The sequence below is a fragment of the Mustelus asterias genome, chromosome 9 (genome assembly GCF_964213995.1).
Source record: "Mustelus asterias chromosome 9, sMusAst1.hap1.1, whole genome shotgun sequence".
NCBI classification, from domain to species: domain Eukaryota; kingdom Metazoa; phylum Chordata; class Chondrichthyes; order Carcharhiniformes; family Triakidae; genus Mustelus; species Mustelus asterias.
Genome location: NC_135809.1, coordinates 90,682,355 through 90,754,443, shown reverse-complemented (window position 1 = coordinate 90,754,443; position 72,089 = coordinate 90,682,355). Strand labels below are relative to the sequence as shown.

General features: G+C 43.5%; 1 protein-coding gene and 1 non-coding gene across 2 annotated transcripts; both read left to right on the top strand.

The window, feature by feature from the left end:
- Positions 1–1,910: 1,910 nt before the first annotated feature.
- Positions 1,911–2,110, top strand: LOC144499305 (U2 spliceosomal RNA). The gene has a single exon (XR_013498805.1). It is a non-coding gene; the product is annotated as a U2 spliceosomal RNA (small nuclear RNA).
- A 30,005-nt stretch (positions 2,111–32,115) lies between these two features.
- tph1a (tryptophan hydroxylase 1 (tryptophan 5-monooxygenase) a) lies at positions 32,116–64,751 on the top strand. The gene is made up of 11 exons (XM_078221244.1): positions 32,116–32,256; positions 35,225–35,408; positions 35,889–35,918; positions 43,874–43,974; positions 47,009–47,076; positions 50,715–50,911; positions 55,084–55,219; positions 56,761–56,887; positions 57,169–57,264; positions 60,143–60,276; positions 61,835–64,751. The coding sequence occupies exons 4-11, from the start codon at positions 43,876–43,878 to the stop codon at positions 62,007–62,009; spliced, it is 1,032 nt and encodes a 343-aa protein (XP_078077370.1). The 5' UTR covers positions 32,116–32,256; positions 35,225–35,408; positions 35,889–35,918; positions 43,874–43,875; the 3' UTR covers positions 62,010–64,751.
- Positions 64,752–72,089: the final 7,338 nt, after the last annotated feature.

Sequence of the window (72,089 nt, the reverse complement as noted above, 5' to 3'; positions counted from 1 at the left end):
GCCTTAGCAAAGGTTATTGTAGAAAATAAAAGTCATGATGTAGGGGTAACATATTGGCAAGGATAGAAAATTGGCTAGCTAACAAGAAGCAGAGAGTGGGCATAAATGTGTCTTATCAGGTTGGCGGGATATGATGAGTGGTGTGCCAAAGGGATCGATGTTGGGGCCTCAACTTTTTACAATTTATATAAATGATTTGGATGAAGGGACTGATAGTCTGGTTGTTCAACTTGCTAATGACACAAAGATAGGTAGGAAAGTAAGTTGTGAAGAGGACATAAGGAGGCTACAAATGGATATAGAAAGGCTGTGTGAGTAGACAAAGATTTGGCAAATGAAGTATAATGTAGGAAAATGTGAGGTTGTTCATTTTGGCAGGATGAATAAGGAAGAATATTATCTAAATGGTGAGAGATTGCAGAGCTCTGAGATGCAGAGGGATCTGGGTGTCCTAGAGCATGAATTGCAAAAGGCTAGTATACAGGTATAGCAAGTAATTAACAAAGCTAAGATAATGTTTCATTTATTGCACGAGGAGTTTAATACAAGAGTGTGACGGCTATGCCTCAGTTATACTCGGCACCTGTGAGACCATGTGGAGTACTGTGTACAGTATTGTTCTCCTTATTTAAGGAAAGATGTGAATGTGTTGAAAACAGTTCAGAGAAAGTTTATTAGATTAATACCAGAAATGAGCAGCTTGTCTTTTGAGGGAAGACTGGACAGGCTAGGCTTGTATCTGCTGGAGCTAATAAGACTTGACAGGGTGGATGTGGAAAGGATGTTTCCTCTTGTGGGAGGATCCAGAACTAGGGGCCACTGTTTCAAAATAAGGAGTGGCTCATTTAAGACAGAGATGAGGTAAAAGATTTTCTCTGAGGGTTGCGAGGCTATAGAATTCTCTTCCTCAAAAGATGGTTGAAACTGTGTCTTTGAACGTACATAGCATCTGATTAGCATATTAAACAGTTAGAATTAACTGTTAAAACTAACCCATTATACTACAACATGGAGGAGTAGAATTATTGCAGCCTTTAATAAAGCTGTAAATATTGTTAATATATTCTAATAGTGCCAGCTTCAAGTAGAGTACACACACTGTAAAACACTAGACTGATTGGATAGCAGATATAATGATTGAATAGTTACAGCTTAGATGGAGGCCATTTGGCCCTGTGCTGGCCCTTGAGGAGCACTTCCATTTATACACCTTTACCCCCATAGCCCTGAAACATCTTTTCCATTTCAGCTAATGATGCAATTTTCTTTTCAATGCCTTGTTTGAACTTGCATTCACCACACTTTCTCGCAGTGCATTCCAGATCCGAACCACTTGCTGCATAAGAAGGTTTTTCCTCATGTTGCCATTGCTTCTCTTGCCAATTACCTTAAACCTATGCGCTCTGGTTCTCAATCCTTCCACCAATGGGAACAGTTTCTCCCTATCTATTCTGTCAGGATCCCTCATGACTTTGGAATATCTGTATCAATTATCCTTTCATCATTCTATTCTCCAAAAGTCCCAGCTTCTTCAATCTATACATTTAACTGTAGCTCTTCATCTCTGTAAGTATTCCTGCGAATCTTTTCTTCAGTCTTTGTAATGCATTCATATCTTTCCTAAAGTGTGGTGTCTAGAACTAGACGCAGTACCCCGGTTGAGGCCAAACCACTGTTTTATACATAATTATCTTGCTTTTGTACTCTGCCTCCAGATAAAGCTAACAACCTAGGAAGAACCTTAAGATCAAAACCAATCTTTCTTTTCATGATTTAAATGTGGAGCAGAGCAAACAGTAAGTGGTGAATGGAATCGGTCACACCTTAATGGATGTTTGAAGGGAATTGCTGACTACAGGAATTGCATCCAGCAGGGCACTGAAACCGATTGGCTGTTGGTGTGAAGCAATATCGCTTCTCGGCCTTTTGGCTAAGATCAAGTGTAGTTGTGCGGATGCTGCACTTGGTTGAGGTCATTGGGTTGCATTTAAGCTTCATGTGTTTCATATGAAGCAATTTTTAAAAGCAGTATCTCGGCCTTTTGGCTAAGATGCAAATGAGATCAAGCCTTGGAGAAGCTGCAATGCCTGCTCCAATCAGCTTGGATCATGAAGATCAAGCCCAAGACAGGAAGTGGGAGGCCTGTCTTGTCAGCTTGGATCTGGAATGTCTCACTTGCTGAGACTTTGAATTGGACTTTGATTGGATTGAATTGGATATTTAAAAAATTGTGAAAATGTGTTGCCAGCTTATAAAAAGGACAAAAAATAACCTAGGAAGGTATAGGTCTGTGAGCTTGACATCGTTTGGTAGGTAAAGTAATAGAACATAGATAGAACATAGAACAGTACAGCACAGAACAGGCCCTTCGGCCCACGATGTTGTGCCGAGCTTTATCTGAAACCAAGATCAAGCTATCCCACTCCCTATCATCCTGGTGTGCTCCATGTGCCTATCCAATAACCGCTTAAATGTTTCTAAAGTGTCTGACTCCACTATCACTGCAGGCAGTCCATTCCACACCCCAACCACTCTCTGCGTAAAGAACCTACCTCTGATATCCGTCCTGTATCTCCCACCACGAACCCTATAGTTATGCCCCCTTGTAATAGCTCCATCCACCCGAGGAAATAGTCTTTGAACGTTCACTCTATCTATCCCCTTCATCATTTTATACACCTCTATTAAGTCTCCCCTCAGCCTCCTCCGCTCCAGAGAGAACAGCCCTAGCTCCCTCAACCTTTCCTCATATGACCTACCCTCCAAACCAGGCAGCATCCTGGTAAATCTCCTCTGCACTCTTTCCAGCGCTTCCACATCCTTCTTATAGTGAGGTGACCAGAACTGCACACAATATTCCAAATGTGATCTCACCAAGGTCCTGTACAGTTGCAGCATAACCCCACGGCTCTTAAACTCCAACCCCCTGTTAATAAAAGCTAACACACTATAGGCCTTCTTCACAGCTCTATCCACTTGACTGGCAACCTTTAGAAATCTGTGGATATGGACCCCAAGATCTCTCTGTTCCTCCACAGTCTTCAGAACCCTACCTTTGACCCTGTAATCCACATTTAAATTAGTACTACCAAAATGAATCACCTCACATTTATCAGGGTTAAACTCCATTTGCCATTTTTCAGCCCAGCTTTGCATCCTATCTATGTCTCTTTGCAGCCTACAACAGCCCTCCACCTCATCCACTACTCCACCAATCTTGGTGTCATCAGCAAATTTACTGATCCACCCTTCAGCCCCCTCCTCTAAGTCATTAATAAAAATCACAAAGAGCAGAGGACCAAGCACTGATCCCTGCGGCACACCGCTAGCAACCTGCCTCCAATCTGAAAATTTTCCATCGACCACCACCCTCTGTCTTCGGTCAGACAACCAGTTACCTATCCAATCGGCCAACTTTCCCTCTATCCCACACCTCCTCACTTTCATCATAAGCCGACCATGGGGGACCTTATCAAACGCCTTACTAAAATCCATGTATATGACATCAACTGCCCTACCTTCATCAACACACTTAGTTACCTCCTCAAAAAATTCTATCAAATTTGTGAGGCACGACTTGCCCTTCACGAATCCGTGCTGACTATCTCGGATTAATCCGCATCTTTCTAAATGGTCGTAAATCCCATCCCTAAGGACCCTTTCCATCAATTTACCAACCACCGAAGTAAGACTAACCGGTCTATAATTACCAGGGTCATTTCTATTCCCTTTCTTAAACAGAGGAACAACATTCGCCATTCTCCAGTCCTCTGGCACCATCCCCGTGGACAGCGAGGACCCAAAGATCAACGCCAAAGGCTCTGCAATCTCATCCCTTGCCTCCCACAGAATCCTAGGATACATTTCATCAGGCCCAGGGGACTTATCGACCTTCAGTTTATTCAAAACTGCCAAGACATCCTCCCTCCGAACATCTATTTCCTCCAGCCTATTAGCCTGTAACACCTTCTCTTCCTCAAAAACATGGCCCCTCTCCTTGGTGAACACTGAAGAAAAGTATTCATTCATCACCTCGCCTATCTCTACTGACTCCATACACAAGTTCCCACTACTGTCCTTGACCGGCCCTAACCTCACCCTGGTCATTCTTTTATTCCTCACATAAGAGTAAAAAGCCTTGGGGTTTTCCTTGATCCGACCCGCCAAGGACTTCTCATGTCCCCTCCTAGCTCTCCTAAGCCCCTTTTTCAGCTCATTCCTTGCTAACTTGTAACCCTCAATCGAGCCATCTGAACCTTGTTTCCTCATCCCTACATAAGCTTCCCTCTTCCTTTTCACAAGACATTCCACCTCTTTTGTGAACCATGGTTCCCTCACTCGGCCATTTCCTCCCTGCCTGACAGGAACATACCTATCAAGGACATCCAGTATTTGTTCCTTGAAAAAGTTCCACTTTTCATTAGTTCCTTTCTCTGACAGTTTCTGTTCCCAACTTATGCCCCCTAATTCTTGCCTAATCGCATCATAATTACCCCTCCCCCAATTGTAAACCTTGCCCTGCCGTACGGCCCTATCCCTCTCCATTGCAATAACAAAAGACACCGAATTGTGGTCACTATCTCCAAATTGCTCTCCCACAACCAAATCTAACACTTGGCCCGGTTCATTTCCCAGTACCAAATCCAATGTGGCCTCACCTCTAGTCGGCCCATCCACATATTGTGTCAGGAAACCCTCCCGCACACACTGCACAAAAACTGCCCCATCCAAACTATTTGACCTACAAAGGTTCCAATCAATATTTGGAAAGTTAAAGTCCCCCATGACAACTACCCTGTGACCCCCACACATATCCATAATCTGCTTAGCAATTTCTTCCTCCACATCTCTATTACTATTTGGGGGCCTATAGTAAACTCCTAGCAACGTGACCGCTCCTTTCCTATTTCTAACTTCAGCCCATATTACCTCAGTGTGCAGATCCCCCACGAAGTGCCTTTCCGCAGCCGTTAAACTATCCTTGATTAACAATGCCACTCCTCCACCTCTTTTACCAGCTTCCCTACACTTAGTGAAACATTTATACCCCGGAACGTCCAACAACCATTCCTGTCCTTGTTCTACCCACGTCTCCGTAATGGCCACAACATCGTAGTCCCAAGTACCAATCCACGCCCCAAGTTCATCTACCTTGTTCCGGATGCTCCTTGCATTGAAGTAGACACACTTCAACCCACCTTCCTGTCTACCAGTACCCACCCTTGACCCTGATACCTTCCCCAATACCTCACCACCCTCACTGACTTCTGGACTACAACTCCCTTTCCCACTCCCCTGACAAATTAGTTTAAACCCCCCTGAAGAGCCGTAACAAATTTCCCTCCGAGGATATTGGTGCCCCTCTGGTTCAGGTGCACCCCGTCCTGTTTGTACAGGTCCCACCTTCCCCAGAACGTGTTCCAATTATCCACGTAATAGAAAGCACTCTGAAAGAAGCAATGGCACTACAGAAGAAAAATTTAGCACAGTTAGCATTTAATATGGATTTGCAGCTGGTAGATTTTGCTTGACAAATCTCCAACAATGTTCGAGAATACAACAGTTTGTTAATGAGAAGAACTCAATAGGTTTACACCTAGAATTTAGCAAAACTTTTAAATAGAGAAAGATATGGAACAGGAGGGAAGCTTTTGAAATCGCTAGTTGTTGACTTATAATATGCAAAGACTATTTGTTAATGAAGCAGCATCTGAATGGAGAGAGCTAACTTCTTCAGTACCACAAGGCTGGACTCTGGAGCCAAACATTTTTGATGTGACTGAATAAACTGCATCAAAGGTCTCCAGCTTGACTGATGATCCCAGTTTTGAAGGGATTGTAAATCTGTATAGAATAAATAGGACCAGATACAAAGGCATTTGGGTAAGTAGGAAAATTGGCCCAAAGAGTGAGAAATTTCAGTTTAGATGCTCATAAAATCATGTTGTGGGGGAGCAAATGAATAGTGAAAATACATAAATGCAAACAGTCAATCAAATTGACATAAGGGAGGGCCTGCATTTCTTTGGGAAACACATCTTTTAATGCAAAAGCCTCAGGCATGGTGATAAAGGTAAGAGGGTCAGAATTTTCAGTTTAGGGTTTAGAAAATAAATGGCAGGTCATGATGATTAATTTGTACATGCAATGGTCTGCCCCTCCCTTGAGAATGAGCATTGAGCTACAGGAAAAAGGGTGGGTGGTTGATGGAGGGTGGTCACATCTCAGCCTTGAAAATTACTAGGGTTACGTCGATTAAAATAGATTTGAATCTGAGCCTTTGTGGTTTAAAGTGAAGTTAGAAACATAGAAACATAGAAAAACTACAGCACAAACAGGCCCTTCGGCCCACAAGTTGTGCTGAACACATCCCTACCTTCTAGACCTACCTATAACCCTCCATCCTATTACGCTCCATGTACTCATCCAGGAGTCTCTTAAAAGACCCTATTGAGTTCGCCTCCGCCACCACTGACGGCAGCCGATTCCACTCGCCCACCACCCTCTGTGTGAAAAACTTACCCCGAACATCTCCCCTGTACCTACCCCCAGCACCCTAAACCTGTGTCCTCTCGTAGCAGACATTTCCACCCTGGGAAAAAGCCTCTGAGAGTCCACCCGATCTATGCCTCTCAACATCTTATACACTTCTATTAGGTTTCCTCTCATCCTTCGTCTCTCCAAGGAGAAAAGACCAAGCTCCCTCAGCCTATCCTCATAAGGCATGCCACTCAATCCAGGCAACATCCTTGTAAATCTCCTCTGCACCCTTTCAATCTTTTCCACATCCTTCCTATAGTGAGGCGACCAGAACTGAGCACAGTACTCCAAGTGGGGTCTGACGAGGGTCTTATATAGCTGCATCATTATCCCCGGACTCCTAAACTCAATCCCTCGATTGATAAAGGCCAGCACACCATACGACTTCTTAACCACCTCCTCCACCTTTTGAGAGGCTTACGATCTGAAAAAGAATAGAAAAGCTCAGTGCCACAATGATCAATAATAACCCAGGCTCCAGGAATATGAGGACATGGACTCAACCATAAATGAGAAAATGTGAATTTCTTCAAAGTGTTGCATGCTACGCACAAGAATCTTCACACAAATGATATTGTGAGTTTGTCTGCTCGGGCATCAAAATGGTGTAAACTTCAAGATGATAGATATTGAATGACATGAAAGGTGAAGTGAGATATGAAGATTGTGATTGTGACGCTGGTCCTATGACAGAGCAAGTATTTCCTGCTTCTCTTGTGCCCTATGTTTCGAGGAGCATGATGATGGCAGTAGGGGATGGAGGTTCTGGTGGGGAAGGAGGTGGAACTTTAGTTAGGTTCTTCTAGTGATTTATCATGGTGAACATCATCTTCTGGAACGTTCTTCGGCGGTTGGGAGGGATTTCTCAAAATAATTTTCCCGCCTTGCCTATCCCCAGGAGTTAACATTGTTAACAACTCAGTAGGTGACGGACAAGATGCGTCATCTAATGAATAGAATAAGTATTGATGGGTCTTTCTCGCTTTACTCTACGTAAATTCATACAACACAACTCACTTGTCAGCACATGAGAAAGACTGTGGGAAATACAAGTAAGCTTTAAGCATGTATGCTATTATGCAATTTTTAAATACAAGGAGAGACGAAAGAGAGGAGGCTGTCACATAATTTGTCCCACCCTTCACGAACATTACTGGCCTATCACCCACTCCCCCTCAATGGACATTGCTGGCCTATCATCCCCCATGGACATTGTTGGCCTCCCGAACCCCACCACCCCCCTACTGACATCGCTGGCCTCACACCCCCGCCTCCTCCCATCCCCACCGTCCTCGCTGGCCTGTCACCCCGCCCCACGGACAGTGCTAACCTCTCACACCACCTGTAAAACCATCCTCAGACACTCCATGGACCTGCGAGATGCCACAGATGTCCCCACTGGGTGCCTGGAATGATTCTATAGCGTAGGGCTCCATAAACTTCACTTCCATTGGGAGCGGGCGCCCTCCCCTCCTTTGAGGTGCCAAATCTGCAAGGACCTGACACAGGTGCTGCACCGTCTCCTTGCACAGGTGGAGTCGACACCAGCACATGGCTTCAGACAGGCTCTCAAAGGACCTCTTTGTCGTCTCCTCATACTCCTTCCCCTGGCTCCCACTACAAGAGACTGCATTGCCACTTCCTGGGTCTGACCAGCAGCCCCCTGCCCTCCTGCAGGTTCTGGGACTGGCTGGCCTTGCAGTGGCTGTATGACTCCCTCCACCTCCTCAGCCTCTTCTTCCTCAGCAGCTGTCACAATGATGGCCATATCTATGTCTCTGAGTCTGAAATCCATCTGTACGGTGGAGTTACAGGGAGAGAGAGAGATAAATACATATCTTTCCTTTTTACTATCCCAGGATCCCCATTCTCTCACTGGGACCAGTGTCCATAAGACAATAAGACATAGGAGCAGAATTAGGCCACTCGGCCCATCGAATCAGCCATTCAATCATGGCTGATTTTTTTTCTCATCCCCATTCTCCTGCCTTTTCCCCATAATCCCTGATCCCCTTATTAATCAAGAACCTATCTATCTCTGTCTTAAAGACACTCAATGACCTGGCCTCCCCAGCCTTCTGCGGCAAAGAGTTCCACATATTCACCACTCTCTGGCTGAAGAAATTCCTCCTCATCTCTGTTTTAAAGGATCGTCCCTTTAGCCTGAGGTTGTGCCCTCTGGTTCTAGTTTTTCCTATTAGTGGAAACATCCTCTCCATGTCCACTCTATCGAGGCCTCGCAGTATCCTGTAAGTTTCAATAAGATCCCCCCTTATCCTTCTAAACTCCAACGAGTACAGACCCAGAGTCCTCAACCCAGAGTCCTCCCCACTTGTGGATGCTAGCAACACGGCACAATCCGTGGTGCCATGCGTCACCTGAATAGGTTGCCTGCCATTGGCAACGTGGCCACAGCAGGCATGGGGAGTATGCAGGTTGGTGTGCAGGCATGGCCATTGTGCACTATTGAGCCATTGCCACTGCATTCCCTTCCAGGCCTGTGTTGCAGGTCAGGCACACGGGGCAGGGACAGCCTCCTGATTATCACAATATGGGTTCTCATTCACTGCAGAGACCATGCAGTTTGAGTGTCTGTGTTAACATGAACTCCCCTGCTTGGAGCACCAGCTGTCTGACTTGAGCCCTCAAACAGCACATGGCATCCTTCCCAAGCCAGAACAATGGAACAATCCTGTGTCTGGGAACAGCAACCCCAGCACTCAGTAAACTCCCTCACCCCACCCCACTGCCAGAACAATGGAACAATCCTGTGCTTGGAGACAGCACTCAGTAAACTCCCTCACCTCACCCCACATCCAGAACAAGAAACAACCCTGCGGCTGGGGGCAGCATTTCCAGCACTCAGTAAATTTCCCCACCCCATCCAGCAACTTTGCAGTCCTTGCCTCCCCCCCCTCCTCTCCCCTTCATGCTGGAGAGGGGGGAGATGCTAGCAGGGAGTGGGGGGTGGGGGCTTGGGAGAGACTGACATCCCAAACTCGCTAATGATACGTAAAGGTATGGAAATACATTTAACTTGCTGCAACGCTGATTGCCATCATGAACCCATTGCGCTAAAAAGCCTGGGGAATGCACGAAGGCCCAGATGCCTGACACGAATCCCACTAAAAGTGGGATTCATGTTTCCTGGCCCGCTGCGCGACTCAAGCAGTGCAGCGGGCTGGGAGAATCCTCGCCAATATGTCCAATCCTAGGTTACATTAAAAAGACAAAACTGTGTGGAGATTTAAAAAAAATCAACTATCTGCTGAAAAGGTTATCTTTTCTGCAGAACCTAAAGGGGCAAAGGTGAATGGAGAAAATTGGCATGCAATTGTGTCACTTTCCATAATTTAAAAAAATTTCTTGTTCTGTTTTCATCAATTTTCCCAAATTTTATCTATTTTGTCTATCCTTTTGCTCCTTTAAACCAATTTCAATTTCCATTATTGACTACTTAATCAAAGTTGTAAGAAATATTTTGTCAAATGTGTTGTTAATCGAACCTTAACAATTATTTTTTAACTCTAAGATTTTGGAAAGTTGAAAATTGAATTGCTGCCAAACTGCAGCTTGTATTTTTTGGGAACAAACTGACCTTCACACTTTGAAACTTGTATAGCTTGTTTATTTAAATTCAAACCCAATCTTGAGAATCTTTAGAAATTCAAAGCTGTTCAAATTAAATGAATTTTCATACCCTTCCAAACTAATTATTTGAATCTATGATGCTTACGGGGCACAATACCCTGCTTTGACAATAACCTGATTTGAATAGAACATAGAACATAGAACATTACAGCACAGAACAGGCCCTTCGGCCCACGATGTTGTGCCGAGCTTTATCTGAAACCAAGATCAAGCTATCCCACTCCCTATCATCCTGGTGTGCTCCATGTGCCTATCCAATAACCGCTTAAATGTTTCTAAAGTGTCTGACTCCACTATCACTGCAGGCAGTCCATTCCACACCCCAACCACTCTCTGCGTAAAGAACCTACCTCTGATATCCTTCCTATATCTCCCACCACGAACCCTATAGTTATGCCCCCTTGTAATAGCTCCATCCACCCGAGGAAATAGTCTTTGAACGTTCACTCTATCTATCCCCTTCATCATTTTATAAACCTCTATTAAGTCTCCCCTCAGCCTCCTCCGCTCCAGAGAGAACAGCCCTAGCTCCCTCAACCTTTCCTCATAAGACCTACCCTCCAAACCAGGCAGCATCCTGGTAAATCTCCTCTGCACTCTTTCCAGCGCTTCCACATCCTTCTTATAGTGAGGTGACCAGAACTGCACACAATATTCCAAATGTGGTCTCACCAAGGTCCTGTACAGTTGCAGCACAACCCCACGGCTCTTAAACTCCAACCCCCTGTTAATAAAAGCTAACACACTATAGGCCTTCTTCACAGCTCTATCCACTTGAGTGGCAACCTTTAGAGATCTGTGGATATGGACCCCAAGATCTCTCTGTTCCTCCACAGTCTTCAGAACCCTACCTTTGAGCCTGTAATCCACATTTAAATTAGTCCTACCAAAATGAATCACCTCACATTTATCAGGGTTAAACACCATTTGCCATTTTTCAGCCCAGCTTTGCATCCTATCTATGTCTCTTTGCAGCCTACAACAACCCTCCACCTCATCCACTACTCCACCAATCTTGGTGTCATCAGCAAATTTACTGATCCACCCTTCAGCCCCCTCCTCTACGTCATTAATAAAAATCACAAAGAGCAGAGGACCAAGCACTGATCCCTGTGGCACTCCGCTAGCAACCTGCCTCCAGTCCGAAAATTTTCCATCCACCGCCACCCTCTGTCTTCGATCAGACAGCCAGTTACCTATCCAATCGGCCAACTTTCCCTCTATCCCACACCTCCTCACTTTCATCATAAGCCGACCATGGGGGACCTTATCAAACGCCTTACTAAAATCCATGTATATGACATCAACTGCCCTACCTTCATCAACACACTTAGTTACCTCCTCAAAAAATTCTATCAAATTTGTGAGGCACGACTTGCCCTTCACGAATCCGTGCTGACTATCCCGGATTAATCCGCATCTTTCTAAATGGTCGTAAATCCCATCCCTAAGGACCTTTTCCATCAATTTACCAACCACCGAAGTAAGACTAACCGGTCTATAATTACCAGGGTCATTTCTATTCCCTTTCTTAAACAGAGGAACAACATTCGCCATTCTCCAGTCCTCTGGCACCATCCCCGTGGACAGCGAGGACCCAAAGATCAAAGCCAAAGGCTCTGCAATCTCATCCCTTGCCTCCCAAAGAATCCTAGGATACATTTCATCAGGCCCAGGGGACTTATCGACCTTCAGTTTATTCAAAACTGCCAGGACATCCTCCCTCCGAACATCTATTTCCTCCAGCCTATTAGCCTGTAACACCTTCTCTTCCTCAAAAACATGGCCCCTCTCCTTGGTGAACACTGAAGAAAAGTATTCATTCATCACCTCGCCTATCTCTACTGACACCATACACAAGTTCCCACTACTGTCCTTGACCGGCCCTAACCTCACCCTGGTCATTCTTTTATTCCTCACATAAGAGTAAAAAGCCGTGGGGTTTTCCTTGATCCGACCCGCCAAGGACTTCTCATGTCCCCTCCTAGCTCTCCTAAGCCTCTTTTTCAGCTCGTTCCTTGCTAACTAGTAACCCTCAATCGAGCCATCTGAACCTTGTTTCCTCATCCCTACATAAGCATCCCTCTTCCTTTTCACAAGACATTCCACCTCTTTCGTGAACCATGGTTCCCTCACTCGGCCATTTCCTCCCTGCCTGACAGGGACATACCTATCAAGGACATCCAGTATTTGTTCCTTGAAAAAGTTCCACTTTTCATTAGTGCCTTTTCCTGACAGTTTCTGTTCCCAACTTATGCCCCCTAATTCTTGCCTAATCGCATCATAATTACCTCTCCCCCAATTGTAAACCTTGCCCTGCTGTACGGCCCTATCCCTCTCCATTGCAATAACAAAAGACACCAAATTGTGGTCACTATCTCCAAAGTGCTCTCCCACAACCAAATCTAACACTTGGCCCGGTTCATTTCCCAGTACCAAATCCAATGTGGCCTCATCTCTTGTCGGCCTATCCACATATTGTGTCAGGAAACCCTCCTGCACACACTGCACAAAAACTGCCCCATCCAAACTATTTGACCTACAAAGGTTCCAATCAATATTTGGAAAGTTAAAGTCCCCCATGACAACTACCCTGTGACCCCCACACATATCCATAATCTGCTTAGCAATTTCTTCCTCCACATCTCTATTACTATTTGGGGGCCTATAGTAAACTCCTAGCAACGTGACCGCTCCTTTCCTATTTCTAACTTCAGCCCATATTACCTCAGTGTGCAGATCCCCTTCGAAGTGCCTTTCCGCAGCCATTAAACTATCCTTGATTAACAATGCCACTCCTCCACCTCTTTTACCAGCTTCCCTACACTTAGTAAAACATCTATGCCCCGGAACGTCCAACAACCATTCCTGTCCTTGTTCTACCCACGTCTCCGTAATGGCCACAACATCGTAGTCCCAAGTACCAATCCACACCCCAAGTTCATCTACCTTGTTCCGGATGCTCCTTGCATTGAAGTAGACACACTTCAACCCACCTACCTGTCTACCGGTACCCACCCTTGACCCTGATACCTTCCCCAATACCTCACCACCCTCAACACTGACTTCTGGACTACAACTCCTTTTCCCACTCCCCTGACAAATTAGTTTAAACCCCCCTGAAGAGCCGTATCAAATTTCCCTCCCAGGATATTGGTGCCCCTCTGGTTCAGGTGCACCCCGTCCTGTTTGTACAGGTCCCACCTTCCCCAGAATGTGTTCCAATTATCCACGTATCTGAAACCCTCCCTCCTACACCATCCCTGCACCACATGTTTAACTGCACTCTCTCCCTGTTCCTCAACTCGCTATCACGTGGCACCGGCAACGTACCAGAGATGACCACATGTTTTGTCTTGGCTCTCAGCTTCCAGCCCAGCTCCTGAAATTCCTGTTTTAAATACCCGTCCCTTCTCTTACCTATGTCGTTGGTACCAATGTGTACCACGACTTGTGACTGTTTCCCCTCCCCCTTCAGAATCCGGAAGACACGGTCCGAGACTTCACGGACCCTGGCATCCGGTAGGCAACATACCATCCTCGAGTCTCTTTTGCTGCCACAGAACCTCCTATCTATCCCTCTAACTGACGAGTCCCCAATAACTATTGCCCTCCCGCTCCCCCCCTTACCCTCCCAAGCCACAGAGACGGACACAGTGCTGGAGATCCTCTCACTGCGGCTCACCACTGGTATGTCGCCCCCCTCAACCGTATCCAAAGCGGAATACTTGTTGCTAAGGGGAACGACCACAGGAGATCCCTGCACTGAGTGCTTCCTCCCAGCCCCTCTCACCGTCACCCATCTGTTTTCATTCCTCGGAGTAACTGTATCACTAAAGCTTCTGTCTATGGCCACCTCTGCGTCCCTAATGATCCTAAGTTCATCCAACTCTAGCTCCAGTTCCCTAACACGGTTTTGGAGGAGCTGCAGATGGGTGCACTTCCCACAGATGTAATCAGCAGGGACACTGACGGAGTCCCTCACCTCAAACATAGTGCAAGAGGAACATAGCACTGCCTGCACACCCATCCCCTCTAGATACCATGCCAGTACCAGGTAGAAACAGCAAAAATGAATTAAACTCACCCCTGCTCGCCCTGTCCCCCGAAGCCCTGTGAGCCAAAGCCCTTATAGCTCACACTCTGCTTCCCACACACTCCCTGTGAGCCAAAGCCCTTATAGCTCACACTCTGCTTCCCACACACTCCACTGCCCGCTCCCGACGCTGCCCGCTGTATACTGCAGCCTACCTTTTATACTTTGCACGCTTAAAAAACCCTTCCCAGACTCCTTAGCAGCCCACTTCCGGTTTTCACTTTAAACTTAAGAAAAATACTACTACAAAAGTAAAGGCCAAAAAAAAAACACACACTAACTGACTAATTAAATAAATAAATAATTCAATCAATCTCTCACCAGCACTCCTGCCTCCAATCACTCCCTCTCTGCTTGCTCCAGTGGAACAATGTACAGTATTCTTTCAACTGGGCAAATAAAGATCGTAAATAATGATAGTGCAGGAATCATGGCTAACTTCACAAACTCCCTTATCATACAGTCGAGGTGGTGGAGACAGGGAACTGCTTTCAAGTGTCTCAATTGCCCTGGGTTTGGAGACATTAATTACAACTGCTTGCTGTTGATTTAACTGCGGCAGTTTTCTCTTAACACAACGCACCCTATCATATGTCTCCTGTTCCTAATGTGATATCCTGCCAGCAATCAGTTCCCTTCTGCAACTTCTCAGGCTTCCCTTAACTCCTTGCACTTTTATCTCAGTTGTAAGGCACACAGATGTGCACTGTAGATGACCTCACACTTCTGACATTAAACTCCATTTGCCAGGTTTCCGTCCAGTCACCCAATCTATCTATACCCCTTTGCAGCATCACAATATCCTCATCGCAATCTGCCCTTCCACCTATCTTCATATCATCGGCATACTTGGAAACCTTATATTTTGTTCCTTCCTGCAGGACAGCAATTTTTTTTCCCAAAGTGGAGCCTGTAGGAATTATTGCCGGAGCCCGCTCTAAGAAATGTGAAAATGTTGTGGGGCAAGGAAAAATCCTCCAAATTAGATACCTCCTGCTATGTTTCCTGTGTATTATCATGTATTGATCCTTGAGGTAACTGAGGAATCAGCTTTGCAAGTTGAGCAAGAGCAGGGGTGTGGGGACCAGGAATGGGCATTGCCTATCAATGGCTGTACTGTGTACACCAAACACTCAGCCCACCGTATGCCTCATGTTAGGGTGAATGAATTTAGTAAAGGGTTGGGGGGGTAGGGGGTTAGATCAAACACCCTTGCATTAGAGTAAAGAACATATATTAGTTGAATGCTTATACCCAGTGAACTTTACACACCCCAAGAAGTTGAGATCAGCAGAACACACCAGCAAGGTTGATAATTTGTTAGAAGAACGGAAAGTCTCTGGCAAGGAGGAGATAACAGTCCTAGTTTTGGTGAAAGGTTTAATAATACAAGATTGGAAATTAAACAATGTTTTGTGTACTGATAAAACAGTGTGTATCTGTGACTTAGGGAAAATGGCTGCATTAGAGCTGAGAGTTGTAGCAGAGGAGAGTGCTGCTTAGGGGGTTTCTCTCTGGGGCAGTGCTCTTCATGCCTGAATCATGAATAAATTATTGTCACCGGTCTCTGAGCCTTCTGTGGTAAGTTGGAAAAAGTCCACCACAACACCTCACATCTGCAATATGACTTTTAACTCACTGGCCCTCAACTTCCTCACTACTTGAGGTTGTACTTTCAACTTGGCAGCAATAAAAAAGATTGGCTTCCTTTCAATCATGTAACAGATATACATTATCACCAGCTCACTATATGACACTTCAGGGACAGCTTGGCAACTCTCTCCCACCCACATTGGGTGTTCCTTATTACAGTACCACTTGTGTTATGTTCTAATGCTCAAAGGGTCTCATTCTCTTCTTTTCAAAGGTAAAAGCCACATGTACTCATCAGGTGCAAAACCTGTACTGCTGGAAAACCGGCCAGTCTGCAACACATCAGTTGCTACATTGAACAGGCAATTCAATATGAGTTGGAGGCCATTGAGGGGACAGATAAGGCAGAGCTTGGTGGCCTTCTGCCAGCCAAAGAAGGTAAGGGTTTGATGCAGCTTCATCCTTATGCTACCATCTAATATTTAGTCATTGTGTAACAGGTATTCAGCCTCTCTGCTGCTTTTGTAGCTTTTGGTACTGTGTGCACATTAAATGGCTGATTATGGGCAACATACTGGATCAAAATACGAGAGATGAGGATTGTAGTGATCTGGATGTCGTGGACCCAGCTTTTTAGAGAAAAATAATAGAAAGTTTGTTAAAGCTTGCCATGAATGATATTTTATCCAGTATTACTGGCCAGTTCTGTAAGTGTCTTTAAGTCTTTGCTTTCTGGAATGTAGCTTTACCTTCCTAGTATCCAGCTAATGCAGGTATCATTAAAGATTCTACGCAGTGGCTACTTCATGCCCTTAAATAAGATTCTCCTTTCTTCAAAGAATGAACTGAATATACATTTTTCCAGACCAAAAAACAGGCTTTGCAACTGCAAGAAGTTTTATTTACATGGACACAAAGTGCTATAGATTGCTTACAATGCAGAAGAGTCTCTCTGTTGGCTGTTGAACAGCAACTCATTCTACTCCCCTATGACCCGATATATCTTTTTTCTTCATAAGACAAATGCATGAACAGTAAACAAAACAAAACAGTCTGCATTCACTTTGATATGTAAAATAAAGGCAGTATTTATTTTCATTTTAATAACATAAAATTCATTTCCTACACTGAAAAAATGCCTCAATTTTTCAGCTGCTTGGTGTTACGAGTGTGAGATTTTAAAAGATGGTTTTAAGCTGTATCTTTTAAGTCAAGGTAATAGTAGAGGGTGATATGTGACATACTGGTTTGGCCTAGTGATGAGCCCACATGAACTGGGGGCCCAGGCCAAGTCCTATCAAAACACAAGTGCCAGTTTTCACACCTGGACACAAAGAAAGGAGCAGACTTTGCTGTGTGCAGACTTTCTGATTCAGAGATGGTGGACTGCATGAGAGTCATGGAGAGAGAGAGAGAAAGAGAGAAATGGCAGGAGAAAAGGAGGTTTTCTGTTAGGCTACTGGAAGAATGCTGATGGGAGCTCATTCTCTGGTTGAGGAGATGGGACCTACAGAAATTTAAGGATCTTGGTTTGCCCTAATATGGCTGGGAGAAGGAATTGTCGAAGTGGGCTATGCTGCTGGATGTCAATTCAAGGATTCTCAGAAGACTGAGGGAAATGACTTTTGATGGACGCTGAACATACAACTCAATGAAATGGGGAGACGCAAACCCGTTGGAGGCTGGGAGTAACTTGGGACTGATTCCTGTAAAAATTACAATTCTGTGGAGAGTTCAGTGTAAGGTATAAATGTGTGGTGGGGTTTTCAGTTGTGTTAGGAAGTTAAGGAAGGATTTTTTCTTTATTTGTTGCCAACTAAGTAATGGTTAGTCAATGTTGATTTCAGTTTGTTTGTTACAGTAAAAATCAGTCTGATGCTTCATTCACTGTGAGTTCAAATTTATTTTTAAAGTCATTGGCCTTAACAGGGATCATAACACATTGTACAAAAGCTAAATGTAACACCTGCTGTATACTGGCTGCTAAACTGGATTTGACTATAGTCTGTTTTCTTCAAGCGATCTACACTCATGGTGATCTAAATTGCTTATTGGTATACTGTACTTAAAATTGAAGGTAGTAGACAACTCCAGAGATCAGATATTATGGACCTTTATCTTTTGTAATTACACCAGGGCAACAGCCATTCATTTACAGGCTGTAAATTATTTGGAACATTTATTTACCTAGAAACAATTGCTCCTGCCAATAAACTATGAATACCTCAGCGCCTGGCTGTAACTAGAGCTTCAAATGAAATAAATCAAATATAATGACACTTAAACAGCAAAGTGTCATAATGTGCTTCTGAGAATATCTGAAGAGACTTCTTTTTGCATTTTAAGCATATTAGATTTTTGTATATTGTGCCTAAAAGAGCAGGTCAGGGGCTGGGAAATTCTGTAACATATAACTCACCTCCTAACTCCCCAAAACCTACCCGCCATCTAAAAGGCACAAGACAGGAATGTGATGGCAGCTCCAACAACATTCAAGATGTACGACACCATCCAGGACAAATCAACCTGCTTGACTGGCACCCCATATATCAGCTTAAACATTCACTCTCTCCACCACTGAGGTAGCAGTATGTACCATATTCAAAATGCACTGCAGCAACTTAGCAAGTCTCCTTTGACAGCACCTTCCATATCCATGACCTCTACCACCTAGAAGGACAGGGGCAACACATACATGGAAACATCACCACCTGCAGGTTCCCCTCCAAGCTACACACTGTCCTGACTTGGAATTACATCACCATTCCATCACTGTTGCTGGTTCAAAATCCTGGAACCGCCGAACAGCACTGTGGGTGTATTTACATTACATGGGTGACAGTGGTTCAAGAAGGCAGCTTACCAACATCTTAAGATGAATTGAGTTAAATTGAATTGGCTTCTTCATCCATAAAAAACCTTGTGAGGCTAGAATGAATATTGAGTAGCGGTGAAGAGATATGGCCTGGCTGAAGATAAGTAGTGACATGCAAATGTTGGAATTTTGGCAACAGAGAAGATGCAGAAAGGACAGGTGATGAGAAGGAATCTTGTGTCTTCAGAAATTGAACCCAACGAAGGGGTATCCGTTTTGGCACTGTACACTGCAGGAGTAGGTAACACCATGACATGACGTACTTTAGAGAATCCGACCATTTGATAAAAAGCCATTGATATTCCCTTTACCCTTTATTATGCTTGATGAAAGTACTCCCTTCGACAAACAAAGATTCAATCAGCTGCTTTGTGCAGTGTGACAAGATGACTGATTCCTCAGTGATCCCTTGAAATTAATTCAAAGCTTAAATATACAATGGGATTTGATTCTACTAAGGTGAAGCTGTGAACATAAACTGACCTAACACTGCAACATCACTTTAAGAGTTTAAAGACAATTTTCCACTCAACTATTAGGTGGGTGCCTGTTGCTATAAGTATTCAAACTGCACTTTCTCGAACAGAAGACTTGGTTTACTAAAGGAATATGCAGCAAATGATGGAATTCTGAAGTATAAACAAAAGAATTCTGGGAATACACAGCAAGTCAGGCAGCATCTGGAAGGGAAACAGAGTTCATGTTTCAGGTTAAGGTGACCTTTCATCAGAACAGAAGAAAGAAATTCAAGAGATGGTAAACTAGTGGAAGTGGGGAGGGGCAGAAAGAACAAAAGAGAATGTCTGTGATAGGGTGGAGGGCAGCAAGAGATTAACAAACTTGTTCAGAAAGGCTTTAGGGATGTCCCCAAAGCATCACTGAAGAGATTGTGACTGACCAAATGGGGAAGATTTATTCTGGAAGGCACTGAATGCATTGAATGACTTTGTTGGGAGCACACACGGGCGAAGTCAAGGGGTTGGAGAAAGTGCACAAACCTCCAAACACCTCATCTGCCCTTCAAGAACCATCAGTCCTGTATCAAGCACTGGATGTATCAACCTCCTCAGAACCCATCAACCCAGAGTGGAAGCAAGTTATCCTCAATCTCACGGGACTGCCCAATAGAAAATGGTCTAAATTACAGACTGAAATTGGTTTTCAGAATGCATCTGAGTTTAGAATGCTCTATTGTGCACATTCTGATACTTATCTAGCTGTAGAGTACTATCTTTGGCACACAGGAATCTTCCTTTCAAATCACATGGCTTTTGCAGCAAAACTAAGCTCTGATGAGCATGCTCTCGCTATCAGGAATGTTGCAGATAGATTTTATACAGCAAAGTTGGATTGCTGCATGGGTATTAATGCTATGTAGTATTAACACTATGCAGATATTAAAGCAATGCTGATATTAAAGCTATATGGATATTAACACTAATCTAATTGCTTTATGTGATGCCGGTAGGTTGTCCATACCTCACAGCCATGGAGATGTGATGTGAGAACGCTGTGTTGCACTGGCACAAATATACAAATACAAATAGTTTATTCAAACTAAAAATGTGTGAATAGTTTGATAATGAGTTTTCTGCCAAGTGATAATCATAGAAATCATAGAAACCCTACAGTGCAGGAAGAGGCCATTCGGCCCATTGAGTCTGCACTGACCACAATCCCACCCAGGCCCTAACCCCATATCTCTACATATTTTACCCGCTAATCCCTCTAACCTACACATCTCAGGACACTAAGGGGCAATTTTAGTATGGCCAATCAACCTAACCCGCACATCTTTGGACTGTGGGAGGAAACCGGAGCACCCGGAGGAAACCCACGCAGACACGAGGAGAATGTGCAAACTCCACACAGACAGTGACCCGAGACGGGAATCGAACCCAGGTCCCTGGAGCTGTGAAGCAGCAGTGCTAACCACTGTGCTACCGTGATGTTTCAGAAGAGTTTCAGAAGATGGATTTTTCATATCATTGATATTGATTGTGATCTTTCCATTTGGTCATAGTAGTTGTGGTATTTTATTACAGTGCTAATAGTAGGAGATGTTTTCATTTCAGATTGTGATTATACAGATTGAGTGGATCTTTCTGTTTCAGTAGTTTTGCTGGACCCTTCTTATTTCATTATTAATTATTGGCATTGGAGAAAATGCATAAGGACAGAAAAAAAGATAAAAGTGTTTATTGTTTTCTAATTTTCTGATTGTTTATGAGATGGTAACCATCAAAACCTTTCCCAAAACTGGTTTTCCCATACCCCAACCTATTAGCTTTGGTAGTTATTCCAAAATATGAAAGGATAATGACCTAATGTGAAACAGAAAAAAAAACATGTTAACACCCCACATAATGTTAGTACCCACACATCATTAATACCCAACACAGCATTAATACTCACATAGTTTAAATACCTGCAGAGCTTCAATATCCATATAGCATCATTACCTGCATAGCATTAATATCCAGATAGTGTTAATACCTGCACAGCATTAATACTATATAGCATTAATACCCACATAGTGTTAATACTCAGATAGCTTTAATATCAGCATTGCTTTAATATCTGCATAGTGTTAATACTACATAGCATTAATACCCATGCAGCGTTAATATCCACACAGTGTTAATATCCACACAGCATTAATATCCACACAGCGTTAATATCCACACAGTGTTAATATCCAGAGTGTACCCGCATAGCTTTAATACCACATAGTGTTAAGACTCACAGAGCATTAATTCCGACATAGCATTAGTACCCACATGGCATTAACCCCTGCATAGCCTTAATGCCACATACCTTTAATGCTCATATAGTTTTAATACTCGTAGAGTGTTAATACCCACATAGTGTAAATACCCACAGAGCTTTAATACCCACATGGTGTTAATAGCCATATAGCATTAATACTCAGTGTTAATACTCACAGTGCTTTAATACCCACATAGTGTTCGTACCCATAGATCTTTAATACTCATATAGTGTTAATACTGGCATAGAGCTAATACCCAAGAGCTTCAATGCTCACACAGTATTAATAGCTGCAGAGCATTAATAGCCATATAGTATTAATAGCTACAGAGCTTCAATATTCACATGGCATTAATACCTGCAGTGTTAATCCCCGCAGAGCGTCATTAGCTTTGATCCGCATTGCTTTAATATCACATAGCTTTAATACCCGCATAGTGTTAATATCCACAGAGCATTAATTCCTGCACAGTGTTAGTACCCTCATAGCATTAATCCCTGCATAGTTTTAATACCTACACACCGTTAATACTCATATAGCTTTAGTTCGCAGAGTATTAATACACGCGGAGCTTTAATACCCACATGGTGTTAATAGCCATATAGCGTTAATACCCGCAGAGTTTTAACTGTACATAGCGTTAATACCCTGCAAAGCTTTAATAACTGCAGAGTTTTAAGGCACACATAGCGTTAATACCATTAGTAAATTGTGCGATTGACACTCCTGGACGTCGCAACTCCTAAAACCTTTGATCTAATCTTTGCGGTTGTTTTATTTTGGCAAAGGGCCGATCAGAGAGAGGCAGCAACAGTGAGAGAGAGAGAGATAGAACTAAACAGGCTGGTTGGAGTAGGAGCAAGGAGGCAAGAGACAAATATAGAGATGGACCCAGACGCAGGGAAGCTGGAACAAGCAAGGATAGATAAACATAGAAATAGTGACAGTGAGAAATGAAAAGGATCTGCAGAGAAACAGATACAGGTGAAGACAGAAAGGTAGAAGGGGTAAACAGTCAGTTACAGTGACAGGAAGAAACGCACTGGTAGATGGAGCTGAATAAAATAGAGCAACCTAGAAACGGAGTAGAGAGATGTAGACAAACGTAGGCTGAGTTAGTGAGACAGAGGGTTGGAAAAATGTCGAGTTAGGCAGATAAATGATAGAGACATGGGGAGCAAGATGTGGAGTGGTTAAGACAGAATCTGGCAAGTTATAAAAAGAGAAAGCCGGGCAGAGATAAACAGAATAAAGAACAAGTTTAAAGAAAAAATGAACGGAAGGATCAGAAAGACAAAAAGAAATAGAAGCAGAGGACAACAGATTAAAATTAAACAGAAGGAAACTTATATAGAGGGGAAAAAGTGGAAATAGAGATGGAAAGTGAGAGAAAGATCTAGATAGAGAGAAGAGAGAGAAAGAGGACTTAAGGATAAGTGGGGAGAGCTGTTGGGATAGAGGTGGGCAGCCGGCTACAGTACATTGGTGAGAAGCAGGAAACCATATCGATTTCACGCACACATTCCATGATTTCGTTTAGCGCTAATGAATTGACAGAGTCACAAATTGTCTGTTTACACAGAGCTCAGGATAATACAGTTTTTAACGAAAGTCTGCCGGTGAATTGATACTTGTAGTTATTAACACCAAAACAGTGAGGTGCAATGAACGAATGGTTAATCATTTTATAATATTGTGTTGAAATCCCAATTGCCAGTTGCTGGTTAGTTGCTTTGTGCTGGACCCAGTACTTTGTGATCTCCACAATCGCTGCGGTTGTAGCCGCTTCTCATTTTCTCCCGTCATTGAAACACATTTACTCCCCCCCGCCTCCCCTCAACACAAACCTTTGAGCTTTCACGTCACCAGGTAAAAATAGTTTGTTGTTTACTCCCCAGGTTGTAAATTCAATAGGAAGGGGGTGAGAAGCTGACGCGGCTTGTTGCGCATATCCTTCCTTGACAATAACCCACCCTTGGCCGCAATTCCCTCTGGGCGCCCCCGCTTCTCCAGTCACCCAGCACCCAAAGCCGTCACTTTGTACACACAGGCCGGCCTGGGCTCTGGGAATGGCTGGCGTGATTCCTTTCATTTCCATGTTTGTTCTTGGCTAACTTTCCTGGGAGATTAAGAAGAGGTGGGAGGGCTCCACGCTCTGGTATAAGTAGCAGAGCCGCAGCAAAGGAGGCGACACGACAACTGTACACAGCAGTTCACAGGAGCAGCAAGAATACCAGAGAACAGGGCAGGGTACCTGAGGAGTGCAGAGCAGAATACCAGAGAGTGCAAAGCAGAATACCAGAGAGTGCAGAGCAGGATACCAGAGTGCAGAGCAGAATACCAGAGAGAGAGAAGAGCAGGGTACCAGAGAGTGCAGAGCGGGATACCAGAGAAGGCAGGATACCAGAGAGAGAGAGCAAGGCAGGATACCAGAGAGGGCAGGATACCTGAGAGAGAGTAGGGCAGGATACTAGAGAGAGTGCAGAGCAGGCAGGATACAAGGCAGAGCAGCGTGGAGAGTGGGCAGGGGGCTCATCTTGACACGAACAGCAAGAGGCTGGGAGCTTAGCACCATGTACTCCAACAGATACGAGGGACCCAGGAGAGGACGGTCCTTTGAATCCATGAACTCCGGCTTGGACGAGAAGTATCTGAATAATGAGGTTAGTGGAGATTTTTTGTCATTATTTGAAGGGCTGAAGGCCAGAGAACAAAGTCATGGGATTTTGCCAAAGTGAAGTGTCGAGGTGCGCTGGGGGTTGGGGGGGGGGGGCGTGGAGGTGATGGTGGTGGTGGGTGGGAGAATGCTTTCCCGTCCTCCTCACAAAAAAGGCAAATTGGGAATGGGTTATACCTTTCTCCTGTAAACTGGGAATTGTCCCGTGCTCTCCAGTGGTTATATCTGAACGGGATTGCGTGAGAATTCGGCGGGTCGCAATAGCCTTGACATATTGTGGTGACGCTTAACATGTCAAGTGTTTGAAATAAAAGATTTAAAACCTACAGATGAGTTGGAGAAGAAGGTGGGAGCCCATCGGTTTAAGCGCAACAGTGACTGAGTCTCTGGTGTGTGTGGTGAGTGATTCCCCCTCCCCTCACACTTGCACATAACTAAACCAGGAATCTCTGAACCCCTCCGGGTGTGGTTACAGAGTAAGAATTGGTCAGAAAATCCTATTTCAGATTCTGGCCCCCGCTGTTCTGCTGGATTGAAGCTGGCGGATCTGTGCGTAACGAAGGGATTTGTGTCATTCAATCGCACTCTTAACCTGCCCGCTTCCTCCTGAAGGTCACAGGATTCTCCCACGTTGTTTTAGTTACCGGCACCCAGGCTGTGATGTTGCTGTCTGCGCCACATTGTGTTGGTTAAGACTGTAAAAGGATTACTTGTGCTAGCGCTTGTCTTGATGAAAGATCTATTGGAGAGCTCGGAATGGATAAAAGGCGCCCGTTTGTGATATTTACGACGATCTATTTCGCTGATGTTCCAGACTTACTTTTAGCCTTCTGCCCCTTGCTGCCGAAGCCTCTCCTCATTGTCATTTGGAGATAGGATTTTTTAATCCAGCGTTTAGAGTCTTATTTATTGCGCATTAAGTAAAGCCAGCTATTCATAGCCGATCCCTTCTGAACACTTGTCAAATTAAGTAGGATTGTAGGACAAATCTAGCACTCAGAAGCGCCTTCGGACATTTGGATACTTGCTGTCCTTTCAACAAAAAACCCACGCAGGAAATGCGCACTGAGGAAGGACAGTCTAATGACCAAAATCCCAATGTTAGCAAAAATAATTGTGTAAATGCACATTTGCTGTCAAAATAAGACAGAACGCTGGCACCAAGCGATATTTCTGCGCAAATGTGACAGTAACTTGAGGCGGGTCAGCGATCCAGAAGTTGCTGCAGGAGACAGCAGAGAGAGTGAGTGCAGAGTACTCTTGCAGAGCTCCCTCTTATTGCGAATTCAGCAACACATTGCTAGCCTCACCGTTTTGAAATAGATTAAACTTCGTTCCTACTTATCACTTTCCGGAGAAAGAAATCCTGTCCATTTCAGTCTAGGTCATTTAGCCACCTAATTACCTCTGAAACGGAAAATTGCCGATAACGTGTGTGGAGCCTCACTCCCCCCATGTTTACATTACTGCAGATGTGGATATTTAATTTTTTGTCTCTTTTTCACTCCCTTTCTCTTAATCCATATTTTCTTTCCTTCTCTTTCTCCCTGTCTCTGATTTGACATTGAATTCACCCGCTCCTTCCCAGTCCTTGTGCTGTTAATTCCACAATCTTTCAAAATGACTGGTTAAGGAGATGCACAGTTGTTTACCCTGGGACTCCGGTCCCGGATGTCCAGTTTCCCTCATTTGCGCTGACAACTCAGTCTGGTCAAGATTTAATCTTGGCAACAGGCTGTTTATAAATCATAATCTCCAAAGGCTGCTTCTGTGGTTTGTGCTTCTCTTGACTGGTTTATTTTTTGGTCTAGGTATTCCTGCTTTGTATTCTGCTTGTCCATGTCCCATGTCTCTTTTTACTAATTTATTATTTAAACATACATCTTTAACTGGGCAATAGATCACATTTTCAAAGTCTATTGATAGAGGAGGAAGCTAATTAAAACAATAGAAACATTAAGGTACAGAAGGAGGCCACTCAGCCCATCAAGTTCCATTGCCCCACTCTTTCCCAATTTACTTCCAAAATTATTGATAGTGTCTGCTTCCACCACTCGCTGTGTAAAACAAAGTTCTGCTCACATGCAGTACCTCTTGTCCAAAACTATAAATTTATATCCCCTAGTCCTTGCACTATCAACTACCTTATTTAAGTCTGTCATAATCCTGTACAGCTCTGTCAAATGTATTCTCAACCTTCTACCCTTCAAGAGGAAAAGCCCCAATTTTTCAAACGTAGTCATGTAACTAAAATCCCTTATTACTGAAACTATTCTGGTAAATCTCTGCACCCTCTCAAGGACCCTCACATCCTTCCTGATGTGTGGTGAACAGAACTGGAGGTAATACTGTATCAGGAACGTTATCAGGGCTTTATAAAGAATGCTCATGTTTGTTCATTCTGCTAGCCTATCAATGTCTGGTTGCAGTCATTTGGTATAATCCTTGCTGTTTACCACATTTCAAAGTTTGATATCATTGGCAAATTTTGAAATTTTACTCTGTATTCCAATATCCAAGTCTTTTATGTATACCATAAAAGACAGTAGCCCTAGCATCAACCCTAGGGAACACCACTAACTACTATCATCCAATTTGAAAAACAACCATTTTACATGACTCAACAGAGGGGAGGGGAATGGTTATATTGGGTTGCTCAAGGGTGATGGGAGAAGTTGATGGCTCATGGGGGAGGGTGGAAGATGGTGGAGCAGGTCTGAAATATGATATGCGGCATCTTTAAAATGTGTTTGTCGTGGATACTTAGCTCTCTTTACAAAGAGAGTAGACTCTGGACTGTTTCTTCTGTATTGGATTCGAAGGGTAGTAGGATGTTTAAGACTGAGGATATAAGGCATTTAATTACTTTATGTCAATTTATATAAAGCAGATCCATCCGAAGATGGACTAATGCATATGAAACAATTTTTATCTTCTTTTGAATACCCAACAATATCTGAGGACCAAAGATTGACCTTAAACCACCCGCATTTCTAAAGAGGAAGTATTATCTTCAATCTGGTAAAGCTCTGGGACCTGATGGTTTTAGAAGTGAATTTTATAAGGAATTCAAAAACGTCCCAATAGAACCTTTGATTGGTATTTATAACAATTCATTTGAAGTAGGACTGCTACCTCAGTCTCTTAGAGAAGCAAGTATCACTTTAATTTTGAAGACAGGCTGAAGTCCAGAAGATTGTGCCTCCGAAAAACCAGTCTTGCTTTTAAAAGTAGATCTGAAATTATTATCTAAAATACTGGTGTTGCATCTCGAAAAAAAATCTTCCCTTGATTATCCATAGTGATCAGACTGGGTTTATAAAAGGCCGTAATTCATGTAACATCAGGAGATTATTAAATCTCATTTAGGTTTCTCAAAACAGGCAATTGACAGCTTGGTGATTTCAATGGATGCAGAGAAAACATTTGATCGGGTGGAGTGGAACTATTTATTTTACACATTGGATAAATTTAGGCTGTGGGGGTGGAGTGGATTTTATTGAATGGACGCAAGTGCATCATAAAATCAATTTGTGGTAGTTATAGATCATAGAATCCCTGTAGTGCAGAAGGAGGCCATTCGGCTCATCGAGCCTGCACCGACAACAATCCTACCCAGGCCCTATCCCCGTAACCCCACCTAATCCCCCTGACACTAAGGGGCAATTTAGCATGGCCAATCCACCTAATCTTTGGGCTGTGGGAGGAAACCAGAGCACCTGGAGGAAACCCACGCAGGCAGGGGAGAACATGCAAACTCCACACAGGCAGTGACCTAAGGCCAGAATTGAACTCAGGTCCCTGGCGCTGTGAGGCAGCAGTGCTAACCACTGTGCCACCATGCCGTCCTATATTAGATCTATAGATCTAATAATTTTAGTCCTCAGCAGAGGACCAGGCAGGGCTGCCTGCTCTCTGTTGTTGTTTGCAATAGCTATTGAGCCCTTAGCAAGGCAATTAGACTTAATCATTCAGTATTTGGTTTGGCAAGTGGTGGAAAGCAGCATTAGATTACGTTGAACACTGCTGACGTATTATTATTTTTGTCTAAGCCGGAAGTTTCTGTTCCTGCTATTATTGACATTATTGATTGGTTTGGCTCCTTCTCAGGTTATAAAATAAATTTAGCAAAGTCTGAGACTATGCTATAGGAAGGTTTAGAGAGTTGCTCCCTCCCCTTACTCCCTTCCCCTTCACATTGTCCCCTTCTGGTTATGCTTATTTTTATAACCCCTCATTCTGTCAGTTGTATAAGGCAAACTTTATCCCATTACTCAAATCTATAAAGTGAAATCTACATTGTTGGACCTCTTTACCTGTATCATGGCTGGGCAGGATAGCACTTATTAAGATGAATGCATTACCAATGTTGCTGTACCCTCCACAGGTGTTATCAATTTTACTTTTGGCTAAGGAAATTACTCGGGGCTTTAGCTCCTTTATATGAAACAAGAAAAGACCTCACTTAAAACTGGCCAAATTACAACTTCCAACTTCAAAAGGGGAGTCTTGGGGTAGCGAATATAAAACAGTATCGGCTAGCCTCTCATCTGAGATTTATATGGGAATGGATAAGAAGGGACCCCACTCCCATTTGGCTTAATATTGAGGCTTGCCCGACTGAACATTCTTTACAAACTGTTTTTTCTTAGAGATTTTAAGACAGTATCAGACAAATGTGGGAACCTAATAATTATCAATACTCTGAGAGCGTGGAAGGTGGTCCGTGATTTGGAGGGATGACCTATGATGACTTCTGCTCTCTCTCCCATACAGAGTAACTCAGACCATGGTATTGACATTTGGAGGGATAGAGGACTCACAAGACTGAGGGGACTGCTTAGAGGGGCCTTCTTGTTATCTTTTGAGCTACTTTTTCAACAATGTGATATCCCCAGACATTCTTTTTTTAGATACAACTTAGAGACTTTATTTTTAATAAAACAACGTTGCATCTTGATGCCAGTGTCTCCACTGTAGAAAATATATTACTGTTCATGGAACTAAAGCAATTATTAGTAAGTTTAATGATAAGTTATATTCTAGATCCAATACAAACATGCAAGAGGTGCTGAGGTACTGCAGATTTGGGAAAGGGATCTCACAGTGAATATTGATAGAGATCCGGGGAATTATCTGAGAGAATTAAAATAAAATTTCACTCTGTAATACTGCAAAGGAGATTCAACTATAAATTCTACATTGTTTGGATAGTCATAGAATCATAGAATCCCTACAGTGCAGAAGGCAATATTACACCAAGTTTAAAACATAAGGTGGACCCCGCCATATCTCCACTGTGCCAAATACATAAATTTGCAATAGGGGACTATACTCACCGTGTCTAGCCTTGGGTAGCACAGTGGTTAGCACTTTTGCCTCACAGGGCTAGGGATCTGTGTTTTTTTCTATACCAGCCTTGGGTGACTGACTGTGTGGAGTTTGCACGTTCTCCTCGTGTCTTCGTGAGTTTCCTCCGGGTGCTCCGGTTTCCTCCCGCAGTCCAAAGATGTGCAGGTTAGGTGGATTGGCCATGCTAAGTTGCCCCTTAGTGTCCAAAGATGTGTAAATTAGGTGGATTAGCCATGGTAAGTGTGCAGGGTTATTATGGGGATAGGGTGGAGGGAGGGAGGGCTTCGGTGGGATGCACTTTTGGAGAGTCAGTGCAGACTTGTTGGGTACTGCACTGTCGGAAATCTAAGATTCTGGATTCTTGTATCAAAATTTAAAAAACCTATTGGCCAGATATACTTAAAGAGCTGGAAAAGATGTTTGATATGATCTTGGAGGTGGATCCTGTGCTTTTGATTCTGGGACTTCCAGGTAAACAAGTAATTGTTGTCAATGAGAAAAGGTTGTATTGTATTGTAACTCTTGCAGCATGGAAAAATATTTTTATGTTCTTGGATTAATGACAAGTCATTTTCCGTACAGAATTGGCACAAAATTGTTATGGAGCATATCCCAATGGAATTTCTAATTTGTATACTTTGCTCTAAGTTGGACTCATTCCAGAAAGTATCTTAAATGTGTAGGTTCTATCGTGTCAGATGTACTTCTACAAGGCTTTCCGTAGAACATGCAATCCTGCCCCTAATATAAAGTGCGCGAGGATGTGCCCCTTCTCCTTTTTGTATTTTGTTCATTTTCTCTCCATCCTTTTATATGTTTTTTTTATGTGGAAGCACTGGGTCGGATGAACCAACTCTTTTATTTTCTATACGGTAAATGATTGTGCTGTATTGTATCAGCTTTATGGCTGTGTTGTTTTGTTTTAAAAAGAGGAAAAACTCAAATAAAAGTATTTACAAGCAAAGGTGCTTGTCGTAATGAGGTGGTTCTAGAAAATGTGATCCTTCAAAGTGGGAGTGGTAATTTTTGGTGGCAGGAGTTGATGTTGAGTGCAATTGACTGACTAAAGGAACATCCTAATAATTGTGAAGCAACTGGGTGAGAACTGTGCTCAACTGTGTTCTCTCTATGGTGAGGCCCACACAGCAATGGGTTTTGCTTTCTGACTCTTGGGTCTTATAACATTGAGATCCTAACAAGGCCCCAGGAGTTGCAGTAAACACTGTGCCAAAGGGCAACTCAAGTTGATCTTGGTGGGGGAGGGGGAATAGAGGGTGGGAGGGATGGAAAGAGAGAGGCAAGGGTTAACTCCCGAGGGCTAGGGGTGAGGTGGGAGGGAACAACAACAATGTGCCAGTTTATATCCTCAAGACTCCCGCTCTTTAGCTACAAATCTATTGATCTATTTGGAGCATACTCAGTGACCGAGTCTCCATTGCCCTACAGGGTGGAAGACATCCAAACACTCAGCATACTCTGAATGTTGAAATCCCTACACAACTCAATCGTTGATGGCCTCTTACTCCGAGATTATGCAGCCATGGGAAACATCCACCCTGTCTTTCTGCTTCACATAGATAGATGACCTCTCAGTCCTTTGCACTTTAGAATACAGACCCATTCTCCCCCATCAGACAATCCCTGGAATCAGTCTGGGAATCTTGATCCACTATAAGTCTCACTTTGTAGTGCATTTTACCCTTATAAGCGCAGCAGATCATTCATCTGTTTTCAGCACTGCCGCACCCAGGTTTGTTTGTGGGTCCCCTGGCACTGATCTGCATTGCTACCTATGTCCAAACTGCCTTGTCAGACAAGAAAGCCATCTGCTCCCATCCCTGGGGAACAGGAGCCTCCTAGTTTTCCAAGACGATCTGGAGGAGAACCTGGAGTGAACCATGGGCTACTCTTCTGCTCTACAACATTCTAGTATCTGCAATAGGTTTCATCCTCTGGAATGACAACTAGACTGACACTCCTGGCTTGCAGTGAGTGAGTCCCTGTCCACTTCCCCTTGAAATACGGTGCCTAGACCTACAAGCCTCTGAGGTAAGGGCTGGGGTGATGAGCTACTGTCCACCCCGCCACAGGCTTCACCGACTTCCTCGTGTATGCATAGCTAATGAGCTGACCAGCATGAGACCATGCGTGGCCAGCTGTCCCACCCTTGAACATGAATCACTCTCACTCCCACCCGCAACTCATAATTTATATTCCAGAATGATCTGTACAAATTGGAAATAACAGTACTGGTCCAAACTGTTTTTCCCATTGGACACCATTCCACCCAATGTATGGCCTTGGGATTTTGGTGAGTGAGTGAATTTTAAGGGTTACTTTTTTCTTTCACACCTAGTCAAGTTTGCATTAGTATTTGTCTAAATTTTACTGTTAAAGTTAAGTTTATTTAAGTTGTAGAGATAGGCATCTGCAGTTAGTTAATTACCTAGCTGGTTTGAATTGGATTCTTTAGCCAGCAGTGCTGACTTGTCTCTAGAATTTCTGCTAGTCTCAATGCAGCTGGTCTTTATTGATATCTTTTTTATATCTGGCAGATTAACAAGTCAAATTTCAGCAAAATTGAAGAGAATAAGGAGGATAAAGAGAATTGCAATGAGTCTGCCGAGCGGGGTCGAGTGGCTGTTGTCTTCTCACTGAAAAATGAAATAGGAGGGTTGGCGAAAGCACTGAAACTCTTCCAGGTAGCATCATTTTACACATTTGGAGCAAACAAGGAGGAAATATCATACGCCTTCTGCCTTTCTCACTCAGTCACTCATTCATGTCTGTGCCTGGTACACAAACATGCTCCATTAGCAATTAACTATACTCAACAACTAAAATGATTGCAAACATCCAGCTTGTGTCACAGTAACTCCCACTTCCAGCTCTTGCTCAGAATACAGTCTATATGATCAATGCTACCGCTTTGAGTCTGGGGCTCCCACATGTGATGCTAGGAGTACCAGATAGGCACCTTGGAGTCAAGTTACCTTGCCATCTATAGATTATTATTAATCCCGAACAGCAACCCTATGTCTCTTCAATGACTTTTTGTCCATTCCTGTATTCCTGCAATCCTGAATTTGTATAGGGTATTGATGCACCATTGATTCACGCAAAGACTAGTTGTTGCGAAACAACAGGCTTTTATTAACAAAGAACTGGAGCACTCCCAAACTGATAGCTAATCTGAACTGAGGCAAAAGGGGTGGAGAGCAGCCACCTTTATCCCCGAGGAGGGCGGAGCCCCGGATTGAGGAAGCAGGGGCATGTCCAGGCATATCACATAAACAGACAACTACAGTGGTTCACCACAGGTATATTTTCCTTATTTTGGGAATACAAATCATTGTCTCTTGAATGGTAGAAAACAATGGCACCAAATCAAATGGACAGATGCATGCTATTTCTCCTGAAAATTTCAATTTTAAGCGATTTGTTAGCATCAATGAATGGAAAAACTACCACCAGGATCCAATTATAATTATGGTGCTTTTACATTTCTTGGTCACCCAACTGGTACCAAACAAACCGAAGTGGGAATATACGTACTGTAGTGGAGACTGCAAAGCTTTAAGTATCCCAATAATAGTGCTAATCTAATTTTACAAAGCCGATTAAACGGTGTGGTCAGAATCTAGAGGGCTCAATCAACAAGCTCCTGCAACGTTGCTACTGTATCTCACCTACTGACCTATCTCGCACCCTGGCCTAAATTCCATTGATAAATATGGCCCAACCTGACTCCAGCAAATAACAAGTTGTAATTGTGGAAATGATTGGTTTTTATGTGAATGATTATATTTTAAATGTTATTTTTAAAAACAATCTCACAAAATAAATAAATAGCTCACTAAATAAATGAAATTGAGAGTTGTCAGCTGTAAGGTCTGTCTGGATGAGTACGGTAGGGACTGCCAGCTTAAATAAGCTTAATTAGTGGATGTGTTCAAATCCCCAGCACTCTCCCTAAATCTCCTCAGTGTTAGCCATTAACTCAATCTTCCTTATTCACCCTGAACAAAAGTGCAAGGGTTCATCTTGTCTGTCCTTTAGGAAGATTTAAGAGCACTTAATCAATAGTTAACAAATAGGAAAGGCAACATACTAAATCTGAAATAAAAAAACAGAAACTATTAGAAACACACAGCAGGCCAGGCAGCATCTGTGGAGAAAGCAACATTGTTCTGATGAAAGACTATCAATCTCTAACGCTAATCATAGTTTCTTTCCCCAGACGCTGTCTAGACCGGCTGAGCACTTCCAGCTTCTGTTTCTCATTCAGTTAACAAATGTTGCTTTTTACAGCTATATATCCTAAGAACATTTAAGAGTAGTGCAAAATATTGCAAAGCATTGAAATGGAAAAAAAAACTCCATCCAGTTTATTTCACCCAGGGGCAACACTGGGGCACTGCAAACTGTGCAGTTTCCCAATTAGGGCACTGAGTGGATCCAGTTCCAGTGACTGTCTGCCACTGGCAGTAGAGGTTGTCCAGGCAGGCTGTGTTTTCAGCCTAATGAACCCTGTTTCTGCTTGACTGGTCTGTATGAATCTTCTCCATTAGGGACGGCGTTTAGGCACTTGCCCCAGTTTCAGGGCCCTTATAGGGGCCAGTCCTCAAACTAAACCTTTGCACAGGGCTATGCAAAGCAAACACTGTTCTTGTGTTCACTTGTATGATCACAGTGGCTTTCTTCTATTAAACTTTAGCTGAAGAAAAATACTTGCCCGATCCATTCAAGAACTATTTCACAAAGTGCAACATTATATTTGCAGTTGATTGGTTGTCAAGAGCTTGAGTATTAATGAATAGAAAGATGTGCTGCTGTAACTTTTTGTCTCGCATTCATCAGGGCAAATGCAACAATGCCAAATTTCAAACAATCACAATTTATACAATGGAGAAAGGGTGCTGATTGGTTGGAAAACTGACTCTGAATTGCTGAGGTGCTGCCAGGGAGAAAGTAATGGGGAACTTTAGGCACTCCAAGCTGCTGGATAATTCACAGAAGGCACAAGGCTTGAACATATTCTTTGGGTATTTCCTTCCAACAAGCGTAAATGAGCCTTATCATAGAATCCTATAGTGCAGAAGGAGGCCATTCGGCCCTTCGAGTCTGCACTGTCCACAATCTCACCCAGGCCCTAACCCCATAATCCCATGCGTTTACCCTACTAATTCACCTGACATTAAGGGACAATTTAGCATGGCCAATCCACCTAACCCGCACATCTTTGGACTGTGGGAGGAAACCAGAGCACCCGGAGGAAACCCACGCAGACATGGGGAGAAAGTGCAAACTCCATACAGACAGTGACCCAAGCCAGGAATCGAACCTGGGTCCCTGGCACTATGAGGAAGCAGTGCTGACCACTGTGCTACCGTGCCGCCTTGTTAAGAGTTTGACTGGTGATTTTAAATTTGTTGTTAGTGTAGCTATTAGCACACTCAGAATTGTTCAACAATTGCAGGATCACATCTAACAGTAGATGTTTGTTTGGCTTTGTTGTTAGTATGGTCATTCTGCCTATTATGAACAGCCAAACAACATTATAGTTGAGCTAAAAAGAAAACATCCAAATGAAAATAGTCATGCTGTGCATTTTCAGTATTTTGTCATTAAACCACATAATTTCATGTATTGTCTCTATTCACTCTCCAGGAGAAACATGTGAACCTGGTTCACATTGAGTCTCGAAAGTCCAAGCAAAGGAACTCTGAGTTTGAGATCTTCTTGGACTGTGACAGTAACAGAGAGCAGCTTAATGAAATCATCCAGATTTTGAAAAGCCACATTAATGTGGTTGCCCCAAACCCACCTGACAACTCCTATGCTCAAGGAGATGGTAAGAAATATGTCAATGCATCACTGTGAGTGTGTGTTGCTGAAACTGTCTGTGTGTATTTCAAAGGGCCAATTATATTAATATGTATCAATAACAATGAGCATATCTGCATGTATGTCAGTGTGCATGCATGTCACTATTAGTGTGTCAGTTCATGACAATTTGAATGTCAGTATGTACCCTAATCAGTTTGTCAGTGCAACTGAATCACTATTATTGAGCAAACTGCATCTAAAATGGCATATGAACCTATGCATGTACCACCATGTGATAATGCATCTTGTGTATCTGTGTCATTGTCTAAGTATCACTGAACATCTCAATTGATATGCTTGCAGTAAGAAATATTTTAGTAATTATTCTTTGTGAGCTATTGTCCAAGTAAGACAATGCCACATCTGTAGAATAGATTTCCATGAATATGGTCTTGTAGGTTGAGCATATCTGTAAGTTAAAATAATTATTTTCTTTATCACACAGATGTACAAATTTATTCCATTGTTGTTGATGGTATGTATACATGTGCATTAATTTTCTGTTGTAAAGTGCTCTCTATTTATTCAAATGTTGCAAAGTTATTGAAAAAATGACAAGTACAAAAAGTGATTGCATAAGACAGGACCACATTCTGCAGCCTAACATATTATTAGAGAACATGCAATCTTAAGAAATGGTTAAAATGTAGTCAGTGACAATGATAGCTACAACAATAGGGAGGCTGCATTGCAAAGCATATCACCTTTGATGTGGTTCAGGCACCTTATTTTCTGAATTAATTCAATTCATTAATGGTGTCCTTTTTGTCATTATAACACATAATAAAATATTTCGATAGAAATTTTGTGCTGTAGTTTTCTATGTTTCTAAATTATAAAGTGTACAGTGTCATGTAGAAATAGAAATTGCAAAGATTATTGGCAAATACTAAAATAGAATTTATGTAGTGTAGGTAAATACATAAAAATATTGATATTTTGGGAAACGCGCAAATAAAAATTGGAAGTATTATGGGGAAACGTGAATACAATTTATAACAATTACATGCAAATATATAATAAAAAGACAAGTAAATGTTTTAATAAGCATTTTATATATGCTGAGAAAATATATGAATAGAAAATATAAATATAACAAGGTAAATATGCCAACAGACATTATAACAATTGGGGGAATTGTTAACAAAAATTATGAATATTACAGGAAGATGAACAGATACAAGTTATGTTCGAGAGAAATGTGTAAATGGGAATTTCAAGTAATGTAGATAAGATATATTACAAGAAACTGCATTTAAAATACCATTTAAGAAATATTTCATCAACCAAATAATTAGAAAATAGAAGCAAAAATATTAAAGAGGAACATGTAAATCAGAATGATGAATACAGCATGATATAAATCTTCTCGGAAGGCATATTAATGCAATTCTAAATACATAAAATGTATACTTGTATGCTGAAATGAAAATAATATGTTATTCATTCATATTTTAAACTGTAAATATTATAAGTAAACTTGTAAATTGAAATGATTAACAATATAAAATCTATATGTTATAGTATTAATAAAAATTCTAATTACTGTAAATGTATAATTTGAAATTCTAATTGCAGCAAGCTGTATATGTCACAGGAAATTTCTCAGTTGTAAACATTACAGCATTATTATTCCAAAACCAGACATTATTTTGAACTGTGGAAGAAAGAGACAGACAGATAGACAGACAGACAGACAGGCAGCAAGATAGACAGCGAGCCAGACAGATCGATAAAATGTTACAAGTTACAGTATTAATACAATATATATTAATAGCTGTTTGGTAGTACAGAGCATGGGTGTTGCTGAAAAGAGACTTTTTTGTTGAAGCTTTTCGTCTTGCACTCAGTGGGACATTTTGCAAGAGTACAAATCCATGGAGGGCAACAAATTTATACTGTGTGAGAAGCAGGTGCTGATTGGTTGGCTGATTGGTAGACGCACTGCCATGGGGAATGTACCAGCACTCTCTTCTTGGACAGTATAAACTTGTTGGGGCCGATTTTACCAAATCGGGACGAAGTGCCGGGTCCGGTCGTCAAACGGATCCGCGCCCGGCAGCCGCGCTCCAGCGCGCCCATACGCCTTTTATCGGCGCCGGTCTATTGGGTGGGGCTTAGCGCTGTTGGAGCGGCCGGAGCTCCAACTGCGCATGCACAGTTCGGAACAGACCGCAGGCAGCGCGCCCGGGCGCGAAAGGCAAAGCAGCACAGACAGCAGAGAGGATGGAAGGAATTCCCTTTGGAGGATAATGTCCAAATCACAGGAACTAAAAACCTGACTGTCCAAAATCTGGGATAATATTACAGGACAGGGATGGGGGGATATACATTTTGAAATATTATCCCAGATTTTGGACAGTCAGGTTTTTAGTTCCTGTGATTTGGACATTATCCTCCAAAGGGAATTCCTTTCATCCTCTCTGCTGTCTGTGCTGCTTTGCCTTTCCCTGGGGGGGGGGGGGATGGAGAAGGGGAGTGACGTGTCTGCCCCTGGGTTAGGGGGGGGGGGGGATCCCTCCTCCGATCCCTCCCCCCCCCCCCCCCAGGGAAAGGCAGAGCAAGGCCAGGAATGTGCAGGAGGCTGTCGACAGACTGCAGATCGGAAGGATGGTAGAGGGAGACCAGCGATCAAGCTCGGTCGGGGGTGTGCCTCCCAGGGGGGTCCGATCCCGGGGGGGGGGTCTGTCTCCCAGGGGGGTCCGATCCCGGGGGGGGGGCGGGGGGGGGTTGGTCTGTCTCCCAGGGGGGTCTGATCGGAGGGGGGGGTGGTGGTGGGCTGCTGGAGTAGTTCACGGGGGGGGGTCCACGAAGGATAGTCGGGGGGGAGGATTGGCTTCGGCAGTTCCCCTGCTGAATTGGAGTCCCATTCAGACTTTTATTTAGCAGGTCGTTTAATGCGCGGACGCGAAATGGGCCACAACCTGGTAAAGTCGGATTCGTCGGTAAAGCTGGGCGCGAGCTTCATTAAGTCGATTTAAATGCATGCAAATGCATTTAAATCGTCGCGCTGGCTGATTCGGGCACGCGCCAGATCCGTGCCCGGATCGGGGCTCAGTAAAGACGCGATCTGCCATGAGTCGGGTGCAGATCACGTTTTAGGTCCGAAGCCCAACTTTACTGCGATTTCGCGCTAAAATCGGGCCCGTTATCGCCTTTGGATTTGTATTCATGTGAAATGTTCTGATGAGTGCAAGGCAAAAAGCTTCGACAAAAAAGTATTTCTTTTCAGCAACATATATGATACAGGAAAAACCTGGTGTTGTTAAACTTCTTACTGTGTTTACCCCAGTCCAACGCCGGCATCTCCACAACAGGAAGTGTCAACATTGTAAATGTTGCAGGTTAATGTATTAATTGAAATATTCTTTACAGAAGAATATGCAAATATAAATCACTTCACTGAATTGATGGATAAATATACTTAGAATATATTTATATTAGGGAATATTGTGTAAATGATCAATATTGGTGAATGCATGGTTAGTGCATAAATATAATGTAATATATTGAAATGTTAAACAGAAAAGATAAATGGCAATTTTAGGTATCGATTAATATTAAAAGATTACATTTTGTTGGAAGCTGTGTAAGAGATGATAAATATTAGAGTAAAATATCTCAATAAAAATGATACATTGCAAGTAAACACATAAATAGAAAATACAAATTGGACTAAATATGCCAAAATAAATTCTAAATTATACAGGACAACAAATAAAAATGTTGATAATCACAGGTCATGGTTTGAGTAGGAATGATGCACATCATAGTTTGAAACTTAGATATAAATATCACATGATATAATTTATAAATGAAAAGAAATGTATGCATTTTCAATTGTGAATACTGCAGTACACTATCAAGAGAGGTTATAGGAATTATATATATATATTACAGGAAGTTGTGTCAAGTACCTATATTCATGCAATACCTTTTAATATCGTAAAATATTCAAAAGTGCATCAACGTTCAATATCAGAACAAAACAATAAGCAGAGTCAAAGACAAAGAGGCTTTGGGGGTTAAGATAAACATAGAAACTAGAAGTAGGTGTAGACCATTTGGCCCTTCAAGCCTGCTCCTCCATTCACTATGATCATAGCTGATCATCGAATTCAATATCCTGATTCCCCCCCCCCCCCTTCCCCTCCATATCCCTTGATCCCTTTAGCCCCAGGAGCTATATCTAATTTCTTCTTGAAATCAGACAACGTTTTGGCCACAAAACACTTCCTGTGGTAGTGAATTCTACACATTCACCACTTTTTGGGTGAGGAAATTTCTCCTCATCTCAGTCCTGGGTTGTGAAGGAGAAGAGTTTATGAAGGTAATTCTGGTGCATGGACAGAGGAGATGGTTAAATGCTCTGAGATTAAGGAGAAGTGAGTAAGGAGGGTCAAGAGATTTGGAAGCAAACTGGGATGTAAGGCTAATAGAGGCTGCTGAGGAAGCTGTTAGTGTGAAGGGATTTAAAAATGAACACAACCAATATAATGTTGCAGAATTCAAACAAGACTAATGGTTGTGCTGGGATAGTAAGGTAAAAGTACAATAACATGAAACATTTAAAATTGATAATTAACTATAAGACTAGTTCTGAAAATTTCTGAATTTTACTCAGTGTTATCTCTCTATATACAATATTAACTGCCTATGGTATCTGTGTATGTACACACTTAAGAATGGAATATTACTCCCTGTGCTTACGCCAGTCTCTACTGAAATATAAATTTTGCCTGTTTTAATCTTAGTGCCTGTCTATATAAATATGGAATGTCAACCCTTTGTAATGTTTATAAGCCTCTAAATTACAAAGGAATATTAGCTATTTGTAATCTCTGTCTTTGTCTTTATAATTGTAAGACATTTTACTCTTTTACTTTATATGCCTTTCTTCATATATGGAATAATACTGATCTCTAATGTCAGTTCACAATCTATGCAAATATAGAATATTACTCAACTCTGTCTGTACCTGCGTCTATCAATATGGGATATTATCTATCTGTAATGTGTGCCTTTATACCTGTTAAATATTACTAGCCTATAAAATGTGCCTTTCTCTTTATACATGTGAAATAAAACTCTATAATGTGTCTCCTCTTTATATAGTTGGAATAGTACTCATCTATAATAAGTGCCTTGCATTTTAGAAATGTGGATAACCCTCTATACATATTTTCTCTATATAGAATATTGTTCATCTGGAGTATATATGTCTTTATCTATATAAATATAAAATATTACCTATTGTAATATGCTTCTGTCCCAATATAAATATGGAATGTTACCCCTCAATAATAATATGGAATGTGACCACACTTTGTAAGCAAGCATGAATATACTGGCTCCTCACTGAGTGCAGCTTGACCGAGTGTGAGCTTGGGACTTCAGTGAATGAAATTATTTTAAGGATTAATCTCTTTGAAAAATCTAGTCTAGTTTGCATTTAGCATTTAACTACGTTTTACTGTTAAAGTTAATTCAGTCTTAGTTAGGTATAAACAGGCTCTTTACTGGAGAGCAGCTGCAGTTAGTTAATTAGGTAGTCAGTTTGAACTGCTTTTTCTAGCCAGCAGCACTGACCTGTTGCTGTAGAAATCCAGCTAGTCTCAATGCAGGTGGTCTTGCTAAGTAAGCAAGCACGAAGACAACAGCTCATCAATGATTGCAGCTAAACATAGAGAGTTGGAATAGTATCTGGGAAAGGAAGCCAGACTGACGGGATTGGAATGGTATCTGGGAAAGGAAGCCAGACTGACGGGATTGGAATGGTATCTGGGAAAGGAAGCCAGACTGTCCAGGATAGGGATGGTATCTGGGAAAGAAAGCGAGACTGCCCGGGATGGGGAAGGCACCCAAGAAAGGAAGCCAGACTGTCTGGGATAGGAATAGTATCCAGGAAAGGAAGCCTGACTGTCTGGGACAGGAATGGTATCTGGGAAAGGAAGCCAGACCGTCTGGGATAGGAATGGTATCCGGGAAAGGAAGCCAGACCGTCTGGGATAGGAATGGTATGGGGGAGAATGAATGGGCTCATGGTAGAGATGGTCCAAAAAGGCGGATTTGGTGCTGTCTGTGGAGAGGTCCTGGGGTTGAGCTGAAGGCTGAGGGAACTGGGGGGGGGGGGGGGGGGGGAGGATGAAACAGTCACAGTGAGGGGGAGAAGTGGGGTTTTGTACAATGGCAACTCCAGGGTCATGGTCAGATAGCTAATGGGGTCTGAGTGGTCAAGGAAATGGACAAAGCAGGTGGTGGAGTAGGGATCAGGGTCAAGATGGGCAAGGTAATGGTAATGGGTGTAGACTCGTAGCGGAGAGAAGGCACGTGTCGGGTGATGGTTATAGGCTCGAGGCCAATAAGAGAAGGTTGAAGGGTAACAACAGGGAGAGGAAAGGTTATATTAGATGGGTCAATGGTGATGGGGGAAGAGTGGAAGGTGGTGGAGTCTGAAATGTGACGCATTGTCTGAAAGTGTGATCTTTCATGGTGGGAGGGAGGTGTTTCGGGTGGGAGGAGTTAGTATTGAACACAATTGGTCGACTAAAGGGACAGCCTAATAATCGCAAGTCAAACAGGTTGAGAACCATGCTCAGGTGTGTTCTCTCTAAGATGAAGCCCACACTGCAGCAGGTTTGCTCCCCAACCATGGGTCTCAGTGAGATCCCAGATAGATCGGGGGCTACAGTAAACTAATGGATAACTCAAGCTGGTGAAGGCGAGGGGCTGGACCACAGGAAAGGATGGAGAGAGGCAGGGGTAAATTCCAAGGGGTCCAGGAGAGTTGGGGGAACTGGCAACAGTATTCTTGAGGGTCCTGGCTTTTTAGCTACAAAAATATTGATCTATTAGTTGAGCATACTCAGTCACAGAGTCTCCACTGCTCAATGGGGTGGAGACATCAAAACACTCAGCATACTCTGAATGTTGAAATTCCTACACATCTTAATTAGGGATGATGCATTTACTCTGAGACAGTGTCCTCTTGTTCTGGACACCCCAGCCATGGGAAATATCTACCCTGTAAAGCCCAGTAAAAGGTATTAATGCAGTCCATTTCGCCAGCTATACTTTTCATTATCTCACTATCTAGGAAAGACTCCAGTTTTTTATTCCTCGGCCTACAGTGAAAAGCCTCATACTTTTGACCCTCAAGCTCCATCTGCCAAATTTCTGGCCACTCACATAGTCTGTCCATCTGCCCTTGAGGCCTCTTTGCTTCCTCCTCAATTCACAGCGGGATAACAGCTGCACATGCAATGACGGCTGCGGACAGCATTCTCTGAGTGCTCCAAACTGGGTTAGTGATACCTGTTGGGCTGCCTGATGTGCGCCGAGGCTGCACATTCATGAATTCCAAAGCTCAAATATACTCTTGTTGGGATACTCAGTGATGACACTAATGACGTGAAACAATAAATGGTGTATCGGTGGAACGGCATCATTGGGATCTGATGGGGAATGAAGTGCAATGCCCTTAAATCCATGTGATTATTGGAGCAATTAGCAGCATAATGAGAATACAGCAAACCTAAGCACAGTGTAATTAAACATACTTTAGAAGTGCGAATCATGTATAATGTAAAAATTGGACACCCGCTCCAGCTATGTGCCTTCAATTTCTTTTCCTTTACTTTTTCTATTGCTATGCCTAGGTGCAATCCTGATATCCATAGCTGAGGTTGAAGCAGTCCCCTGACTGCTCTGCCCTGTTGACCATGACTCTGGTGGTCCAAGGCCTAGAGGGCTCCAGCCTGCTAAGGGTTTCCTGCTCTGGTGCAGGTACACCATGCTTGGCCTGACCTGTTGGGGGTGATAGTGTCACTGATAGAAGGGAGGCAGAACAGCAGGAGAGTCTTAGGGTGTCTGGATGGCACTCTTCCTCCCTCTCCTTTCCTTAAGTACAAGGTGCATCCTGAGGGAGGTGAAGATTCCTTGTTCCCTTCTTGCCTAGCCGCTGCTGCTCCCATGGCTAGAGTGATGGAGTGCAGGGTCAAGCACAGATCGGGCAGACTGGACATGGACAAACTCCACCAGTTTTTGTTCCAGCCTGGGCAGCAAAGTGGTTAGCACTGCTGCCTCACAGCGCCAGGGACCTGGGTTCGATTGCAACCTCGGGTCACTGTCTGTGTGGAGTTCTCCCCGTGTCTGCGTGGGTTTCCTCCGGGTGCTCCAATTTCCTCCTAAGTGTGGGTTAGGTTGATTGGCCATGGTAAATTGCCCTTTGGCAGGCTAAATACCTGGGGTTATGGGGAGTTATAGAATCATCACCAACTTCCCAAACCTTTCATTTCTCTGTGTAAATATTGCTCCTCCCTGAAATATGTGTAAATGGTGAGCAGCTGCTGTTTTTCTTTCTCGCCTATTTGCTTGAGGCGATATGAAGAGTGGAGCTGCTGTATAATTTAGTTATTTGTCTCCCTGCAGATATGGAGAATATTCCCTGGTTTCCAAAGAAGATCACAGATCTGGATAAGTGTGCAAACCGGGTGCTGATGTATGGCTCGGATCTAGATGCAGATCACCCGGTATGAAATGCTGAGGGGAGGGGGGGCGTCCCTATCTCACTCCCTTCTCCTATTTATTTTCTTCAGCTCTGTTTGGATAATTTATATAAAATATCGTCACAATGGTGTTTATGCCACTCTTTAGTTGGGAACTGGGAAGTGTTCATGGTGGTTTGATGTTGATATCCCCTCCCCCAGTGGGCACTTGTTCTGTACCCATGGAAGTAGAGCTGACATTCGGGGATAAGTACAGTGGTGCACTAAGTCTAATAACTTTGAACTTTAAGATGAATTTCTGTGTTCAGGAATATCAGTGTTGGGAATAGAATGCTTTATTTTGCAGCAGGCATCTTATGAATGATAATATTTTAATTGAAAAGTAATACACCCTTCTGATAAAGTGTTTTTAAAAAACGCTAAATTGGCCCTTTGAGCTGAAAGGGCAGGAAACTATTCAGCTCTTGCCCAGTTTTGAACCATATGATAGTGAACTGGATACATTTTATTCACAGATCTTTCCTCCCACGAGGGTTTGCTAATTTCCCCTCAGTATCAGAGACTATATTAACAATAATGACTACAATGTGTTCTTCCAGTGTTGGGAGCTCCATGTACCAATGCACCCAGTGACGACTGAACGTCGGGTAGGAGAGTCTCAGGGCCCAGCTGTTACATACATGACCCCGTTTTGGGTGGCACAATTGGCCGAAATCACAAATAAAATCACAACTTTTGAGCCATCGGCTGATCCACACAGTTTCTTTGAGGATGTTAGGCAGCAGAAGATAATGCATGGGCTAGATGAAAGGGAAGAGGTGAAGCTGATAGTCATGTGCCTCAGCAAGTCTGTACGGTCTGCCCTGCCAGCTCCTCAAAATGTTGGGGAAGGAACCTTAAACGGAATTAAGGAAGCGATATTGACCGCGGTGGGGTTTAATAAAGGGGATCCTGTGGATGGGTTAAATAAATGTAGGCAGAGGAAAGGGGAACATCCGACTGCCTTTGCCGGTCGTTTATGGATCCCCTTCCCGGGAGTATATGGGGAATTGGATCGGGCTAGATTAAATGAAACTGATTCATCCAAATGGGCTCGGACATTAGTCTTGCACACCACAGAGGAAGGCAAGAAAGCCTGCACTAATTTTGACCCCGCAGAGACCACACACAATGAAGCATGGGTTCTCCGACGCTTAGCTCGAGTCTGGGAACAGGAAGTTCAGCGAGTCCCAATGTCACGGTCAGAAAGGGAGGCGAGAATGCTTCTGATGAGGGTTAGCCAGGGTCCAGTATGGAGAAATGAGGGTAGAGGGGATCACCAACACCAGAGAGGTACAGCTCCACCTTACACTGCAGCTCCGGGAAGAGATAAAGGGACATGTTTTAACTGCGGGCAGCCAGGACACTTCGCCCGAGATTGTAGGAGACCCCCGCCACCATATACACAGTCCCTGAGACTACCAGGACCACCGACTCCACCAGTTAGGGCAGCTCCTCGGTACGAGGGAGAACACCGCCCACCACCGATGGAAGGTCCTGGTCACCCCATGCATACCGTAAGCATGAGCCCATCACTGTATCCAACTGTCCCCGCCTATGGAACCCTAGATTGACGGTGCCCGGCCTCCCCAACCTGGATCTGTAGCACCAGGTGGGATAGCGTAGGGAGACCCCTAGTTAACGGTGAGGTAAGAGGCCACCTCGTAGAATTCCTTTGGGATACCGGAGGCTCCCAAACTACCCTGAATGTATCAAAATTAAAAACAGACATTCCTTGGCCAACTACGGACACAATTACACTCAGTGGATTCACAGGACACATGCAGGACGCATTACAACCCCTATACAGGTCCGCCTAGGTAACATGGTGTGTGACCATCCGGCGGTGTTAGTTGACCTTCCCCCAAACGCTGAACACATCCTTGGGTCTGATTACATGAATAAATGCAATCTTTCATTTGATCCAGCTGATCGACGCATTTGGCAGATAGAGAATGCGGATTAGGGAGAGTTAAAGGAGAATGCTAGACTTTACGTTACGCAAACCGAGGATTGGGGTCCAGCATCATCTTTCCCAGGGGAAATCATACCCACCGCGCCCCCAGATTCACCTCAGTATTCTCAATGGGCGGCACGGTAGCACAGTGGCTAGCACTGCTGCTTCACAGCAGGAACCCGGGTTCAATTCCGGCCTTAGATGACTGTCTGTGTGAGTTTGCACGTTCTCCATGTGCCTGTGTGGATTTCGTCTGAGTGCTCTGGTTCCCTCCCACAGTCCAAAGATGTGCGGGTTAGGTTGATTGGCTCCTTGGTGTCCCAAGATGTGCAGGTTAGGGGGATTAGAAGGGCAAATACCTGGGGTTGTGGGTATACGGTCTGCGTGGGATTGTTGTCGGTGCAGGCTTGATGGGCCAAATCATGTAGGGATTCTATGCTTCTGTGGCACAGTTTAGACAATGTGGCAGTGTGGCTAATTCCAAACTGATACTTTCTTTTCCTTTTGCTGTGCTTTTGTTTCTTCTTTGCTTCTGCTTTCTCCCTTCCTCTGGATTGTGACTGTTTCTGGCCAGATCTCTCTCACCTCATCCAATGGTCACTCTTTGGGTGAGGTTCTACCTTATTCAGGATCTACCCACTTGCACAAAGTTAAAGTCGGGCCCTGCACATATGACTGCAACCGTGTCAGTCTGTGGGTGATTTGAACTAATTCCCCTCTGACATGACACCCACTTTGCAGCTGGGGCTGGAGGAGGGGGAGGGGGGGGATGGGGAATGTGTTGATTTTATTCCTGGGGTGCTGTGACTAATGTTGATAACCCTACTGCCTGAAGCAACATCGGCTATTTCAGTACAGGCCAGAGATTGAACCTGGGACATCCTAGGTCTAAACAGTTCACTACTATACCTGATAGGCCTTTTGAGATGCACTTTGGCACTCTTTAACTATAAGTATTATCACCATTTAAAGTTTCTTTTCACGATTACTAACTTCACTGAATGTTTGCTGACTTAGAGAATGACCGAATGCTTCCTTGTCTGTTTGCTCTGCTTTTGGCAGGGATTCAAAGATAATGTTTATCGGAAGAGGAGAAAATATTTTGCTGATCTGGCCATGGACTACAAACAGTAAGTGTGTTGACAACAGTCCTCGATGTAAACCATCTCATTCGCTCAGATGGGAATTCCTTTATTTTTACTGTGTCAGAATGCTAACTTGCAGTTTAGTAACTCATGAGGCTACCTTTTGTACGGTTCCTCGGTAATCAGCAAAAGCTACTGCAGAGGGAAAGGATTGGAGAGCAGAGTGTGGAGTGGGAAGGAATTTTTAATCTGTTTTTTCTCATATTGAATTTTGTGCTTATCAACATGAGAGATGTTGAGATTGGGGATTGGATAGTTTTCCATTTCATATACCCAGTATCAGCATTAAGCAGCCCCAAATCCAGAATGGCACCAAGGGTAAAACTCCATCTGCATTGTCCCGTAAGGATAGGTATGACAATTCATACTCAGCAAGTGTGTAAAAACTTTCGGTTTTGTCGCAGGTAAAGATACCTCTGAGTCTATTCGTAGGTCAAAATACTTTGGTTTATTTGCACAATTGTGGGAGACCGTCCGATGCCTAACATGGCCTCAGATGTCTCAGAAAATACAAGCTAAACACATACATTTATACCCCACCTTGCACGTACGCAGGTTCCCAGGCTCTCACAGGTTCCCAGGCTCTCACAGGTTCCCAGGCGATTGCACATCTTCCTGTGTGAACCTTGCTGCCTTGGCGTTTTCTTCACGGTTATCCCAAGGCCGTGAGTGCTGTTCTTCTCTGTGAGCACAGGTGGGGTATCTCACCAACGTGCAAAGTTACAGTCTTTGCACAAACAAGTTAATTGGCATACAACAATTTATATACGTTCGTAGGTAATTGTATAATGTATATCGGTACAGGTAATATTTATGAAGGTATCATTATACGTCACAAAAGGCCTAGATATAGGCACCCATTGTTACACAGCAATACATAATTAAAGAATACAAAATGGCGGATTAGCCACATTCTTGAACAGAAAAACATACGACAGCTGTGTTCTTATCTGTTCTGAAACCATGAGCATGAAAACACCCTAACGTAAACATGAGTTCTATGGTATTTCTCACACAAGCTCTAAATATCACAGAGGTCACGTGACACTTTGAGTATTGAAGCTCATTAACCCATTCCCGACTTCATTCCCAATGTTAAGGCCACAAATGTGCATCCTCAAAACAACAGTATGACTGTTTTCTGCTTTCCAAATCAACCATCCCGAGGCTTCTGCGATGAAATGATGTCTTTAGTGCCAATTCTAAATTTGGTTCATACTCACTTATGGATTGGATTGAAACTATATAAACTGGATTGGATTGAGACTATATAAACTGGATTGGATTGAGACTATATAAACTGGATTGGATTGAGACTATATAAACTAGGTTGGATTGAGACTATATAAACTAGGTTGGATTGAGACCATACAAACAGCATTGGATTGAGAGGATACAAACTGGATTGGATTTAGACTATACAACCTAGTTTATGGAGAACCTTGACAGACAATAAGGATAGGGAGTTTTCTTCCAACCAGTCTATGTTGGATTCACACTAGGCTAGCGGAGATCAAGGGCCACTGCACTTAACCCAGTCCACCCATTGGATTTTGTGTTTGGAATTTGGATAGGATAACATCAGATATGCAGGATTGGACAAAAAGCAGATGTCTCAGCAAACTCAACATGAGTTGTTCCTGTGAGCAAAAATAGATTTGGTGAAAGGTACGGGGTAATCAAACTACCCAGACATTTTCCATATTCTATAGTAAATTTAGGGGGCGATCTTACTGGCTCATCATGCTAGTCGATCAGTGTGACGAGCTAGTAAGATCACGAGAGAGACAAAAAACTGGGTTCACGCCTGGCTTCTCACCTCTCGCGATCTTACCAGTCCTGATCTGCCGGCGAAATCAGGGAAGGGTGCGAGGCTGGTTTTAATATTTAAATTCCTATTTAAATATTATTAGTGAGCTTAGGATGGACGCAATGTCCCCAGCAATGGGGACCTGTTGTGATGGCCTTGGCGGTGGGACCAGGGGCCATTCAGAGTGGACAGGGACAGGCAGGGTTCAGTGCCCCTTGGGCTGTGCCAACCTGGCACTGCCAGCCTGTGTCATCTTGGCACTCTGTCACTGCCCACAGGATATCCTGGCATTGTCCACTGGGCACTGAGAAGTGCCAAGGGAGCAGGCCCTAAGGGGAGAGGCGGGGCTTAAGAGTGTGGCGGAGCCTAAGCGGCAGCAGCGTGTGGGGAGCTGCACATTCTGCAATTGGGGATTGCTGGGGGCAGCGATCGATGAGGGTCTGGATGAACAGTAGTGGTGATTGATGGGGTGTGGATGAATGGGGGCGACGATCGCCCAGGGGGATGGGTGAATGGGGGTAATGATTGACCTGGGGGGGGGAGTGGTGAATAAGGGTGGCGATCGATGGGGGCGGGGTGGGGTGAAGAAAGGCTGCGATCTATACACTTGTACACAATTAGTGGATTAGGAGATCAGACACATGCGCAATGGCACCCTCTAGCTGTCAACGGCTGGCTTCCTACCGAGAATAGATTCTGTCCACTGTTCCTACTGGTGTGAATCACACTTTGCCTCACTTTTTTCTCTAAGTGGCATAAAATTAGAATTTTTCTCTTACCGGAAATATGTGTTTTCACGCTTCTTTGTCACTTGGAATATTTTTGGTAAGATCACCCCCTTGTCATTTTAGGGTTGACTTTTTTTTTCATTCGTTCGTGGGATGTTGGCATTGCTGGCTAGGCCAGCTTTATTTCTCATCCTTTGTGAACCACTGTAGTTCATGTGGTGTAAGTACACCCACAGTGCTGTTTGAGAATTTTGACCTAGCGACAGTGAAGGAAGAGCGATATAGTTGCAAATTAAGATGGCTTGGATGGACATGCTATTGATGGGTGTTCAGGACCAAATTAACACTTTACCTTGCAAAAAATGAGTTTAGGACAGTATAAATCCAATCTGAGTTGCCAAGAACCCACAGTATAAAACTGGGCGGCACGGTGGCACAGTGGTTAGCACTGCTGCCTCACAGCGCTAAGGACTCAGGTTCAATTCCCAGCTTGGGTCTCTGTCTGTGCTGAGTCAGCACATTCTCTCCATGTCTGTGTGGGTTTCCTCCGGGTGCTCCGGTTTCCTCCCACAGTCCGAAAGACATGCTGGTTAGGTGCATTGGCCATGCTAAATTCTCCCTCCGTGTACCCGAACAGGTGCCAGATTGTGGCGACGAGGGAATTTTCACAGTAACTTCATTGCACTGTTAATGTAAGCCTACTTGTGACTAATGAATAAACTTTTGTCTCTAATTTGCCACGAACTGGCATTAATTTGGCAATCAAAATCAGCTAGGCCACAGAAGCTGCATTTAAAATTGAGAAATGACCAGAGAGTGGTTAACTTTGTATTTGACATTGCTGCACCTGACCTAGGAAACATTTATACTGGCATTGCAAACATAAATTGATAACCATTTCCTCTCCCCGAGGCTCAATATCCACCTTTTTGAATACAACCATTTCCACTAAAATTCATAAAGTTATTGCACTACCACAGGTAGTGGTGGGACACTCGGGTTTGGGATAGGTTGAGATGGTATGGTCACTCCTGACACCTGGGGGAATAAGACTATCGAAGATTAACTGTGACCTGTCTCTGCAGTGGTGACCCCATTCCACATGTAGATTTCACAGAGGAAGAAGTGAAGACCTGGGGCACAGTTTTTCGAGAGTTGACCAAGCTGTACCCGACCCATGCCTGCAGAGAATATCTGAAGAATTTGCCTCTGCTGACGAAGTATTGTGGCTACAGGGAGGACAATATCCCTCAGCTGGAGGATGTGTCCAGGTTCCTAAAAGGTGAGTCACAGAAACATGGGAAGATACCTTTTCTTTTTGATGAAGAAGATTATAGTGTCACTGGATAGTTTGTGATAGCTGTGGATTGTAATCATACATGGATACAGTATTCCCCTCTGAATTCTGTCTTCCATATTTCCTACTCTTGTGTGCTCTAAATCACACTCTGTGATTTGGTACCTTGTGTCACACTGTCTGTGATTTGATGCTGTGACATTTGCCTTGTGCTGTATAATTTGGTGCTGTGAATTGCAATTTCACTGATTTGCTGCCTTGAGTTTCTAACTCCCTGCTTGGTGCTAAATGCCACCCTTACAATTTATGTTAGATAATTTCTTGGGTTCAGCATCACTTACATTCGGGAGTTACCTGTGCTGCTCAGTATTTAGTCCTTCGATGATGAGACCTGGGACTTTTAGTTGTATATGAATCACATGCAGTTATGCCATGTGTCCTTCTCCATTCTTCCAAAATATAGACAGATTGACAGTTAGTGAGGCAAGGCCAAACATAAATCAATAAACTGGTGTAATTCACAAACCACAAGTGGATAAGTAAGGTAACATGAATAATACAGTTCACCTTACTTCACCTGCATTCATACTCCTTGTTCCCTGTTGGAAGTTCTCTCTAACCCATTTTTCAGTGAACTCCTCAAAGAATTCTATGATGTGGAGATGCCGGTAATGGACTAGGATGGGCATAGTAAGAAGTCTCACAGCGCCAGGTTAAAGTCCACCAGGTTTATTTGGTATCACGAGCTTTCAGAGCGCTGCTCTTTCCTCAGGTGAGTGGAGAGTTGGGTTCACCAACACGGTATATATCGACAAAGATTCAGTTGCAAGATAATGGTTGGAATGCGAGTCTTAACAGGTAATCAAGTCTTTACAGGTGTAGACAGTGCAAGTGGAGAGAGGGTTAAGCACAGGTTAAAGAGATGTGAATTGTCTCAAGCCAGGACAGTTAGTAGGATTTTGCAAGCCCAGGCCAAATTGTGGGGGGTTACACATGAACCCAAGATCCAGGTTGAGGCCATCCTCATGCGTACGGAACTTAGCTATCAGTTTCTGCTCGGCGATTCTGCGTTATTGTGTTTCTTGAAGGCCACCTTGGAGAACCCATACCCGAAGATCAGAGGCTGAATGCCCTTGATTGCTGAAGTGTTCCCTGACTGGAAGGGAACACTCCTGCCTGGTGATTGGCGCGCGGTGTCCTTTGAGACAATTCAGCTCTCACAACACCCCACATATAAGCCCCCCTTTATTGTGCATAGTCCCCTCATAGTCCCACCCCCACTCAGGCCCCACCCCTTTGGCACTACCCTGGCACAGTTATGGTGCACAACTGGGCACTGCCAAAGTACCAGGTGGGCACTGCCAGGCTGGCACTGCCTGATTAAAACTGCCCGGCCATGCCCCCAACTGCCTGGGAGCATCAATAGCCTTCAACTCCCCCGGCCTGACCATTGTGTTTGGTGTCCGCTACAGCATAACAGTCGTGATTCTCGCCAGCATGTCGTCTCGGGACAGAAACATGGGGGAGGGCAGAAGCAGCCGTCCTGGATGTGCTAATGCCATTCAAATTAAGACAATCCTATGCTGATAGACTTTGTTCCCTTTCTGAGGCCTCTTTAACCTGTGATTATCCCTCTCTCCACTCGCACTGTCTATACCTGTAAAGACTTGATAACCTGTTAAGACTCACATTCCAACCATTACCTTGCAATTGAGTCTCTGAGTATATATGCTGTGTTTGTGAACCCAACTCTCCATTCACCTGAGGAAGGAGCAGCGCTCTGAAAGCTCGTGATACCAAATAAACCCGTTGGACTTTACCTAGTGTTGTGAGACTTTTTACAAAGAATTCTAGATTGTTTGCATGACCCTAAACTCTGCACTCCCACACTGTGCACATTGCATACCAGCGTCTCACACATTGATAATTAGGCTGACTTTATGCGCACCTTTACCAGAAGCTTGAGCATCATGATCAAAACGTCTACCATGTAGACCATCAAAGCAAAAATAGCACCAGTTGGATCCCAATATGGAGTATTGTGTTTAGGTTAGTGCCCAGTTTAAGAAGGATATATTGGGGGGAATCTTCCCAAAAACAAATCCTAAGTGTCATAGCAGTGTGAAAACGGGAGTGTTCCACACCGGTCTTTTCAACGAGCTCGGCACTACAATCTTCCAGCACTGTGTTCTGTTTTTTCTGGGAGCTGGGAGCTTTGTGTCGGTGGAGGGGGTGGAGCCTAAGTACACTGGGGAAGCTGGCTTCAGAGCGTTTGGTTGCCATAGCGCAGGGAGTCCCGATCTCCTACTGAACTGGGAAAACTCCTCCCACTCCCACCCCAACCCCACATAGACATCGGATCTTTTCCCATCATCAATGGCATTGTCAGCCCCTACACCGACAGATCACCAGCATCAGGGTATCAGGACCCTCCTGATGAGTCCCCTACTGGACTCCGACATGTCCTCCACATCACGTACCCCTCTGCGGCACATGCCTGCATGACCCTTTCCTTGCATAATCCTGCTGCATGACCACCCCTTGCATAGCCTCCCTTGCACAACTGCCCCCTTCCTTGCATAACCCCACTCGCACAATACCCCCCTGTATAAGCCCCCGTCATTGTGCATAGCCCTCATTATAGCCCCACCCCTTTGGTACTGCCCCGGCACAGTTATGGTGCACAACTGGGCACTGCCAGGGTACCAGGTGGGCACTGCCAGGCTGGCACTGCTTGATGGGCACTGCTCGGCCATGCCCTCGACTGCCTGGGGGCATCAATGGCGTTCAACTCCCCCGGCCTGAGCATTGTGCCTGGTGTCCGCTACAGCATAACAGTACTGATTCTCGCCAGCATGACGTCTCGGGACAAAAGCATGAGGGAGGGCGGAAGCAGCCGTCCTGGACGTGCTAATGCCATTCAAATTAAAGCAGTCCTATGCTAATAGACTGTGCTCCATTTCTGGGTGTGAAGCTGTTCCTTCCGACAAGACAGGACCAGGAAAATAGGGTGGGAATTGGATTTTTACCCTTGCATGCTATCTTTCTGACTCACCACGCTGATTGACCGGTGCAGTGAGTTGGTAAGATGGCACCCATTATCTCTGGACAGAGTACAATGCTAACTCAACAGGTCAAGAGCTGGGATGAAGGGATTTAACCATGAGGGTAGATGCATACATTTGGATTATATTGTCCAAGAGCTATCAGTTGATCCCAAATTAATTTGCTTCCCTGGGAAGTCCACATATCTGGTAGTTTATAGAGAAAAAGACATCGTGGCAATCTGATTATCATATTCAAGATCTGAATTAGGTACCAGCAAATGTAGCAAAAAGCTTAAAATAAAGGATTCTGAGAATATGGTGTGTGTTACCCAGAAAATCATTGAGGTAGAATCAGTTGCGATGTTTAAAGAGCAAGATAGAAAATATTGAGTTATGGAGAAAGGAGAGGGAATTGGCAGTGAAAGAGATGAAGAATTGCCATGACAAACAGAATGGTAGAACAGGCTTGATGAGCTGAATAGTCTACACTTGTTCTGACTGGCTCTGGATGGAGTGGGTTACAATGGGAAAATATTCTTATTCTAGACTTTGTTATGTTTTTAAGTTTTTTTAAAATTCTGAATAATATTGAAAAGTTTGTCGTGGGTAAATTGTTCACATTGCTGAGGCTCAAATGCTCAAGAAACAAGGGGAGGGATGTTACGGCCTCACTCGTCCCGAAACCGGAAATTCCCGCCCGAGGTCAACGGACCTTTCCATGATCCGCTCCTCGCCCGCTCCGATTCCCGTGGTGACAGGACGGTAAAATTCCGGCCAAGGAACTTGGAGTGAAAACTAAAACATTTTTTAATTAGTGCATTGTGGAATACAATGGCCTGGAAGGGCTATTGGACGGTTAAGTGAATACTATGAAAGCTTCAAAAGACAAGTCATTTCAGGATATATGAAAGGAGTTGTGGGGCATGTTAAGAAAAGAGTTGGATGGGGTTAATCTATACAAAATTGACAGTCTTATTGGCCCAATTGGCATTAGTGAGTGCCTAAAATCTTTATTTTCTTTTGACATTTTCTGTTCATGTAACTTATTTATTTGCTTAAGTTATATCTTTTTTTATAGCTGTGGTAACACCTTTTCTTTATTTTTTTCAGAAAGAACCGGGTTCGTTATCCGACCAGTGGCTGGTTACCTGTCCCCCCGGGATTTCCTCGCTGGTCTGGCATTTCGAGTGTTTCATTGCACTCAATATGTGAGGCACAGTTCAGACCCTCTCTATACTCCTGAACCGTAAGTCTTTCACTGGCTATAGCTGGATATGATACCAAACAGCAGGGAAGACAAAGGGGGACAGCATGACAAGAACATATGATATGACTTGAAAAGCGCTACATAATTAATTTACTTACATAAAATTAGAGCTATCACACCTACTTCAAGTACATTTGAAATGTTTGGACTGGCGCCACACTTGTTCACAATCTACATAAATGATTTGGATTTGGGGACCAAATGTAATATTTCAAAATTTGCTCAAAACTAGGTGGGAATATAAATTGTGAGGAGGATGCAAGGAGGCTTCAAGGGGACTTAGACAGGCTAAGTGAATGGACAAGGACATAGCAGGTGGAATATAATGTGAAGAAGTATGAAGTTATTCACTTTGGTAGAAAAAAACTTAAAGGCAGTGCATTTCCAAAATCAAGAGAGGTGCTAATATCCAAAGAGACCTGGGTGTCCTTGATTAGGAATCATTAAAAGCTAGCATACAGGTACAGCTAACTATTAGGAAGTTAAATGGTACGTTCATCACAAGGGGATTTGAGTACAGGAGAAAAGATGTCTTGCTGCAATTGTATAGAACCTTGGTGAGACTGCACCTGAGTACTGTGTACAGTCTTAGTCTCCTTATTTGAGGAAGGATATGCTTCTCAAGGAGGCAGTGCAAGAGGGAGTGTAGGGCAGCATGGTGGCACAGTGGTTAGCACTGCTGCCTCACAGCACCAGGGACATGGGTTCGATTCCCAGCTTGGGTCACTGTCTGTGTGGAGTTTGCACGTTCTCTCCATGTCTGCGTGGGTTTCCTCCGGGTGCTCCAGTTTCCTCCCACAGTCCAAAGATGTGCAGGTTAGATGGATTGGCCATGCTAAATTGTCCCTTAGTGTTAGGTGGATTAGTAGGGTAAATGCATGGGGTTATGGGGATCGGGCCTGGGTGGGATTGTGGTCGGTGTAGACTCGATGGGCCGAATGGCTCCTTCTGCACTGTAGGATTCTATGATTCTATGAGAGGCTCACCAGACAAATGCTTGGGATTGTTTTATGAGGAGAGATTGAGGAAACTGGGTCTGTATTCTTCAGTGTTTTGAACAATGAAGGGTCATCTCATTGAAACTTACAAAATTCTTACAGAGCGTGACAGGGTAGATGTAAATAGGATGTTTCCCCTGGTTGGTGAGTCTAGGACCAGGGTATCACAGTCTCAGAATGGCAGACCATTTAAGACTGAGATGAGGAGAAATAACTTCACTCAGCCACTGGTGAATCTTCTCTAAGCAGAAAGCTATGGAAGTTCAATCATTGAGCATGTTCAAAATAGAAATTGAGAACCTACATTATTGTGAACTTTTCCTTGTTGTAATATAAGTTCAATGTATGGTGATATTTAAATTTACTTCACTCATTTCAATGTTGATCTTCAAATTAAAGCTTTAATTGTATATTTGATTGCTGCTTTATAGTTTGGTGTTTTGTTCATTGCTTGCATAAACAATGCCAAATAACATTACCCCAGGAATTTATAGCAACTTTTTTCTTGCACTTCCTTTCAAGTGACACATGCCATGAGCTGTTGGGACATGTTCCTCTTCTGGCTGAACCAAGCTTTGCTCAATTTTCCCAGGAGATTGGCTTGGCTTCTCTGGGAGCACCCGATGAAGCAGTTCAGAAACTAGCTACAGTAAGTTACATTAAAATTGTGAATGATAGAATCCCTATAGTGCAGAAAGAGGCCGTTCGGCCCATTGACTCTTCAACAGAGCGTCTTAGCCCAGCCCACCACATCCCCGCTAATTCCCCTAAAGTGTACATCTTGGGAAGCTAAGGGGAAATGTAGCATGGCCAATCCACCAAACCTACACATCTTTTGGACTGTGGGAAGAATCAATGTGAAACTACAACTATATGATGTTAGGGGCTGATTGGTGTTTCAATTCTGTTCACTGTTGATTCATTTTACAGTGCTACTTTTTTACTGTGGAATTTGGTCTGTGTAAGCAAGATGGCCAATACAGAGTCTATGGAGCTGGTCTGCTGTCTTCTGCCAGTGAATTGAAGGTTAGTATCACTCTAAGCAGACTAGGATCTGAGAGTGAAGGAGATCTGTATAATTAACATTTCAATCAGACATAAGCACTTTTGGCCTGAATTTTTCACCTGCCGAGCCACGCACATTCAGCGGGAAAGAAATGCGCTCCCGGCTACGATTAGCTCTGGAATGTGATTTCACTCTGGGCCAATTAACGGTCAGCTAGCAAAACACTCAACATGCTGGGGTGACAGGAAGAGGGAGGGCACCTAGAAAAGGGAGGGTATGGGCTGGCACTTACAATGTGCTCCCATAGGGGGCAGCCACTGTATAGCTGTCTCAGGGAGCTGCTGGTCTGTAAATAAATACATTGTGATGGAAAAACACTGCAGGGGGTGTCTCGGCAGGACAGTCATACACAAACATCAGGCACCGACCCCTTTTTAAATTTTATTTCAGCCTTGACATTTTATCCTGCCCTGGATCGAGGTTGCAGCTTGGCCAAGCGTCCCACTGGCCCATTGTAAAACCAAACAGACCACGTAAAATTGTGCTTGATTAGACCCTTAATGGGCTAAACCACCTGTTTGATTGTCCGCGGACATGTTTACAACTCTCGCGCGTGCCCACCAACCGAAATGTTGAGCTAGTGCGTGATGATGTCGGCACATGTGCCCGATATCGTCTCGCATGGTTTTATGTGCTTCCGAGTCAGGTGTGTGCCCACCTGAGCAACCATAAAATTCTGGCCTAAATTCTTACCCATTCCTTCATCACTGCTTTCCCTGCTGCACTTTTGTATTATTTATTATTTTATTTGTTAGTGTCATAAGTTGGCTTACGTTAACACTGCAATGAAGTTACTGTGAAACTCCCCTAGTCGCCACACTCCGGCACCTGTTCGGGTACACTGAGTGAGAATTTAGCAAGGCCAATGCACCTAGCCAGCATGTCTTTCAAACTGTGGGAGGAAACCGGAGCACCCGGAGGAAACCCACGCAGACTCACATCTGTGGTGGATAAGTTGTTGGAAGGTATTTTGAGAGACAGGATCTACAGGCATTTAGAGATGCAAGGACTGATTAGGGACAGTCAGCATGGCTTTGTGAGTGGAAAATCATGTCTCACAAATTTAATTGAGTTTTTTGAAGGGGTAACCAAGGAGGTAGATGAGGGTAGTGCAGTTGATGTTGTCTACATGAACTTTAGCAAGGCCTTTGACAAGGCATCGCGTGGTAGGTTGTTGCATAAAGTTAAATCTCACGGGAGCCAGGTGAGGTATCTAAATGGATACAAAATTGGCTTCTTGACAGAAGCCAGAGGGTGGTCATAGAGAGTTGTTTTTCAAACTGGAAGCCTGTGACCAGCGGTGTGCCTCAGGGATCAGTGCTGGGCCCACTGTTATTTGTCATTTATATTAATGATTTTGATGAGGATATAGGGGGCATGGTTACTAAGTTTGCAGATGACACCAAGATTGGTGGCATAGTGGAGAGTGAAGAAAGTTATCTCCAATTGCAACCGGATCTTGATCAATTGGGCCAGTGGGCTGATGAATGGCAGATGGAGTTTAATTTAGGTAAATGCGAGGTGATGCATTTTGGTAGAGTGAACCAGGGCAGGACTTACTCAGCTAATGGTAGGACATTGGGGAGAGTTACAGAACAAAGAGATCTAGGGATACATGTTCATAGCTCTTTGAAAGTGGAGTCACAGGTGGACAGAGTGGTGAAGGCGGCATTCGGCATGCTTGGTTTCATCGGTCAAAACATTGAATTCAGGAGTTGGGACGTCTTGTTGAAGTTGTACAAGACATTGGTAAGGCCACACTTGGAATACTGTGTGCAATTCTGGTCACCCTATTATAGAAAGGATATTATTAAACTAGAAAGAGTGCAGAAAAGATTGACTAGGATGCTACCGGGACTTGATGGATTGAGTAATAAGGAGAGGCTGAATAGATTGGGACTTTTTTCTCTGGAACGTAGGAGGCTGAGGTGTGACCTTATAGAGGTCTATAAAATAATGAGGGGCAGAGACAAGGTAGATAGTCAATATCTTTTCCCAAAGGTAGGGGAGTCTAAAACTAGAGGTCATAGGTTTAAGGTGAGAGGGGAGAGATACAAAAGTGTCCCGAGGGGCAATTTTTTCACACAGAGGGTGATGAGTATCTGGAACAAGCTGCCAGAGGTAGTAGTAGATGCGGGTACAATTTTATCTTTTAAAAAGCAGTTAGATAGTTACATGGGTATGATGGTTACAGAGGGATATGGGCCAAATGCGGGCAATTGGGATTAGCTTTAAAAAAAAGGGCGGCATGGACAAGTTGGGCCGAAGGGCCTGTTTCTATGCTGTAAACCTCTATGACATGGGGAGAATGTGCAGACTAAGCTGGGAATCGAACCCGGGTCCCTGGCACTGTGAGGCAGCAGTGCTAACCACTGTACCACCATGCACATTTGGGATTATAGGGATACGATCATCTGAACTTTCTTCTCTAATCTCCATCCTCACTCTCACCATTGCAATCACTCACATTTTTCCAAGTTATCAAGACCCCAGTAGACATTTATCTTGTTCCTCCTAATTCCAAGTATGGCATTTCCCAGCTTCTTTCCTCCTTGGGTGACATTAGTGCTCATTACATCATCTCCTGCTGCAAAGTATTAGTTCTCAGGTGCAAAAAACTCTGGAACTCTCCACCTTCCTCACTATTTCCTCTCTTAACATCCACAGATATCAACAAGGTATTGCTTCTGGATTTACCTCATATTGTCTTATACTCCATGCAACCTTGGTCATGTCTTGCGTCTTCTGCATTTCCCTGTGTTTCTACTAAGCAAAACACCTGCAGCTGCACGTCTTATTTTTGAGGAACGCTAACCTGCTCTTTCTCTAATGCTTTAGCACTCACTCTCAGGAAACGCCAAGATTAAACCTTTTGACCCAAAAGTCACAAGCAAGCAGGAGTGTCTCATCACCACATTCCAAGATGTCTATTTTGTTTCAGAAAGTTTTGAAGATGCAAAAGAGAAGATGAGGTAAGCAGGGGCACTAATAGAATGTGGTAGGTTTGAGAACTGAATAGTGAATGAGACACTTCAACCCTGGTTTGTGGACTTAAATCGACCTCAAGCTGTTGTGATAAAAATTGTTGTCTGCTGGTTGTAAGGACCTACAGTTTACAAATCTGTTAGTGCAGTATCAATTCAGTTCCTACCAGCTGATGCACCATGTTAAAATCCGTCTGATTTAATATCAAGTGGCACTAAATTAGCACCTTAATTAAAAAGTAGAATGGTTGTTGTATAAAATGGGGGAAAAGTAATCATATGGATGGAGTTGGTTGTGTTTGTGTGTGGTTGAGGCTATGACACATTGCTGAGTGGAGAAAAAGGAACTTTTACTTCCACTAACCTGTTCATAGAATAATAGAATCCTACAGTGCAGAAGGAGGCCATTTGGCCCATCGAGTCTGGACTGACCACAATCCCACCCAGGCCCTATCCCTATACCCTAGCTAGTCTCCCTGGCACTAAGGGGCAATTTAGCATGGCCAATTCACCTAACCCGCACATCTTTGGACTGAGGGAGAAAACCGGAGCACCCGGAGGAAACCCACGCAGACACAGGGAGAATGTGCAAACTCCACACAGACAGTGACCCGAACCGGGAATTGAATCCGGGTCCTCGGCGCTATGAGGCAGCAGTGCTAACCACTGTGCCACCATGCTGCCCTATACACACTGTGCTGTTCTATATGTTAACAATGGATGCCCAAAATGCCAAGTTCTCTATTCTCCAGCATTGACATCCCTTATCTTAACTACAAAATTCACAATAAATAATGAAGTAAACCACCCTTGTTGTGCCAGGAAAAACTTTAAATATTGACTCAACCCACTCTTACCATCTGGTTGAACTGGACTATGAGAGTAACCAGTTTGCTATTTGAAGAAATGGCGAGGCTTCCATCAACACATGTGAAGAGACATCAGGTTGAGCCCTGCAGATCAGGAAGCTCCCAGGTTTGATATCTGACTTCTCTAATCTCAGCCCAGGGCTGGGAAAGATACCAAAGTTGGCAAAGCTGTCTCTAATTATGGAAAGGAAAATCAAACCATGTTTTCCCATCCTGATCACTATCCAATGAGCCCCGCTGGAATGTACACATGCAGATGTCAATTATAGGCCAACAACATGCTTCTCTCCTTTTCTGTCTACTTTTCCAGAAGGTGATAACTCTTTAAGCCCACTGGTACCTTGCCCAAGTGGTCACTCTTCCTGTCTTGGCCTTTATGATCAGGTCCACAGGTTATTTTGATCAGAAAGTGTATCACAGCTTGGTGGACTGATACCTGAACAGCACTAATGAGTGGGAGATAATGAACACTAAGAGGTGTGGGAACCCTGGACTGCTTTTCTTTTTCATCCCAGGATCACTGAAGCTAAATTGGTCTCCCAACTGAAACCAGCTAGCTTAACACAGCTTCAGGTTGGAATCTGGGATCTTCTGTCCTGTCCACCCTAAAAAGAGGTCTATTGGTATGTTGGCGCAGATACCTTTTTAACCTCAATTTATCAATTTTGTTTTTCAAGGGAATTTGCAAAGATGATCAAACGTCCATTTGGTGTGAGATACAACCCGTACTCACAGAGTGTGGAGATTCTGAAAGACACCAAGAGCATCACCAACGTTGTAAAGGAACTTTGTCAGGAACTCGATATTGTTTCAGATGCTCTCAGCAAGATCAATAAGCAATTTGGCATCTGAGCTCTTCCCAATCCCACATCCCCACCCTAACCCCTATTGCAAGTCCAAATCTGGTTGTTAGTCCAAGGCATGATTAGATAACATCCTGACCAATTAATATACACAACATTAACCTGCAAAAGTATAAACTCTGAAAGCAATCCCTGTTTCAAAACAATCTACATTTGGGAAGCAAGCATGCTATCCCTGTACAGTGGGCTCAGTATTCAACTGAGAAATCCATTAACACTACTCCCTGTTCAAGTTGATATGTTTAAGAAATTGCAGTACTCATCAGCATCTAGGCCCAGCTATTTGTAGCTATAGGAGTCAAGTTTGTCAGGTTCTGATGAAAGGCCACACTCTATTTTCTTTCCTTTCTCCACAGAATACTGCTAAACTTGCTGAGGGCAATATTTTGCTTTGGTGTTCTGACCAGTTCTTTTCCATCTCCTAGCAAGGTTCAGGAAACGCGGCTAGAATACCAGACCGATAGTTTCCATTATTCATATTATTGGACCTGAAGGGGCATTTTACAGAACATTTTGCAATAAAGATGTGTATGGTAGCACATTCTTAATTTATTTATTGCCTCTGATTAAAAGAATGCTGATAAAATGGCCATCTTTGTGAAGGTGACAGAATTCTCAGGGGATATTGCTCAGTTATTGATAGTTCCATGATCAGCAATGAGGAAATTAGGCCAATGTGCATTGCCTGTTAGAAAAAAAAACCCAACCTGCAAGTCCAAGAAACTGAATGCTGAATGAAGATCTATCTGTCCTTTGGTTGTTAGTCTAATGTTTGGGCCTGCTGCTGGGATGAGTAATCTTCACTGGAATAAATAAAATATTGGATGAGTTAAATCCTGATTATTGCTGTAGAATAAGGTAAGCTAGACTAGTCCGAGAGCAGAAATATACATTTGTGAAGAAAGTGTCAGAAGGGACTTCTCCATGAAAAAACGTATTTGGGATAATGTGCTAGAAGAGATACAAACTTTGTTTCAGAAAAAGTGTAAAATCTAAGGTGTCATCAACAGGGTGAGCATTCTGACCATTACAAGGATCTGCTGTGACATTTTTCTGGGGTGAGGGGGTCATTCACATTTTTAATTAGGCACCCTGGCCACTGCCAAGTTGTGAACCCGGTGTGAATCTGGAGAGTGCTGCTGAAGGTGAATGATTGGAAAGGCTTCCCATCCCTTTCATCTTTCGATCCCTTGGCAGCTTCCCACAGGAATGCTGGATGCCAGGAACAAGCAGGCATTCCTGCCATTGAGTGTTACTGAGAACAAATGAGGAAAATGTCTTCTGACATATTCCTGTCATTCGCATGTAATTGTATCTATCCATAATGAAGAAGGCATATCATACTCCCAATGACATTTCTGTAGCGGGTAAATAAATGGTGGGATGGGTAGAGTGCAGTAGCTAGGTTAGAATATGTTGGGGTATCACATGAAACATGCATTGGGCACTGGGCTGAGAAGCTTAGAAAATTGCAAGGATGAGCTTTGGGCAAACCTGTTGATGTTGTCAAGGCATTAATCTTGCAATAATTTACAATTGGAGAATTATCTGCTGCTAACAGTAGGTGCAGCGTGTAATCCAGCAACTGGCTTCAGGTATAATCATCACACCTCGGAGAGGCTGCATGTTACCTGATACTGCTATGCCTCTAGTACAAAGATGCACACGATCCATGCTCACTGAGTTTTGCAGGTTAATGTTGGCAATCCCTGATTAGTGTTAGAATGTTTAATGAAATCCTGCTGCTTTGCAATATTAGTCACTCTGAAAATTTGGAAGCTGCTGTGAGTAGTTTCCATATCCCCTGACTGCCTGCAGTAGTATTTGCATATTGATTGTTGTCTATTTGCATGCATTCACAGCCACCGGTAGCTTTCCTGCATAGAGCATCACTGTTTAAAGTAACCAAACATTTTGCATCCTAAATCTTTGAATAACACCACCTTCATTTAAGTTCCTAAACAATCAGATATGAGCTTAGTCCTACACTGATGACCAAAGAGTAAAGTTATAAGTATTGTAGCTGGAAGATCAGTTTTGTGTGAGGGTGATTTGGTCTGGTGTTACTCATAAACATTTTGTCAAGGGTTACAGTCTTAACTAGTGTTTGAAGACCATGGAATGCTGCACCATGTAATGATGGGATACTTGATGACAGAGTGTTGAATCTGAGTCTGTGACTTATGCACTGGTTTGATTTCAGGCATCCCACTGTGAAAAGTTGCCCACTGGAGGTTGGGGACATTCCCTGCAAGATAGGAAACAATACTGGACTAAGAGTTCAGTTCTAGGAGGACCCATTTGCCCACTGGATGGAAGCTGGGGTAAATGTACATGAACAGATAAAGACAGGAAGAGGCAGCATTGAATCCCAAATTGGTTGAAGTTCATTATGGGGAAAGCTTTTGAATGAAAACTGAGGTCAAAATGTAGCAGGCTGCAAATGTGTATTTCTAGTTTGATCAAGTACTAAGCATAGAATTTGGGACTAATTGTATACATATTGAAAAGAAACTGGGATCATGCAGGGAGAGACTGTAGCCTTCAATGTATGTGTAATGGGCATTAATAGCCTATAAATGACAAATTAGGTTGGATCTCATGTAGGCACAGTGTTCAACTGTATAATTCTTGCTAGATTCTAGTATTTTAAATGTGCTTGTCCTCCTTGTGCCAAATGATTTGCCCAAGGCGCTTGTACTTCAATAATAAAGGACAATTTTACCCAGTCAAATTACCGTGTACAATGACTGAGCCAAACTCTCAGTGGTGGTGTAATGGAGTTCTCCATTTTCAGGGGAGGTGATGTGTATGTGCTACAACACAGATTCTATACATTAAATGCATATTAATTTTATTCATTCATTATGGTTAGATCATATCTTACTGTCTTCTTTGCCCTTTGATGTGTATTAAAGACTGTATTTTTACACACAATTCCACTATCATCCACAAATTCAGTCAGTGTACTATCTCTGTGTTGCTCAAATCCATAAATGCAATAAACAAGTGGAGACTCGGCTCCGATCCCTGAGACATTTCATTAGTGACAAGAACAGCTAAAAATCACTCTTTGCCTATTGTCTTCTAGCCAGTTTGCAATTAACCTCACAATGTCACCCTTGACACATGGGACATAATTTTAATACAATTGGTTAAGAAGTAAGGGCTGACTGAAGGAAGTAGGCTTTCATGTGAACAGTATGGGAAATTATCTGGAGGGAGCTTGAACAATTACATCCTTTTTATCTTTGGTAGCTGTTTGTTTTGAACCTTAATTAATCACTACATCCTGAATTATTTTGTTCCTCTCTTAATCTCTTTGGCTGTGGAATAAAAGAATGACCAGGGTGAGGTTAGGGCCGGTCAAAGACAGTAGTGGGAACTTGTGTATGGAGTCAGTAGAGATAGGCGAGGTGATGAATGAATACTTTTCTTCAGTGTTCACCAAGGAGAGGGGCCATGTTTTTGAGGAAGAGAAGGTGTTACAGGCTAATAGGCTGGAGGAAATAGATGTTCGGAGGGAGGATGTCCTGGCAGTTTTGATTAAACTGAAGGTCGATAAGTCCCCTGGGCTTGATGAAATGTATCCTAGGATTCTTTGGGAGGCAAGGGATGAGATTGCAGAGCCTTTGGCTTTGATCTTTGGGCCCTCGCTGTCCACGGGGATGGTGCCAGAGGACTGGAGAATGGCGAATGTTGTTCCTCTGTTTAAGAAAGGGAATAGAAATGACCCTGGTAATTATAGACCGGTTAGTCTTACTTCGGTGGTTGGTAAATTGATGGAAAAGGTCCTTAGAGATGGGATTTACGACCATTTAGAAAGATGCGGATTAATCCGGGATAGTCAGCACGGATTCGTGAAGGGCAAGTCGTGCCTCACAAATTTGATAGAATTTTTTGAGGAGGTAACTAAGTGTGTTGATGAAGGTAGGGCAGTTGATGTCATATACATGGATTTTAGTAAGGCGTTCGATAAGGTCCCCCATGGTCGGCTTATGATGAAAGTGAGGAGGTGTGGGATAGAGGGAAAGTTGGCCGATTGGATAGGTAACTGGCTATCTGATCGAAGACAGAGGGTGGTGGTGGATGGAAAATTTTCGGGTTGGAGACAGGTTGCTAGCGGAGTGCCGCAGGGATCAGTGCTTGGTCCTCTGCTCTTTGTGATTTTTATTAATGACTTAGAGGAGGGGGCTGAAGGGTGGATCAGTAAATTTGCTGATGACACCAAGATTGGTGGAGTAGTGGATGAGGTGGAGGGCTGTTGTAGGCTGCAAAGAGACATAGATAGGATGCAAAGCTGGGCTGAAAAATGGCAAATGGAGTTTAACCCTGATAAATGTGAGGTGATTCATTTTGGTAGTACTAATTTAAATGTGGATTACAGGGTCAAAGGTAGGGTTCTGAAGACTGTGGAGGAACAGAGAGATCTTGGGGTCCATATCCACAGATCTCTAAAGGTTGCCATTCAAGTGGATAGAGCTGTGAAGAAGGCCTATAGTGTGTTAGCTTTTATTAACAGGGGGTTGGAGTTTAAGAGCCGTGGGGTTATGCTGCAACTGTACAGGACCTTGGTGAGACCACATTTGGAATATTGTGTGCAGTTCTGGTCACCTCACTATAAGAAGGATGTGGAAGCGCTGGAAAGAGTGCAGAGGAGATTTACCAGGATGCTGCCTGGTTTGGAGGGTAGGTCATATGAGGAAAGGTTGAGGGAGCTAGGGCTGTTCTTTCTGGAGCAGAGGAGGCTGAGGGGAGACTTAATAGAGGTTTATAAAATGATGAAGGGGATAGATAGAGTGAACGTTGAAAGACTATTTCCTCGGGTGGATGGAGCTATTACAAGGGGGCATAACTACAGGGTTCGTGGTGGGAGATATAGGAAGGATATCAGAGGTAGGTTCTTTACGCAGAGAGTGGTTGGGGTGTGGAATGGACTGCCTGCAGTGATAGTGGAGTCAGACACTTTAGGAACATTTAAGCGGTTATTGGATAGGCACATGGAGCACACCAGGATGATAGGGAGTGGGATAGCTTGATCTTGGTTTCAGATAAAGCTCGGCACAACATCGTGGGCCGAAGGGCCTGTTCTATGCTGTACTGTTCTATGTTCTATGGTAGTGCCCTGAATGAGCAGTTGGCTATGTCAATAATTAAATGATCTGTGCAATAAAACACTACTCCCACTAAATACATTTAGATTAAATAAACCTCCGACAACCCACATGGCGTAAGTGAAAAAAGATCAAAATTTAGGGCCTAAAATTTTGAGATCGTACTTGTGCGAAAGGGATTTCCAAGATTTTGAACTAGTGACCATGAAGGAACAACAATCTAGTTCAAAGTCAGGATGGTGTGTGGCTTGGAGGGGAACTTTGAGGTGGTGACATTCCAATGCATCTGCTGTGCTTGTCCTTCATGGTGGTTGAGGTTGTGGGTGGCGCTGTTCAAGGAGGCTTGGCTAGTTGTTGCAATGCATCTTGCCCATGGTGCTCATTGCTGTCACTGTGTGTCACTGGTGGAGGGAGTGAATGTTTAAGGTGGTGGATGGGATGCCAAACAAGTGGGCTGCTTTGTCCTGGATGGTATCAATCTTCTTGAGTGTTGTGAGCTGCACTCATCCAGGTAAGTGGGGAATGTTCCATCAAATTCCTGACTTTTGTGCCTTCTAGATGGTGGACAGGCTATGGGGAGTCAGGAGGTGAGTTATTGTCACAGGATTCCCTGCTTCTTACCTGCTGTTGTAGCCACAGTATTTATGGGCAGAATTTAATGTTAGGCAAATGGGGGCATCACCCATTGGCTGAAGAGCGTGGGAGAGGCTCGCATTGTCTTTTCTCGGGAAGGGCTACTCAACTAAGTGCCATTTAAGCTCTCAATTGAGTATCAATGGTCCTTCCCCAGGACCAAGGACCCCACGACAGAAGTCCCATCCACTGAGAGCTGCCAGTGAATCGGTGACTGGCAGCTCTCTGGGAAGTCATTATTCTTCAGGAAATATGAGATATTTTGGGTGATCTTCCATGAGCATCTGGCTAGGAGACCCTCCAACTCTTCTCAAGTACCTCACGATTGAGGAGACCCCCAGCTCAAGCATGGAATTCTTGCTTAGTGAATCCAAATCAGAAAAGCACCCTTGATTCCTGATAACCCTCTGGTCCTGACCCACAGCTTCTTTTCAACTCCTGACCAAGTCAACTGTCTGCCTCAAAGCTTCCCCCAAGCTGACTGCAAGTTTCAGTGAGAACATCACAGAGATAAACGCAAAACAGAGAAAATGCTCTGTAATCTACCTGGGATAAAGATTAAAACAAATTAGCTTTACCTTCAAAACAGCCTTTAGATTCTGGGACCCACACAAATAATTTATATCTCTAATGGGGCCAACTGCAGTCTTACCCGACTCACTCGCTCCATTAAGAAGCTAAGAGAAGATCAGCTGTTAGTTATTGTTTTCACAACTCCAGCTCTAACCCCTGTGATAGACGCGGACTATCTATTGAATTGTAATTAGGAATGTTTACCAGTTTTTCAAACCCAGCTTTTTTCCATTTATCTTACCCCACTACCTGGAAGTTCCCCTCTAAGTCACTCACCATCCTAACTTTGAAATATATCGCTGTAAAACTCCCTCCCTAACAGCGGTGTGGGTGTACCAGCACCACATGGCCAACAACAGTACAAAGAGGCAGCTCACCACCAACTTCTCAAGGGCAATTAGGGATGGATAATAAATTCTGGCATAGCCAGAGACGCCCACAATACCATGAATGAATTGAAAAAAATTGAAAATTCAAATCCCAAAACGAAAAGTTATCCACTTAAAACATATGACTCAGGAAGTTGCATTTTCATAACTGTGGGCAGCTTTATCCCGTATCCTAAGTGAGAGGGGCTAATTGGAACTGCCAGCAAAAGCATCATGTTGGCAAATTCCAGACTCTTTGTGCTGGATTCTGATCTGATTTCAGGAGGGAGAACCTGAGGGAGAGCAAGGGAGGGTCATGATGAGCAAATAGCTTCCTTCACCTGCTCTGGTGAGATCTTTAAACTCAGGAAATCGATCGCAGACTGGATTTACACAGCCCCCACACAGCTTCTAATGCTGATTATCTGACTCACAGCATGGTTAGCATCAGGATCTATTAGCAAGTGGATGCACTGCCCCATTCCACTGCAGGCAGCACCAAAATGCCATCAGAATCACAGGCCCTCAGTTCTTAACTAGATAAATAATTCATTCTACAGAAAGTATCAGAGTAAGTACATCCTTACAGATCAAAGGGGTTTGTTTGTGGGTGACTGGATTCAATTAATAAATGATAAAATCTAAAACAAAACTTTGAAGTCTGATTCAACTACTGAGGGAAAAAAACTATTGTCCCTCCCTGCTATAGAGCTCTCTGTGATGGATATCAGGTCCATCTTGTGTCTCATTAAAGGATTTATTTTCTTATATATGCATCTTGTCATTTGAAATGTTCATTGAGCTAAAGGTGCCACATTTAAACTAGTTTTCATAGACTCATAGACTCCCTACAGTGCAGAAGGAGGCCATTCGGCCCATCGAGTCTGCACCTACCACAATCCCACCCATGCTCTATTCCCTTGACCACACATATTTACCCTGCTAATCCTCCTAACCCTAGGGTCGATTTATGCATGGCCAATCAACCTAACCCGCACATTGTTGGACTGTGGGAGGAAACCGGAGCACCCGGAGGAAATCCACGCAGACACGGGGAGAAGGTGCAAGCTCCACACACAAAGACACCCAAGGCTGGAATCAAACCCGGGCCCCTGGCGTTGTGAGGCAGCAATGCTAACCACTGTGCCATGCCATTTTATGTTACCTATTTTCTGAAAGGAGTTTATTTCTTACGTACAGGGGATATGGGGTGTGCAGACAATACATGATCTTGTTTGAAGTCGCTAGCTGTTAATTTTCACCAGAAATTCTCCCCTGGCTTTGAGACTTGTGTTTGTGCAGTTTGACAAGTGATTGTGCATCCTCTGGCCTTAGTCGTCCAATTGAAAGCAAAATCCATCAAATGCTACAAACACTCAACAGGTCAGACCATCAAGAAAACATGAGACAACTGAGATTTGGAGTAGAAAGTCAGGAGTTCACTATTTGCTTAAACTTGAGATGTTTAAGGTTCTGGCTCTGGTTTCCCTCCTGCCGTCATTGTGGGTATGTTTGATGAAGAGGACTATGTTTTGCTGCTGTCTAAAATCAGGTTCTCAAGTGAAAGTAAAATTAATTTCTGCTGCTCCCGACACTTGGCAACTGTTTCACTGACTGACACTCAGCACTTACCCAATCAGAGCAAACATGAGAGAACTTATCTAGGGCGCTGCACTTTGATTCCAATTAGAACTTTCCACTTGGAGCCTGTTTAGAAATTGGCTAAAGCCAACGTGTAACAACTGCAAAAGCAAAATGCTGCAGATGCTGGAAATTTGAAATAAAAACAGAAAATGTTGGAAACACTCCATGTTTGGAGAGAGAAACAATTGACATTTCAGGTTTATGACCTTTCAGAGTCGTCAGGGTCAGGAGGTCACAGTTCTCATCTCAGCTGATTTCAGCCTGGCCAGTTGTTGGGCTGACACTCCTTTTCACTCTGGACACTAGAGTTAGGTTTGGGGAAGAAAAATTAGTTCAATTTTTCCTGATCACCATCTGGCGACCCTTGTAGGAAATTTTTATGTGTGGATTCAGTCTCAGAAGAAGATTGAACTGGGCCTCAACAATCCCTATTGTTGGATAGTTTGACCAGTTCACTATCTTTAGATTTGAAAAGTGCCCTGGTGAATAGGAAGAGCTGACCTTTGACACTCATAGGATGCAAGTCAGTGCCATTGGGCAAGGAATAAGAACAGCGAAGAAGAGAGAACTTAGGTGGAAACCTAACATCTAATGTTTCATCATTCCATAGGATATATGACACAGAAATAGGCCATTGAATCCAACGGTCCATGCCGGAATAGACATTTATCAATCCTGCGATACAACATTCAACATTGGCCTTGTAATGTAGGGTGGAATATTCTTTTTAATATCTCCCCATATTGAGGGGACTACAAAATCATAGAGTTGTTACAGCGCAGAAGGAGACTATTCAGCCCATCATGCCTGCACCAGCTGTTTAAAGTAGCATATGACTTAATGCCATTCCCCTGCCTTTTCCCTGTCCTCTGCACATTGTTGCTATTCAGATAATTATCTAATGCCTCGATTGAACCACTCTTCCAGGCAGTGCTTTCTAGACCCCAATCACTTCTTGTGTGAAAAAGTATTTCCTTTCCTCACATTTACTTCTTTTGCAAATCACTTTAAGACTGCCTTCTCATTCGTGATCCTTTTACGAGCAGGGATAGTTTCCCCCCATCTAATCTGTCCAGCCCCCTCATGATCTTGAACATCTCTGTCAAATTTTTGCTCCAAGGAGAACAGTCCCAATCTCTCCAATCTGTCCCCAAAACTGAAGTTTCCCATCCCTGGAACCATTCTTGTAAACCTCTTCTACACGCTTTCCAATACATTCACATCTTTCCTATAGTGTGGCTTCAGAACTGTACACAATATTCCAGGTCTAATGAGTTCAGCATAACCTCTTTGCTCATGTACTCCATGGCCCTCTTAATAAAGATGTGGAGATGCCGGTGTTGGACTGGGGTAAACACAGTAAGAAGTCTCACAACACCAGGTTAAAGTCCAACAGGTTTATTTGGTAGCAAAATCCACTAGCTTTCGGAGCGCTGTTCCTTCGTCAGGTGAGCTCCTTCATCACCTGATGAAGGGGCAGCACTCCGAAAGCTAGTGGATTTTCCTCTTAATAAAGCCCAGGATACTTTATGCTTTAATAAGTGCTGTCTCCATCTGCCATGCTACCTTCAGGGACTAGGGACTATTAGTTTAGAGACTAACATGATGAAGCATAACCACTGGAAGCTGCTGTAATGTGAGTTACAGGAGTTGGCAGCTGCTATGAAAGTGAAGCTTCATATTAAGGTCATAAAACTAGAAAATGCTGGAAAAACTCAGCAGCTACCTGACAGAGCG

Excerpts from the sequence above, each read along its gene's own strand:
- tph1a (XM_078221244.1), top strand. The coding sequence starts at position 43,876 with ATGGAGAATATTCCCTGGTTTCCAAAGAAGATCACAGATCTGGATAAG. Across the intron at positions 55,220-56,760 it reads CCTCTCTATACTCCTGAACC|TGACACATGCCATGAGCTGT; the intron begins GTAAGTCTTTCA and ends CTTCCTTTCAAG. Across the intron at positions 56,888-57,168 it reads CAGTTCAGAAACTAGCTACA|TGCTACTTTTTTACTGTGGA; the intron begins GTAAGTTACATT and ends TTCATTTTACAG.